General features: G+C 42.5%; 1 protein-coding gene across 1 annotated transcript; it reads right to left on the bottom strand.

Annotated features, from left to right (window-relative positions):
* Positions 1–56,461: 56,461 nt before the first annotated feature.
* LOC136460309 (uncharacterized mitochondrial protein AtMg00820-like) lies at positions 56,462–56,845 on the bottom strand. The gene has a single exon (XM_066460061.1). It carries the CDS (start codon positions 56,843–56,845, stop codon positions 56,462–56,464), a length of 384 nt encoding a protein of 127 aa, XP_066316158.1.
* Between the last annotated feature and the right edge of the window lie 15,244 nt (positions 56,846–72,089).

Below are 72,089 nucleotides of genomic sequence, written 5' to 3'. Positions count from 1 at the left end.
CGGTTTTTGATCGGCCGAGAGCTCCGGGGATCTGTCCGATCCAGATCAATGGCCAGGGACGGCCGGGCTACCTTTCAGCCTAGGCAAGAGGAGAGAATCCTGGCCCAGGCCCAAGTTGTGGCCTGGGACGCGGGAGCGCGCAGCACGCAGTGCGCGAGTGTGAATTTAGTTTTATTCTTTTCAGAAGCATATTTTGTTGAATTGTATTAAGTTTTGATGTTTAATCTCTGCTCAAATTTGAACCAACGGGAGAATTTATTCAGAGAGTAGTTAAGTACATAGAAATGCTTCTGATAATATTATTTTTAAGATCATTTTCATGTTTCCGCTGCAAAGTTGATGTTTATTATCTTCTAATTAAATTCGAACCAACGGGAGGATTTAACTTTGAAGGGTAGTTATAATATTCAGTAAATTATGATATTGTTATTTTTCTAACCAGCGTTGATAATAGCAATATTATAATTTTTTATTCATGAGATTTTATACATTAGTTCTATTTCTGCCCAACGGTGATGTAGAGTTAATGTAGAATAATGTTGTATGTTTTAATTTTGACCAACGTTAAATTAAGACATGCAATTATTATGACAAATGTTTCTCACTTGCTCTGATGTTGTTTTCAGGATACAACCCAGTGATGTTTATCTCGTCCATTCCGCCTCTCAATAGAAGCAACTATAACACATGGCGAGAGAAGCTTGAGATAGCACTTGCACTGTCCGACAATGATCTAGCGCTAACCTCTCCCTGTCCCACTGAGCCTGAGGACCTAGTGAGGGTAGAAAATGAGATTGATGCAGCTTTCGCTACTCGGAAGCATGACCATGCAATAGTGAGAATGAAGTACGACCTTGATCGTGCGAAGTGGGATAGTTCAAACCGCAAGTGTTTGATGGTAATTAAGGGCTCCATTGAGGATCCAATAAGGGGATCAATCCCAGAATGTACCATCGTCAGGTGGATAGTTAGTTTACTATCTCTTCAAAGGGTTGTGCAAGCACTCTTATTAAGAAGTTAGTCAATGATAAATACACTAGTGGAGGGATAAAAGAGCACATATTGAGGATGAGCAACACGACATCCAAGCTCAAGCTAATGGACATGGGGCTCAATGATGAGTTCTGTAACACCCTAGGTGTTAGGCTTGCATAATTGCACTTGCATTTGCATGAGCATAAGCATTAAGCATTCTTATATGAACTTTTACATATGAAACATGCACTTGAAACATGTGAAACATGACTTGTATATTGTGTTTTTCCTATGTGTATGCTTATGATCATGTGTGATTGAGTGCAAGTGATTGATGTTGGTAACTAAAATACCTTAGCTACACTTAGGATGTCTAATGGAACAATGTTCATGTTAATGACTTTGCCTAATTATGCTTCTAGGGTTTAGTTTGACTAGGTGCTCCTCTTGAGTGCTTTTGTTTGAATGAACTGGAACAGTGCCATAGAGTGTTTGCATGTCTGAGGAACCTAAAGCAAAGTTGTAGAAAATTATATATGGAACAAACTTTGTTTAGAGGTCAAGTCATGAAAATGTGTGGAACAGTCCCAAACATGTCCCACAAGTCAGATTTGGGTGCTGATTCAGCACTTAGAATTTTTTCTAAATCTTTTTCTGATTTCCAGTTTCATCGGCTCAACTTTGGGACCATTTTACTACCAAACCATTGAGAATTGGAACTTGGTCCTTTAATAGAAATTGTAGCTGGTATATAGGGCTTCAATTGTTGTTAAGATTGTTTGCACTAATAAGCTACGGTTTAGGAGAATTCGTGTCGTCATTATGCGTTGTCAGGCTCGGGCATTGCTCTGATGGCCGAACTGAATCGGGCAGCTACAGTGCCGACCGCGTTAGAACTCCAGCGCCACGTGGAGGCCGCGTGTCGCCGTCGGCGTGCTCGATCAGGCCACGTCAGGATGAAGCTCGCCAACTCAAGCGCCAGCACTCGACCGTGACCCCGCGCGCTTCCATTTCCATTTCACTGCTTCTCCTTCGCCTTACCGTAGCATCCGTAGCAGCCACCGCAGTGCTGAGCCGCGCCACCGTTGCCATTGCCGTTCTCAGTTCACACCGCGTTGCCATTCGCCACTAGAGCAGCTCCATCAAGTTACCACCGTTGCATCGTGCCCACGTTGCTAGCTAGAAGCGCACGGTAAGCCGTCGCGCCGTGTGCGGACCTCGCCAATGTTCCACCGCCGCATTCCATCACCGTGGCCGCACCGCCTCCGACCACCGTGTGCCATGATTGTGTGTTAGATAGCTTCACCGTGGATCGTAGATGCTTGGCGTAACCCTAGATCGAGCTTTCATGGCCAGTGCCGACGTCTCGCTGTCGATCCGAGCCGTCGTGCTGCCATTGACGCCGCCGTCGTCGTTAGCTCCGGCGATAGGGCCAACTAGGTAGCTCAACGTGTGCGCAATTGTAACACCCTAAAATTTTGCACTTTTGAAAATAGAGTTAAAATAATGGTTATCGATTTTTGTGCTCATGAAATATAGGAAAAAGTAATATTTTTTTAAAATTTAAATTCATAATAGGAGTAGCAACATGCGTGATTGTGCATTCATGCTGGTTGCATTTGGTGTTTATGAGTGCAAATGGTTTTGAAATATGATAGAGCGATGTTTCTTTCTCTTCGGAAAATTTTCCGACCTTTTCTGGAATTAAATTCCTTTTTCCTTGGGCTTAATATTTTTCCTTGATCTTTGCAACAATCTTTTCGTGGGCTCAAACAACTTTAGTTGAGTTCCTCATCCTTCAATCTATCTCCAGGATTTTTATGAGCTCCTTGCTATTTTTCGTGGTTTAAAAAGCAATTCTGGATTTTCTGGAATTATTTTAATTCGCGAAATTAAAATAATCCCAAAACTCTAATTTTTCCATCGACCCAAACCCTGCCTATAAATATATGCCGGTGTTCTCTCGACACCTTCGTTGCAAAAGTACGATCGGTTTCGCGAGCCGCCAATCCGTTTGCCCTACATCTATCGCCGAAGTTGCGACGGTGAACTTTTCCGGTGAAGGTTCGGCGAGCTTTTTCGGCCACCTCTGGTGTCCCCTGTGAATTCCGAGACCATCACAAGGTTCGTATCGATCTCCTCTACACCGTCTCGTGTTTTGTTTCACGAATCCGTCACCGTTTGACCCGTTCCCCATCCATTCTTTTCCTTCTCCGGCAAGCATCACCATTGCCGGCCATCTCTTGCCCTCGCGGCCAGCCCCAGGCCATGGGCTAGTGCTATCGCGCCGCTGCCTGGCCCCGCCGGCCATCCCTAGCCCCCGCTAGCCGAGCCTCTGGCCGAGGCCGCCCCTCTCCTCCCTGTGCCCCTACGCGAGCCCCTGTGCAACTTTGCTGCTTGCTGTGCCGCTTGGCCTACCGCAGCCACAGCTCGTCGCTGCGCCGCTGGCCAGCCAGCTGAGCCCCAGCCGACCGCCCAGCTTCCCCCACGGCTCCTCCCTGGCCAGCCGCCCAGTTTCCCCCTTGGCCACCCCTGTTTCCCTCCATGCGTGCGCCCCTCTGTTTCCCGTGTGAACAGTACCTCATAATTCCACTGTAGTGCTTTTGATCCAGAGGTAGAAGAAGGGCATATCCGCGAATAAAGTTTTCTTAAATCGCAGATAGGACCCTGATTCATTTAACTTCCATCCTTTTCATCTATCATTCATCCGTATGATATTCGAATTCAATTCTTTCAGTTTCATCTTTCCAATATGTATTCCCATCATTGTTTAATCACGCCAATACTAATTATTTTATTTATTTCAGCTCTTTTCAAGTGAAATACCTAGAATGCCCTCCCTTGTTTAAATCGTCCGGAGTCCGTATCTTTTCCGTCCGATCTCCATTTTTAGCGGTTTTTGCGCTCACGCGATCGTAGAAACAAGACCTACACGTAAGTAACATTTTCATAAGTTGTTTATCATGTTTGGTGTACTGCTTTTATTTATTTGTATATGTTTGCTTGTATGTCGATGCGCCCGAAGTTTGCCATGATAGAAGAGAAGTCATCGGTGGATCCCGAAGACCAAGAGTTGAGTTGTTATGCGTTTCTAAGCCTAAGACAGTGAAGTTTATGTTGGTGATCAAGAGAACTTCTATGACCAGCAAGACCAGCAAGACTTTCAGGAGAACTTTGATCAAGGCAAGTATAGCTAAGGATCTTCCTTGTTGTCCTATTCATGAGATACACTAAAATTCAATTGCATGTGTCCACTTTGTTATCCTATGTAGGAAATCCTAGAATTTGATCTTGAATACCTTGAAACCTAGATTTATGCATTTGGGTAGTGTTAGGCTAGCGCTAAACAATAACCATGATCTTGATACTTGACTGATAATTGAGCTTTAAACAATTTAAGATGACTTGTTAGCAATGACAAGAGGGTTTAATTCCCTCTTCTCAAGGACTTGTTTGTAAGTGATCATCCGGGACTTATAGTATAGCTGTGAGGGCCACATGGCTCTGGCTTTAGTTGCTTGGAAGACCTTTTCTAGCTGGCTTAGAGGATACTACGAGTTGGGTATAGGACAGCCTCTGTCCTGTTGTGTCTTGCTATGGAAGCGACCTTTTATTGGAAGGGGGGTTCCTATATCCAATGACCCTGCGGCCCTTCCCGGTTAGACGAACTTCTGAGTAGCTTTATGTGGTTTTCGGTGTCTGGACGTAATTAACCCATGCATTCGTAAAACCATGACTCACAGTGAAAGTGTACATCTCTACGCAGAGTTAATAAACTGGTATACTAACCGTGCTCACGGTCACGAGCGGCCAAGGGATTCTTACACCATAAATGAGCTCTTGTTTAATTGTGCTTAACTAAGTTGTCCTTAAGCTAATTGTTGTCTTAGTATAATTATCATGTGTTATGGGAATTATGGTACTACCTTGTTGTTAATAAATGCTAAACTTGATGATGACTTAAATGCTAACCGCAGTAAACCAGTGTCAGCTATTTGAGCCTCATGAACCCTTAGTTATCTTGTTAAGTACGACATGTACTTATGCCTTGCTTTATCTTTTATGTTGGAAAAATCCCGGATGGGTAACAGATCAAGATTGGATTGAAGATTACCGTGATGAGTATTAGGCTTGGTGTTCACCAGTTGACGTCCCTATTGGAGCTTCCGCAAGAGAGTTATCTTAGCTGCTATTATATCCATGTTTGAGACTACGTGCTGAATATTTATTCGCTATGTAATAAACGTTGTGTTGGTACAATTCACAATTTGTCCACTTATGTGTGCGACCGTTCCTGGGGTGCACATAAGACTTTTATACATCCACTTTTGTTCTTAAAATTGGGTGTGACAGATTGGTATCAGAGCACTGTTGACTGTAAGACGCAAGCCTAGTAGAAACTGGTCGTTCTAAGGTTTAAAAGTTGCAACAAAAAAAATCCTTGTTCTATAAACCTTGATATTTTCATCCCTACGACATTCTTACCCTTGATATTCGTCCCCTCCTTGATGCTTCTTTAAAAGCTTTTGGTTCCCATCTACTCCTTGCTTTGATATGCTTTTAGAATCTTGTCTTACCACCTTCTCGTGTAATTTGAAGTTAAGCTATAGGATCTTTACCCATAATATGAATAAGACGATAGTATCACAAGTTTAAGTCAGTGATTGAATTGTGCACCCTAATTGCTTGTTGGCTTGTCATTATGATTATGTTTTGTTTTGAATCTTTGTAATGAGTGCAATGATTTTGTGGGATTTTCCACAAATTCATTTAGTTTATAGGCATAAGACATAAGGATTAATGAATAGATAGTTGGGTTTTGGTTTTCTCCTGTTTTCCTATCCTATCTTTCTGGAGCAATCTGTCATCTTTGGTTTATATCTCTATTTTCGGGCAATCAAAAATCATGGTAAACTTTTAAAGAATACTAGACTTCAACATGTTTTTCTGGCCGCAAGAATCACCCTGGTGTCTATTTTGTTTATGGAGTTATGAATTTCACAAGATGATGTATCTGTGCTGTCAGAAATCTGGAGCAGTCTGTGGTATTTTCATCATATACTAATACATGTTCATTCAAAGTCTATGAAATTTTTCTGGGAACAACTAGACTTCTGTACTTTTTATGTGCCACTGGAATCACCTTCATAGCTATTTTATTTTTGGAGATATAATCATCACAAGTTGAAGTTTCTGTGCAGTCTGAAACCTAGAACAATATCTGTTGTGCACTGCTTTTGACCAATTTATCTATAGAATCTGGAAAAGTGTTATATAGAAAAGTTGTAGAGGATTTCATAAGCTTTCGAACGGTGTAAAGTACAACATTATTGGATTTACAGAACATGAGATATAGCAGTTTTACTGCGCTGCTGTTGCCTACTCGCGGGAGAAATAAGATTGTTTCTGCACTTAAGTTTTTGTGGAGTATCCGAAGTTCGTTATAATGCATAGTTCACATAGGAGAATATGCAAGCTACCCTTTGTTGTTTTCTTAGTTTATCTTTTCTTAAGGGGGGTAGCCAAGCCAAAGAAGTTACAAGATGAAGGTTTCATACACTCTAGTGCTTCAAGAAATGATTATCTCTATAATTAGAAAACTATCCATGCACAAGTGTCCTTTGTTTGAGATCAGTGACTTTTTTTTGGGTCATCTACAAGAAGATCAGGAGTTCAACCATTAACTCAAGACAAGTTGGCATTGAGGTCATAGGAAAGGCGATGTTGGGCTCCTCTACAGTTGGTTCTCTGGCAACTTGAGTGAGTTTAGTTTGGATGGAGTTCTCTTTTTGGTTATGGGATGTCTCTAATGATAGAATTATATGGAGAATCACTCAAGGGAGATGTGTTGAGTTGGAATCCGCTTAAGTATGTAAGAGTGACTCAGAGTTCCTTGGAATGGTAAGATTATATCATAAGTTCATGGGAGACATTATAATGTTGGACACCAGAGTTTCTCTATAACGTATTTCAACAAGATTGTGGATTTTCTCTATGTAAGAAGAATGGAGGTATTATCTACTTGGACATGAAGTGTGATATCTACGTGAATCATAAGAATCTAAGGGACATTTTTAGTAAGTTGGTTTGCGATTGTGACATCAGTGCTGGGTTCAATTAACCAAATGCTTTTGGTTTAGAAGAGTGTTATCTGTAGGAGAAATAAAAGTCGTCGTCAATGCCTTTAGCAAAGGGAAAGAGTTATGCTAAGAAGATTCGGGCGATACCATGGACTAAGAATTGTGTTGAGCAACATAAACTGAGCATATATCGTAAATAATGTTTTGAAGATTGGAACTCACTTTGGACCGAGAAATTTCAAGTAAAAAGGCTTCATTAGAAGGTACAAATTTGAAGTAGGAGATTGGATAGCATGGATTTGAAAAAGTTATAGCAACACATGCTTAGAGATATTATGTTGCAGTCTGGAATCGATGAGGACAAGAGCTTGTCATACAATTGATATCAAGCTGGACTTTAGGAGAGTGTTAGTGTGAATAGTAAGCTAGTACCCCGCTGCAATAGTTCATTTAAAGCTACTAAAAAGGAAAAGAAAGAGTGGCCTAACAGTTAGAAAATTATTCGACGATTAGTTTGGGGTTGCCTGAGTGTTAGTAAAAATCTTGGAATTGCTGAGCATGTTATTTGGATTAAGGTTATCACGGTATGCAAAGACATATGGAATCTTTATCGAGAAGAGCAAACTACTCGAGAAAGTGAAGAAGATCCAATGGCAGTGTGTATTCTAGTGTCTTTGATCACCATCTTCTGAATCTCGAGGACGAGATTCATCTTAAGGGGGGTAGAATTATAACACCCTAAAATTTTGCACTTTTGAAAATAGAGTTAAAATAATGGTTATCGATTTTTGTGCTCATGAAATATAGGAAAAGTAATATTTTTTTAAATTAAAATTCATCATAGGAGTAGCAACATGCATGATTGTGCATTCATGCTGGTTGCATTTGGTGTTTATGAGTGCAAATGGTTTTGAAATATGATAGAGCGATGTTTCTTTCTCTCCGGAAAATTTTCCGACCTTTTATGGAATTAAATTCCTTTTTCCTTGGGCTTAATATTTTTCCTTGATCTTTGAAACAATCTTTTCGTGGGCTCAAACAACTTTAGTTGAGTTCCTCATCCTTCAATCTATTTCCAGGATTTTTCTGAGCTCCGGGCTATTTTTCGTGGTTTAAAAAGCAATTCTGGATTTTCTGGAATTATTTTAATTCGCGAAATTAAAATAATCCCAAAACCATAATTTTTCCACCGACCCAAACCCTGCCTATAAATACATGCCGGTGTTCTCCTCGACGCCTTCGTTGCAAAAGTAAGATCGGTTTCGCGAGCCGCCAATCCGTTTGGCCTACATCTATCGCCGAAGTTGCGACGGCGAACTTTTCCGGCGAAGTTCGACGAGCTTTTCTGGCCAACTCCGGTGTCCCTTGCGAATTCCGAGACCATGACAAGGTTTGTATCGATCTCCTCTACACCGTCTCATGTTTTGTTTCATGAATCCATCACCGTTTGACCCGTTCCCCACCCTTTCTTTTCCTTCTCCGGCAAGCATCACCATCGTCGGCCATCTCTTGCCCTCGCGGCCAGCTCCAGGCCATGGGCTAGTGCTACCGCGCCGTTGCCTGGCCCCGCCGGCCATCCCTTGCCCCCGCTGGCCGAGCCTCTGACCGAGGCCGCCCCTCTCCTCCCTGTGCCCCTGCGCGAGCCCCTATGCAACTTTGCTGCTTGCTGTGCCGCTTAGCCTACCGCAGCCGCGGCTCGTCGTTGCGCCGCTGGCCAGCCAACAGAGCCCCAGCCGACCGCCCAGCTTCCCCCACGGCTCCTCCCTGGCCAGCCGCCCAGTTCCCCCTTGGCCGCCCCTGTTTCCCTCCATGCGTGCGCCCCTCTGTTTCCCGTGTGAACAGTGCCTCGTAATTCCACTGTAGCGCTTTTGATCCAGAGGTAGAAGAAGGGCATATCCGTGAATAAAGTTTTCTTAAATCGCAGATAGGTCCCTGATTCATTTAACTTCCGTCCTTTTCATCTATCATTCATCCGTATGATATCCGAATTCAATTCTTTCAGTTTCATCTTTCCAATATGTATTCCCATCATTGTTTAATCCCACCAATACTAATTATTTTATTTATTTCAGCTCTTTTCAAGTGAAATACCTAGAATGCCCTCCCTTGTTTAAATCGTCCGGAGTCTGTATCTTTTCCGTCCGATCTCCGTTTTCAGCGGTTTTTGCGCTCACGCGATCGTAGAAACAAGACCTACATGTAAGTAACCTTTTCATAAGTTGTTTATCATGTTTGGTGTACTGCTTTTATTTATTTGTATATGTTTGCTTGTATGTCGATGCGCCCGAAGTTTGCCATGATAGAAGAGAAGTCATCGGTGGATCCCGAAGACCAAGAGTTGAGTTGTTATGCGTTTCTAAGCCTAAGACGGTGAAGTTTACGTTGGTGATCAAGAGAACTTCTATGACCAGCAAGACCAGCAAGACTTTCAGGAGAACTTTGATCAAGGCAAGTATAGCTAAGGATCTTCCTTGTTGTCCTATTCATTTGATACACTAAAATTCAATTGCATGTGTCCACTTTGTTATCCTATGTAGGAAATCCTAGAATTTGATCTTGAATACCTTGAAACCTAGATTTATGCATTTGGGTAGTGTTATGCTAGCGCTAAACAATAACCATGATCTTGATACTTGACTGATAATTGAGCTTTAAACAATTTAAGATGACTTGTTAGCAATGACAGGAGGGTTTAATTCCCTCTTCTCAAGGACTTGTTTGTAAGTGATCATCCGGGACTTATAGTACAGCTATGAGGGCCACATGGCTCTGGCTTTAGTTGTTTGGAAGACCTTTTCTAGCTGGCTTAGAGGATACTGCGAGTTGGGTATAGGACAACCTCTGTCCTGTTGTGTCTTGCTATGGAAGCGGCCTTTTATTGGAAGGGGGGTTCCTATATCCGATGACCCTGCGGCCCTTCCCGGTTAGACGAACTTCTGAGTAGCTTTATGTGGTTTTCGGTGTCTAGACGTAATTAACCCATGCATTCGTAAAACCATGACTCACAGTGAAAGTGTACATCTCTGCGCAGAGTTAATAAACTGGTATACTAACCGTGCTCACGGTCACGAGCGGCCAAGGGATTCTTACACCATAAATGAGCTCTTGTTTAATTGTGCTTAACTAAGTTGTCCTTAAGCTAATTGTTGTCTTAGTATAATTATCATGTGTTATGGGAATTATGGTACTACCTTGTTGTTAATAAATGCTAAACTTGATGATGACTTAAATGCTAACCGCAGTAAACCAGTGTCAGCTATTTGAGCCTCATGAACCCTTAGTTATCTTGTTAAGTACGACATGTACTTATGCCTTGCTTTATCTTTTATGTTGGAAAAATCCCGGATGGGTAACAGATCAAGATTGGATTGAAGATTACCGTGATGAGTATTAGGCTTGGTGTTCACCAGTTGACGTCCCTATTGGAGCTTCCGCAAGAGAGTTATCTTAGCTGCTATTATATCCATGTTTGAGACTACGTGCTGAATATTTATTCGCTATGTAATAAACGTTGTGTTGGTACAATTCACAATTTGTCCACTTATGTGTGCGACCGTTCCTGGGGTGCACATAAGACTTTTATACATCCACTTTTGTTCTTAAAATTGGGTGTGACAGATTGGTATCAGAGCACTGTTGACTGTAAGACGCAAGCCTAGTAGAAACTGGTCGTTCTAAGGTTTAAAAGTTGCAACAAAAAAAATCCTTGTTCTATAAACCTTGATATTTTCATCCCTACGACATTCTTACCCTTGATATTCGTCCCCTCCTTGATGCTTCTTTAAAAGCTTTTGGTTCCCATCTACTCCTTGCTTTGATATGCTTTTAGAATCTTGTCTTACCACCTTCTCGTGTAATTTGAAGTTAAGCTATAGGATCTTTACCCATAATATGAATAAGACGATAGTATCGCAAGTTTAAGTCAGTGATTGAATTGTGCACCCTAATTGCTTGTTGGCTTGTCATTATGATTATGTTTTGTTTTGAATCTTTGTAATGAGTGCAATGATTTTGTGGGATTTTCCACAAATTCATTTAGTTTATAGGCATAAGACATAAGGATTAATGAATAGATAGTTGGGTTTTGGTTTTCTCCTGTTTTCCTATCCTATCTTTCTGGAGCAATCTGTCATCTTTGGTTTATATCTCTATTTTCGGGCAATCAAAAATCATGGTAAACTTTTAAAGAATACTAGACTTCAACATGTTTTTCTGGCCGCAAGAATCACCCTGGTGTCTATTTTGTTTATGGAGTTATGAATTTCACAAGATGATGTATCTGTGCTGTCAGAAATCTGGAGCAGTCTGTGGTATTTTCATCATATACTAATACATGTTCATTCAAAGTCTATGAAATTTTTCTGGGACCAACTAGACTTCTGTACTTTTTATGTGCCACTGGAATCACCTTCATAGCTATTTTATTTTTGGAGATATAATCATCACAAGTTGAAGTTTCTGTGCAGTCTGAAACCTAGAACAATATCTGTTGTGCACTGCTTTTGACCAATTTATCTATAGAATCTGGAAAAGTGTTATATAGAAAAGTTGTAGAGGATTTCATAAGCTTTCGAACGGTGTAAAGTACAACATTATTGGATTTACAGAACATGAGATATAGCAGTTTTACTGCGCTGCTGTTGCCTACTCGCGGGAGAAATAAGATTGTTTCTGCACTTAAGTTTTTGTGGAGTATCCGAAGTTCGTTATAATGCATAGTTCACATAGGAGAATATGCAAGCTACCCTTTGTTGTTTTCTTAGTTTATCTTTTCTTAAGGGGGGTAGCCAAGCCAAAGAAGTTACAAGATGAAGGTTTCATACACTCTAGTGCTTCAAGAAATGATTATCTCTATAATTAGAAAACTATCCATGCACAAGTGTCCTTTGTTTGAGATCAGTGACTTTTTTTTGGGTCATCTACAAGAAGATCAGGAGTTCAACCATTAACTCAAGACAAGTTGGCATTGAGGTCATAGGAAAGGCGATGTTGGGCTCCTCTACAGTTGGTTCTCTGGCAACTTGAGTGAGTTTAGTTTGGATGGAGTTCTCTTTTTGGTTATGGGATGTCTCTAATGATAGAATTATATGGAGAATCACTCAAGGGAGATGTGTTGAGTTGGAATCCGCTTAAGTATGTAAGAGTGACTCAGAGTTCCTTGGAATGGTAAGATTATATCATAAGTTCATGGGAGACATTATAATGTTGGACACCAGAGTTTCTCTATAACGTATTTCAACAAGATTGTGGATTTTCTCTATGTAAGAAGAATGGAGGTATTATCTACTTGGACATGAAGTGTGATATCTACGTGAATCATAAGAATCTAAGGGACATTTTTAGTAAGTTGGTTTGCGATTGTGACATCAGTGCTGGGTTCAATTAACCAAATGCTTTTGGTTTAGAAGAGTGTTATCTGTAGGAGAAATAAAAGTCGTCGTCAATGCCTTTAGCAAAGGGAAAGAGTTATGCTAAGAAGATTCGGGCGATACCATGGACTAAGAATTGTGTTGAGCAACATAAACTGAGCATATATCGTAAATAATGTTTTGAAGATTGGAACTCACTTTGGACCGAGAAATTTCAAGTAAAAAGGCTTCATTAGAAGGTACAAATTTGAAGTAGGAGATTGGATAGCATGGATTTGAAAAAGTTATAGCAACACATGCTTAGAGATATTATGTTGCAGTCTGGAATCGATGAGGACAAGAGCTTGTCATACAATTGATATCAAGCTGGACTTTAGGAGAGTGTTAGTGTGAATAGTAAGCTAGTACCCCGCTGCAATAGTTCATTTAAAGCTACTAAAAAGGAAAAGAAAGAGTGGCCTAACAGTTAGAAAATTATTCGACGATTAGTTTGGGGTTGCCTGAGTGTTAGTAAAAATCTTGGAATTGCTGAGCATGTTATTTGGATTAAGGTTATCACGGTATGCAAAGACATATGGAATCTTTATCGAGAAGAGCAAACTACTCGAGAAAGTGAAGAAGATCCAATGGCAGTGTGTATTCTAGTGTCTTTGATCACCATCTTCTGAATCTCGAGGACGAGATTCATCTTAAGGGGGGTAGAATTATAACACCCTAAAATTTTGCACTTTTGAAAATAGAGTTAAAATAATGGTTATCGATTTTTGTGCTCATGAAATATAGGAAAAGTAATATTTTTTTAAATTAAAATTCATCATAGGAGTAGCAACATGCATGATTGTGCATTCATGCTGGTTGCATTTGGTGTTTATGAGTGCAAATGGTTTTGAAATATGATAGAGCGATGTTTCTTTCTCTCCGGAAAATTTTCCGACCTTTTATGGAATTAAATTCCTTTTTCCTTGGGCTTAATATTTTTCCTTGATCTTTGAAACAATCTTTTCGTGGGCTCAAACAACTTTAGTTGAGTTCCTCATCCTTCAATCTATTTCCAGGATTTTTCTGAGCTCCGGGCTATTTTTCGTGGTTTAAAAAGCAATTCTGGATTTTCTGGAATTATTTTAATTCGCGAAATTAAAATAATCCCAAAACCATAATTTTTCCACCGACCCAAACCCTGCCTATAAATACATGCCGGTGTTCTCCTCGACGCCTTCGTTGCAAAAGTAAGATCAGTTTCGCGAGCCGCCAATCCGTTTGGCCTACATCTATCGCCGAAGTTGCGACGGCGAACTTTTCCGGCGAAGTTCGACGAGCTTTTCTGGCCAACTCCGGTGTCCCTTGCGAATTCCGAGACCATGACAAGGTTTGTATCGATCTCCTCTACACCGTCTCATGTTTTGTTTCATGAATCCATCACCGTTTGACCCGTTCCCCACCCTTTCTTTTCCTTCTCCGGCAAGCATCACCATCGTCGGCCATCTCTTGCCCTCGCGGCCAGCTCCAGGCCATGGGCTAGTGCTACCGCGCCGTTGCCTGGCCCCGCCGGCCATCCCTTGCCCCTGCTGGCCGAGCCTCTGACCGAGGCCGCCCCTCTCCTCCCTGTGCCCCTACGCGAGCCCCTATGCAACTTTGCTGCTTGCTGTGCCGCTTAGCCTACCGCAGCCGCGGCTCGTCGTTGCGCCGCTGGCCAGCCAACAGAGCCCCAGCCGACCGCCCAGCTTCCCCCACGGCTCCTCCCTGGCCAGCCGCCCAGTTCCCCCTTGGCCGCCCCTGTTTCCCTCCATGCGTGCGCCCCTCTGTTTCCCGTGTGAACAGTGCCTCGTAATTCCACTGTAGCGCTTTTGATCCAGAGGTAGAAGAAGGGCATATCCGTGAATAAAGTTTTCTTAAATCGCAGATAGGTCCCTGATTCATTTAACTTCCGTCCTTTTCATCTATCATTCATCCGTATGATATCCGAATTCAATTCTTTCAGTTTCATCTTTCCAATATGTATTCCCATCATTGTTTAATCCCACCAATACTAATTATTTTATTTATTTCAGCTCTTTTCAAGTGAAATACCTAGAATGCCCTCCCTTGTTTAAATCGTCCGGAGTCCGTATCTTTTCCGTCCGATCTCCGTTTTCAGCGGTTTTTGCGCTCACGCGATCGTAGAAACAAGACCTACATGTAAGTAACCTTTTCATAAGTTGTTTATCATGTTTGGTGTACTGCTTTTATTTATTTGTATATGTTTGCTTGTATGTCGATGCGCCCGAAGTTTGCCATGATAGAAGAGAAGTCATCGGTGGATCCTGAAGACCAAGAGTTGAGTTGTTATGCGTTTCTAAGCCTAAGACGGTGAAGTTTACGTTGGTGATCAAGAGAACTTCTATGACCAGCAAGACCAGCAAGACTTTCAGGAGAACTTTGATCAAGGCAAGTATAGCTAAGGATCTTCCTTGTTGTCCTATTCATGAGATACACTAAAATTCAATTGCATGTGTCCACTTTGTTATCCTATGTAGGAAATCCTAGAATTTGATCTTGAATACCTTGAAACCTAGATTTATGCATTTGGGTAGTGTTAGGCTAGCGCTAAACAATAACCATGATCTTGATACTTGACTGATAATTGAGCTTTAAACAATTTAAGATGACTTGTTAGCAATGACAAGAGGGTTTAATTCCCTCTTCTCAAGGACTTGTTTGTAAGTGATCATCCGGGACTTATAGTACAGCTGTGAGGGCCACATGGCTCTGGCTTTAGTTGCTTGGAAGACCTTTTCTAGCTGGCTTAGAGGATACTACGAGTTGGGTATAGGACAGCCTCTGTCCTGTTGTGTCTTGCTATGGAAGCGGCCTTTTATTGGAAGGGGGTTCCTATATCCAATGACCCTGCGGCCCTTCCCGGTTAGACGAACTTCTGAGTAGCTTTATGTGGTTTTCGGTGTCTGGACGTAATTAACCCATGCATTCGTAAAACCATGACTCACAGTGAAAGTGTACATCTCTGCGCAGAGTTAATAAACTGGTATACTAACCGTGCTCACGGTCACGAGCGGCCAAGGGATTCTTACACCATAAATGAGCTCTTGTTTAATTGTGCTTAACTAAGTTGTCCTTAAGCTAATTGTTGTCTTAGTATAATTATCATGTGTTATGGGAATTATGGTACTACCTTGTTGTTAATAAATGCTAAACTTGATGATGACTTAAATGCTAACTGCAGTAAACTAGTGTCAGCTATTTGAGCCTCATGAACCCTTAGTTATCTTGTTAAGTACGACATGTACTTATACCTTGCTTTATCTTTTATGTTGGAAAAATCCCGGATGGGTAACAGATCAAGATTGGATGGAAGATTACCGTGATGAGTATTATGCTTGGTGTTCACCAGTTGACGTCCCTGTTGGAGCTTCCGCAAGAGAGTTATCTTAGCTGCTATTATATCCATGTTTGAGACTATGTGCTGAATATTTATTCGCTATGTAATAAACGTTGTGTTGGTACAATTCATAATTTGTCCACTTATGTGTGCGACCGTTCCTGGGGTGCACATAAGACTTTTATACATCCTCTTTTGTTCTTAAAATTGGGTGTGACAACAATGTCTTGGGGATCACCGTTGTGCCGGTGATGTCACCGGAAAAGCGACCGTCGGTGACCTCCGCCGATCCCGTGCTATCCCGCACTGTTCCCCTGCTTTTGGTGCCGATGACATGTGGGTCCATCTGACCAATGGGTCCCAGCTGTCAGCGACACAGATCCAGAAGATAGTTCATTTATTTCCAGATTTGCAAGCAACTTTGGAAAATCATAAGTGGAGTTTAGAGATCCAATTTTGGTGAAACAAATTTTGTGGTGTTGCACATAAAGTGTAGTATTTGATAAAAATATGTAAAACACTATTTCTTGTATTTTTCTAGGTGAATAAAATAGAGTTTAATAAGTGCTTTTAAATGGTTTCACTTTTGTTAAATCTATAACTTGAGCTAGGAAAGTGCTAAAAATGTGAATCCAAGTTTGTTAGTCTTGTATTGTTATGTACTACATGGGAAAAATATTGGTTGCACTGTGATCTTGCTGGAAATATGAGTTTACTATTTATCTTAAATAAATACTAGATTCTTGTGCTATTTTTCATGGTAAAAATATGTATTCAGTGAGTATGAAACTTTTTGTACAGTGTTATGGTGTTATGATGAACCTAAGAAAAATATAAAATCTATTGCTTGACACTTTTCACTAGGGTTTCCTATTTATGCTATTTTAAGCCCTACAGGCTTGTAATTTTTGTGTAGGGTGTTATAATTGTTCAAAAGATGTGAAAATTATACAGTAGTCTATTGGGGACATGTATAAGCTACTATAATTGTTGTTGAATTTTCTGTATAATTGGGCTATGTGTTTATTATTTAACCTAATTATCTAAATAAATTAATAAAGGCATGAAAAGAATTTATTTAGGAATGACCACTATGTTTTCTAGTATTCATTTGATGTATGTTAACTGTTGGTAGCATTGGTAGTACTCATAGTGCTATTCTTGTATGTAATGAAATATTATTTTCACTATAATTCGCTTATAGTGACTTTCTGGATAGATTTTAGAGTTAAGCAAATTAACTAGTAAAGATGATGTTTGCTGTGCATTTGGTCAATAACAAAGTTGTAGGGAACTTGTTTATCTAGCTTCAAAATTTCAAGGAATTTGCCCTAGTAGTTTGAGAGTTATATCAGTTGGAAGACAGCAGTCATAACTGTCTGCTCTCTGGAATCCACAGACAGTTTTGTAAGATCAGTCTGTTTGACATATTTTAAGTTTGAACTAGACTTTGGTGATTAAACAAAAGTTGTAGAAAATTTTATAAGCTTTCCAGAAAGTCTTAAATTATGGTATTTGGACCTGTATAACTCGAGTTATGTATCAAACTTGTAGCTGCTGTTTGCAGTCTAAAAACTGTTGAGTGCAATGAATGACTTAATTAAGATAAATTGTTAGTTGCAGGTGCTAGACCTCTTACTGAAGATGAACAACTTTATCTTATGTTGTTAGAACTTGGTGAGTGTGTAATTCTTGTTTTCTAAAAGAGATATGCACCTACTCAGTAAAATAGATGTTAATCTTGCATCATCGTGTCTTTCATGCGTCCATCTATACATGGCTGTACATTTCATCATCACCTTCCATCTCTTGTGCGTGCATGACTCTTATGCTATGCATATGCATGAAATAGGTGTTCCGGAGGGAGTCACGCTTCTGGAATTTGAGCAAGGACTTTCGGAGGAGCAGCAGCAAGCTCAGGAGACGGAGGTGTAGGCCCCAGAAGAAGGAGCCAATGAAGAAGAAATCCTAGAGTGACCCAATTACCAACCTTCATCTTTTCTGAAAGGCATGCCCCAGAGCATTCTAAGTCTCCTATGTTTTGAAAATGGTTACTTTGAGTATCTTTATTTGTTGATACATTAAGTGATATGAATTGGATGCAAACACTTGTTGCATATATATCTATTCGTTGTCCAGTAAACGTACCCTGAATCCTATTTAGGTCCACGAGCGAATCAAAGCTTAGCCTTGCTTAGACTGGTAAAAGTCAGGTGATTTCCTATCACCTGCAAGTTAGGATGATGTCTGGTCACGGTTGGCTATATTTTTGCTATCGTGGAAATAACCATGTGTTGATAATGAATGGAGACTGGGCGGGATGTCGATAGAGAAGCAACAAGGCAAGGAGGTCTTGGGTGTGGATCTATCCCCGTATGTGTCGGTAAGGACTGATTCGTTGTACGTCCTCATATCATGTTGAATGCATGCCTATCACTTAGTTGGCCGGATAACTCATTCCGACTGCAAAATCGAGTAGCTCAACTCAGGACGGAATGTCTGGGAAGTGAAAGTGCGCACCCTGACGGTAGTAAGGATGTGCGGGGAGCTATTGGCATAAGTCCTAGGTGAGATTGACCACCTAGTAGAGTGGACTCTCTGAGGGTGCGGCGCTGCTTGGAACCTCGATTCCTAAGTTGTACCAAAGGTGACCTAAGGCATACCGTGGCTGGTAGACCTAGGGTTGTGTTAGGAATACCCCTCTAGCTGGATAGGAATCGATTCGAATCGCCATCTCTCCTAGATAGTGCGAACTTGACTGAGCAGCGGCAACGTAGATACACTTAATTGAACTTGATGGTTATAATGATGATGATTATGTTACAACATTGTACCGGATATGGTTACTAATGTTTGGAGTTAATCAATTGCTTGCACTAGTACATGTGCTAATCTAGATGATAGGTTAATATTGATAACTTGCTGCTTCCTTAATAAATTAAGTTATGTTCTTATATCATTAAAGCTTTTATGCAAAATGGTTGTCAAGCAAGATCCACTGATAAAGCCTTGCATACTCCTTGGTGTTATTTATTTTTGGTTTACGATGGGTAAGTCTAGCTGAGTACATTCTCGTACTTAGGGTTTATTCCCCCTTGTTGCAGATGACGTGCTCTATAATGGCTACTGCAAGTATTGTCTTCACCCTGCGGGGGATGAAGACTAGATCATGGGCATGATCATCTATGTTATCTTATCATGTTGCTTTTGCTGGATATGACTATGGAACTGGCTTGTATTTGAACTAAGTGTGTGTGATGGTCTCAAACTACTTTGCTTCCGCTATTTGTGAACTTGTTTTGTAATAACTATGTGAACTCCGATATATGAGGTACTTGTGAACTACTTGTGAAATGGATGTAACATGTGGCTTGTTATGTTGAATTACTACGATCTTGGTTATATGCAAGTTGGTTTGAAATCCTTCATGGTTTCAGTTGACTACCGGGTTTATATGGGTTTAAGTATGATGGTTCGATCACTCCGGTGATTGGTTTCGTACTTGTGCTCTTATAAATTGGTCGGTTCTATTACAAGTTCCTAGTTTATTTGATTTTTGCATCTTTGCCCAAAGAGTATGAGACCTTTGTTGTTAATTACAACTTACAACCAGATAAGTGGGACATTGAGAAGCTTGTTGCTATGTGTGTTCAAGAAGTGGAGAGGCTTAAGAGCTCACATGGTGACTCCATCAACCATGTGAAGGAAAATAAAAAGAACTTTAACAACAAGAACGCTAAACCTCAGTGGAACAATAGCTCCTTTTCTAAGTCACAAGTAAAGGCCCCACAGACTGATCACCATAAGAAATTCAACAATGTTCAAGTAGACAAGGATTCCTACAAATGGTGCAAGAAGAAGGGACACTACCAGAAGGATTGTCCAGAGTTCTTGAAGCACCTGATGAGAAAAGGTGAGGACATTATTACATTTATAGATGAGTCCTTGTATTTAAGTTATGCAAAATCTACTTGGTAGATTGATTCAGGTGCAACTATTCATGTTGCAAATTCATTACATGTATTCCATATGAGGAGGACCCTGCAAAGAGGGGAAAGACGCATTAAGGTTGCAAATGGAGTCAAAGCTGAAGTTGAAGCCATTGGAGAACTCCCATTAGAATTAAATGATGACTTTGTACTTAAGCTTACAGATGTCCTTTATGTACCATCTTTGCGTAGAAACTTAATAAGTGTTTCACGTTTAGACGATGATGGATTTGATTGCCATTTTGGTAATGGCCAATATAAGATTATGTTTAATCATAAGTGTGTTGGTCTTGCCTTCCGACAAGATGAGCTTTATTTGTTATCACCTTGTGAGAATGTGAATGTTGTGAGCACTAGAAATGACACTGCCTCCTCATCTATCAATGTAAGTATGTTGACACCGTTTTTTGCACGTGTCAAAATGATCAGAGTGGGCTAATCGGTAGGAGGAAAGTTACTGTATACGCTGACAGCCGATGAAAATCAGCTTGTAAAGATGGTTGCCGATGAATGGTGGTGATCGATGGAAAGGTTGATTTAGACTCGGGCGTTGCCGATAAGGTTGGAGATGTTATTGTCGATGCCGATGAAGGAAGGCTTGAAAACTACTGCTGATGAAACAGGAAGTATGCCGATGGAAAGGAGGTCGATGAGAATTCCATCGTAATTGAGGCGGACAGGGAAATAGATAGGAGTTGATTTCCTTTTCTATATTTGTTAGAGTATGATTCATGTAAGAGTCACGTGTTTTCTTAGATATGGACTTGGTGTCCTAGTCGTATTTGGTTATGTCTCTTTAGATCAGGTTATAAATATAGATTGGAGGGCAATGTAATAGATATATCAATCAATATCAAAACCAATTTTTACCCCTATTTGCATCTACTTACTTTTCGGCGACTTCGTCAATTTGCATATTTTTCCTTTTTACGAGTTCTCATTGATTCGGCGAGCTGCATCGCTTCAGTGCGACCTTCGGCGATTCTCGAGTTCCGCGTGAGTACCTCTTGGCCATGACTTCCGGGCGTATCGCTGTTGTCAGGACCAAAGTGCTCGTACCTTCATCCTTGTCGATTAACAGGTCAAATCGACTGGCACGCTTTGGATATCGATTCGGGTATTAGCCCTTTGTGTTTGCAGATCCACTTTTGCATCAACACATCTTTTGGCACGCCCGGTGGGACAAATCAATTCGATCAATATGTTCAATCCCGAGATCGATTCAGGGAACATTATCGCGGTATCAGAAGAAGATCTTAAGGAAGAGCAGAGGCAGGCCATGGAAAAGGCTATAGAAGAATACATGCAACTTTATTTGAGATCGTTTAGCCTGAACAAGAGTGGACAAGTCATCCAGAAGCAAGATTTGCCATTGCCTCAGCAGGTTACCTTTGACTCCAATCCTGGTAAACTTCAAGAGATGGTTAATTCTGCAGTAAATCATGCTTTGATTAATCATTCTAATGTGCTGTCCAATACTATTCATAATGCTGTGGTTCGAACTCTCAAAGAAGGACAAGCGTCACCGCATTACGTTGGGCCTACCTATCACCAACCAGAGCCGGCATCTATCAATACTCCATTGGCTCCCTCGGCCGTTGTGGGTACAGAAGTTACTTCTCCTCCAGTATCGGCAGGCTTACCTAATATTCAATCTACACCGATATGATCAGATCTGGTACTACTAGGAGGACGAGTTCAGCTTAATATAGATCTATCGGCATCAGCTATGTCAGGCCCTATGTATCAGAATAGCCAGATTCCTGCTAATTGGTGGAGATATGGTATGCCTCCGGAGTCATCTGCTTTCAATCCTGGGTTACCTCAAGTGTTTGATGCAGTAGGAAAAGCTCCTATACCATCGGCTGTTTCGCCGATGGCTCAAGTGCCTCAATATGCCACAGCAACTACTGTGCAACCAACTCTAGGAGGTTTCCAGGTGCCTTTGGTTCAAACACCCAATTCAAGTCCATCGGCAAGCTTACTGCCGATGCAGCAGAAAGCCCCTGCTATGAGTCAAACAGGGGTTCAGTTCATGCCTCAAGCTGGTTATAATTATCCAACAATATCAGCAAATTACCAGCCATCGGTAAGTTTTGTACCGATGAGTTCTAATAATGGCTGGTCAGGACAGTTACCTATTCAACATACAGTTCAGCAAAATCAGCAGGTTGCAGGGATTCAACAAGGTCATGTGCAAGCTGGTTTCCAGAATCAAGCATCGGCAGCTCAGCCGATGAATCCTTTCCAGCAGGTTAATGGACCACAAGTAACGACAAATATGCCGATTGCTGGAGATCGTGGGCCACAAAGATATGTGGAGGGATATCAGTAGGTACCTCCTGTAGAAATTCAGCCAGTTCGTCAGCAAGAGGCTGATGCTTTTTGGGCCGATAAGATAGCAGAAATTATGAAGGATCAGTTTGGGATAAAGCCCAAGGTCAATACTTATTCTTATCGGACTCCATACCCTCCTGCATATGATTTAATTCCTCTCCCAAATCGGTACAAGGTACCAGATTTCACTAAATTCTCTAGGCAAGATGATACATCAACAATGGAACACGTCAATCGCTTCATTATTCAATGTGGAGAGGCAGCTAGCAGAGATGAATTAAGAGTTCGATTATTTTCATCATCTTTGTCTGGATCGGCATTTACATGGTTCATTTCATTACCACCAAATTCTATTATTACTTGGGCTGATCTAGAAAAACAATTTCATAAGTATTTCTTTGCTGGAATCCATGAAAAGAAGCTTACCGATTTAGTAAAATTGAGACAGCGTAATGATGAATCGGTAGAAAGCTTTGTGCAAAGGCTACGAGATGTAAAAAATAAGTGCTATAGCCTGGTGCTGGATGATCGGCAGCTTGCCGATCTGGCTTTCCAAGGGTTATTGCCACATCTTAAAGACATATATGCTTCTCAGGAGTTTGAAAGCCTCAGTCATCTTGTGCAAAGGATCTCTGATCAAGATACTAGGGTTTTTGAACCTAAAAAGAATTGGAGTAAAAAAGTATCATTTGTTGAAGAAGTAGGAGATTCTGATTCTGATGAAGAACCAGTTATCGGCTTAGCTGAGTGGGTTAAGAATAAAAAGCCGATATCTTGTCCCTTTGGTCAGAAAGAGCCAGAAAAGTTTACCTTTGATATTACCAAGGCCGACAAGATATTTGATCTTCTGCTTCAAGAGGGCCAAATTAAGCTATCAACTAATCATGTGATCCCATCGGCAGAAGAGTTGAAGAAGATCTTGTACTACAAATGGCACAATGCAACATCACACAATACAAATGAGTGCAAGGTGTTCAGGCAACAGTTACAATCGGCTATTGAATCTGGGAGAATTAAGTTTGGTACTTCCAAGGCCCAGAAGCCGATGAAAATTGATCAACACCCTTTTCCAGCAAATATGTTGGAGGCCAAAGGGAAGACCAAGGTATTGACGTCAGAGGCTGCTGAGAAAAACGCATCAGTGGATCCCCAACATCGGATAACTACCGATGATGCAAAAAATAAGGGTTTGCTGGGAGAAAGCAGTAGTTCCAAAAATCCTCGACCTGGCATTGTGATTACCCATCGAAGGCAGCAGGAGGGTTGGCGTCAGCGTAAGGACCGATATCGACAACAGCAAGAAGAGAGACGTCGGGAAGAATGGTATCGGCATAAAGATCATTGGAGGTGCCCGTTTTTCATCCATTGTTGGGAAGAAGGTATTAAATTGCCAACTGTTGAAAATTGCCCTGAGTGCAATGGTTATTATGGGGTCAATCGGTCAGAAAGGAGGTTTCAACCTGGCAATCAGGGTTTATTTATCAATGAGCCGATCAGAGGCAGAGCATCAGTGCATGATCGGCTAGGGGGTAGACTTAGTGTACATGAGAGGCTTGGTAAACACACTGGATATTTTCCAAGGAATCAAGAGGAGCTTGAGGAGATGGCAAACGCAAGAGTTCCCGATGAAGAAATATTCTACAGGGACCCTAATATACACCGTGTAGAATCAACTGGGACTTGTTATCAGCCGGTTTGGAAAACCAAGTTTCCTCGATGGTGCCCAGAGGGTCTGACAAAGACACAGAAAAGGAGGATGCAACGTGAGCATCAGGAGGATTTATACCGAGAGGAAAATTCCTCCAATGAGAGGTCTGGTCATCAGCAGTGGCAGGTAAAAAACAAAAATAAGGGTCCATCGGCAGATGTTAATATGGTATTCATGTTGCCGATGGAGTTTTTGGCACTATCTGATAATGAGGAAGAAGTTGTTCTCTCTGATCAAGTAGCTCAGTTGACACTAGATCCAATGATGGCTGTTTTTGAGAAACCTACCGATGACGAGAGACAGCATCTTAAGGCTTTGTTTGTGAAAGGCAGAGTTGATGGGCAGCCTTTATCTAAGATACTTATCGACGGAGGGGCTGCGATTAATATTATGCCTTATGTGATGTATCAGAAACTTGGTAAGGGAGATCAAGACTTGACCAAAACCGATATGATGCTGAAGGATTTTGAAGGCAATATGTCACCGACTAAAGGGGTAGTATGGGTTGAATTGACCATCGGCAGCAAAACCTTGCCGACGACGTTCTTTGTTATTAATGGTAAGGGTGCATATAATCTACTTCTAGGGAGGGATTGGATTCATGCTAATTGTTGTGTTTCTTCTACAATGCATCAATGCCTCGTACAATGGATTGGGGATAAGATTGAGTTTGTCCCTGGTGATTCTTCTTATATCATCGCATCGGCGGAATCAGATACTTATGAGCGAACCAAATGCATCTCAGGAGAAGTTTGGGAAAAAGAGTTCCTTAGAGTTGCTGATTATGAAATTCCACCGATCCAAGCAGTCGGTTCTGAAGAAGAGTTTTAATGGATAGGTTTGCCGATGATGGAAAATTAGGTCAAGGGTTCACATCGGCAGATGATTTAGTAGAAGTAGATATTGGTGATGGCGATGGGCCAAGACCTACTTTTATTAGTGCTAAGTTAGATTCCAAGTGTAAGCAGCAAATAACTGATTTGTTAAAAGAGTATAAAGATTGTTTTGCTTGGGATTATACTGAGATGCCTGGATTAGACCGATCGATAGTTGAACATCGGTTACCTATCAAATCTAGATTTCGGCCACATCAGCAGCCAGCGCGCTGATGCAACCCTAATATACTTCCTGACATTAAGGCCGAAATAACTAAATTAAATGAAGCCTTGTGGTCATATCGGATGTCATGTCATGGTACAACCAAAGTAACACCTTATCAGTTAGTATATGGACACGACGCAGTATTACCTTGGGAAATTAAAACTGGCTCTAGGCGAATACATTCTCAAAATCAGCTGACAGCCGATGATTATAATACTCTTATGAAGGATGAGTTGGAAGATGTGGCGGGTCATCGGTTAAGGGCTTTAGTTAGCATCGAAGAAAATAAGAAAAGAGTAGCCAGATGGTATGACAAGAAGGTGAAGGTAAAGGAGTTTGCCGATGGAGACCTGGTCTGGAAATTGATTTTACCGATTGGGACTAAAAGTTCAAAGTTTGGAAAGTGGTCTCCTAATTGGGAAGGTCCATATTGGATAAATCAGTCTGTTCCTGGTAACGCATATATTCTAGAAACCCTCGAAGGGGTTGTGTTTCCCAGAGCATTAAATGGAAAATATTTAAAGAAATATTACCTTAGTATCTGGATGGATGCATAAAAGTATAAGTGCCGGTAACAGTCCTATCGGCTAAAATTATACAAGGATGTCAATGTCTCATAAAGTGCCGATGCAATAGACAAGATTTACAAGTTTAACAAGGATTGGATAGCCAATATCGCACGCAGGTGAATCTGGTCGGCTTCCTTCATTTCTTTGATGTCTTCATCGGCAGCACCCTCTACAGGCTTGAGTTTTTTCTTCATGGCCAAGGCTTTGCGAGCCTGGATGTCTCTTTCTTGCTGAAGGGCCTTGATGGCATCGGGTAGCTGGCTTTCTTCTTGTTGGGCATGAGTTAAGGCTGCCTCAACTTCTTTCAATTCAGCTAATAGAGCCATCCTCTTTGCCGATAAATCTAAGATTTTCTGCTTAAGTTCAGCGCCCAAAGTCTGCAAGTTGCCGATGCCCTTGTGCTTCTCATCGGCAATCTGTTTCAGTTGTAGCATCTCTTCTTTGAGCTGAGCCTGAGCTGCTCTATCGGCAATGCGTTGAGCAGCCCGTTGATATTGCAGTTGGCGGCTTTCTAAATGGGCTGCTGGGAAGAGTGCTTCTTCAACATCGGTAGGGACTTGGCCACGGATTGTTTTGAAAATTGCCTTTGTGGGGTCCGAGTCATCTACCAGTTGGGCGGTATCCTGCTGTAACAAGTCCAGGAGAGCTTCCAACTTAGACTTAATTTCTGCCGATATTGTTCCTAGTGCAAGGGAAGAACTTGTTTCCTCTCCATCATCATCAGAAACGTCAATGGCAAAGGAAAATAGGCTGTTTGGGGAGTCTTGTTCCTGAGGAAAAGAAAAGGAGGTCAGTTAAGGATAAGTATGAATATTATAAATCGACTAGGTCAATCGGCTTACCTGTTTCAAGGCAATTTCCTGTACTTGGCTAGAGGAAGCAACTTGGAGTATGCCGTGTGGAGGATCGACTGAGCTTGCTGATGGGATATCCTCTGTGGCCTCATCGGTGGTTGGTCCTTGGGGTATGATGACCGATGGTATGTCCTGTACAGAAGGATTAACTACTTGCTCAGTTGCATCGACTGATTTTGGCCGGCTTGCAGACGTTGGGGCAGATGTGGGGATCGGCATGGACTTCTGTCGTTTTGGCTGTGCCTCGGCATCTGTTAAGGCTTTGCGCTTTGCTTGGGCCTCAGCAACGGTTGGCTGGGGGGCATCATCACTTGTTGGTTGTGGAGCTTGAACATCTGGTACGCTTGCCGATGTACCCATTTGTTGCTGCAAAACAAGTGTAAGGTATGATATTTAACAGATAAAATGTAAAATCAAAGGAATACCTCTGAAGGTTTGTCAGAGGTAGTGGTGCTTGATGTCGGAGGAATTGCCGATGACGATCCAGCAGCGGCTCTTACACCCTGATGATTAATGTTAATACAGTTTGTGATCGGCATGAGTAGGAATAAACAGGGTTGCTACCTTGAATGCCTTGATCAGGGTTGTAGCAGCAGCCAATGGAGTGGCCCTAGCTGTAGCCAATTTGGACTTGGAGGTGATGGTCTTGGCATGGGTCTTTTGGTGAGTCAAAGCAGCTAAGGTGGGGGCGTTGTGGCCGATCGGTGATATCGGGGAAACAGGCCGAAGATCGAAGGGTTTCCCACTTTTGCTCATAGATGGTGCTGGGTTGTTAACCTGTCACGAGAAAGTTAGTTACCGATATATGAAAGGAAAAAGCAGAAGGGAGCTAAAAGAAACTTACTGCGTCATCGGGAATGGCGTATTCAGGGTCGATCATGTGCCGATATGTGTGAGCAGATGTTGCGAACAGTTGTTCCCTCCACTCTTGCCACCATTGCTTATATGATTCGGTGATGAAAGATGCTGGTGTCCAGATGGATATATCGACATCTGTAGTATCGGCATCGGGGGAGAGTCGCACTACCCTGATCCAATCTGTTCCGTAGGTGATTGTTTCTCTGGGTTTGATCACATCGGCAAAACAAAGTTTGATTGGCAGTTGCCCAAAAGCCAATTGATGGGATACTGCCGATGGATTGTAAAATTCATACGTGATATTGGTGTTTTTCCCGCTACCGAATGTGTTTACTGGGATTGCCCTGGGAGTAATGATGGCCATCATGAGTTCGTTATCTTGATTCAGAGTGTCATCGACAAAGTTGAAAAGAAGGGGGAATCTGTTTTCTTCGTTAATATAAGGTACCCAGGCCCTATGATCACAAGAAAGACCATTGTAGAAGCTTTGGAAGAATCTGCCGATCTGGTCTTCATTGGCCTCTGTTCCAGGGAGGACAATTATGGCTTCACCAAAATTGAGGGGTGAGCGTGTTGCTGATTCCTCATCCCCAAGCACGTGGTCTTCAACAATTTCTCATGGGAATTGTTGGGCAAAGAAGTCCCATTGCAAATGTTTGTGCATATGGGCGTTCAGCCACATGTTGATAAACCACCACGGGCCTCCTAAGTTGCCGATGGGTTTGCTAAGCAAAAGTTTCTGAGACACTTGATGAAGAAGATGATAAGTGGAGCTCAGAAGATATCGGCCAAGAGGGAACCTTACACCATTGGCCAAGAGTTCAGCCGCGGGGAGGAAGGCGTTGGTTGGTCCTACTAATCAACCACAGAAGATAAATTTTTCTAACCACATATTCAAGAATGTGACATGTTCCCTCTGGTTAACTGTCCCGGTCCTCTAGCATTCTTGAATATATCCCGTCCAACCGCCGATGTTGCGGGTATTCACCCTATATTTAGATTTTCTGCCATAGATGGAGCCTTCATCGGCAGTTGAAATGTCCAAGCCAGTGAGCATGTAGACATCGGCAAGTGTGGGAGTAGCTGGGCCATGTCCAAACATAAAAGTGTTTGTTGTGTCTGACCAGAAGTAAGCAACTGCAATCATCATTGACTCGTTCTTTTGCATATCGGCAATGGATAGCCTAATGCATTGGTCTAGCTTCCGTTCTGCCCAGTGTACTTGCATCGACCTGTTGACCCTCAAGTACCAATCTTTCCACCCTTTGGTGGTTTTGGGCCAAGATCAAAATGTATCTTTCCATAAATTCAGAGAGAAATTTTGGGCTCTAAAAGGGATTCTGTTAACCTCTGCATTAATCAGATCAGTTGGATCTGGGTTGCCCATTGGTCCTAGGCATTGGAAATGCGGCTGATCGGTTGGAATAACTAATTTGTTGCGAAGTTCCTAAGTTTAGAGGATTCGAAGAACAAAGAAAAAGAGAAAAATTACCAACTGTATAAACTCGCAAAGACCAGAGGAATCGAGGTAAAAAGTAACGGAAGTGGAATGAACCGTAGGGACGTCGAAGTTGATTGCCATTATCTTGAGGTAGATGGGGGCACGAGCTGGAGACTCGAGGTTGACGCTGGAGAAAAGTTCTTGTTGGTTGAGGTCGCGCAGTTGTTCGTCGGAGTCGCCGCCGGAAAGAGAGAATGCCAAAGATTGGAGTCTGAGGGTAGAAGATGAGCGTTCCGGAGAAATCTATTTATAAGCCGCTTGGAGTAGGGGTATTCTGGACTTATCTCTATGCCGCACGCATGTGGGTCGAGGTGGTTCTGATGGATATGGTGACTGTTCGCACGATAATCGAAGGATTGTACAGATGATTTGATGGCAAGTAATCATGACTTGGAAGAGATCTCGGTACAAGATATTTTAATTCTGAAAATAGCGGCATTATTATGTTAGGATCTTGCCGATGGATTATTGTTTCGGTATCTTAACCATAATTAGGGCAAGAGTGGTTGGAAATTGTGTGATATTTACTGAGGTGCGTGAATCAGGACTAGATTTGATTAGATTTGATAACAGATCAAGTTTTGGCTTGGAGGATGAGTTACGGTAATTGGGCGAAGGCAAACGTTATCTGGAGTAAATTTCGGAGCATTAATGGTTTTATACTCCGAAATTGGGGGGCATGTGTTGACACCGTTTTTTGCACGTGTCAAAATGATCAGAGTGGGCTAATCGGCAGGAGGAAAGTTACTGTATACGCTGACAGCCGATGAAAATCAGCTTGTAAAGATGGTTGCCGATGAATGGTGGTGATCGATGGAAAGGTTGATTTAGACTCGAGCGTTGCCGATAAGGTTGGAGATGTTATTGTCGATGTCGATGAAGGAAGGCTTGAAAACTACTGCCGATGAAACAGGAAGTATGCCGATGGAAAGGAGGTCGGTGAGAATTCCATCGTAATTGAGGCGGACAGGGAAATAGATAGGAGTTGATTTCCTTTTCTATATTTGTTAGAGTATGATTCATGTAAGAGTCACGTGTTTTCTTAGATATGAACTTGGTGTCCTAGTCGTATTTGATTATGTCTCTTTAGATCAGGTTATAAATATAGATTGGAGGGCAATGTAATAGATATATCAATCAATATCAAAACCAATTTTTACCCCTATTTGCATCTACTTACTTTTCGGCGACTTCGTCAATTTGCATATTTTTCCTTTTTACGAGTTCTCATTGATTCGGCGAGCTGCATCGCTTCAGTGCGACCTTCGGCGATTCTCGAGTTCCGCGTGAGTACCTCTTGGCCGTGACTTCCGGGCGTATCGCTGTTGTCAGGACCAAAGTGCTCGTACCTTCATCCTTGTCGATTAACAGGTCAAATCGACTGGCACGCTTTGGATATCGATTCGGGTATTAGCCCTTTGTGTTTGCAGATCCACTTTTGCATCAACAAAGTAATAAGCGGAAGAGAATTCATGATGTATCATCGAAATTATGGCACTGTCGTTTAGGCCATATTTCGAGGGGGAGGATAGAATGATTGATTAAGAAATCAATTCTTCCGCCATTAGAATTTCCAGACTTAGAACAATGCATTGATTGCATTAAAGGAAAGTATGTTAAGAAAATAAACAAAGACGCCAGACGAAGCGCAGGAATTTTAGAAATAATTCACATAGATATATGTGGTTCGTTTCCTATGAAAAGTGTGGATGGTTATGATTCATTTATAACATGCACAGATGATTATTCTCGTTATAGAATTTTGGAAATAATTCACACAGATATCTGTGGTTCATTTCCTATGAAAAGTATGGATGGTTATGATTCATTTATAACATTCATAGATGATTATTCTCGTTATGGCTATATTTATCCAATTAAGGAAGGATCAGAAGCATTGGATAAATTTAAGATATTTAAGGCTGAAGTAGAAAATCAGCACAATTTAAAGATTAAGATAGTGAGATCCGACCGTGGGGGCAGTACTATGGTCGACATACCCCATATGGCTTGTATTTGAACTAAGTGTGTGTGATGGTCTCAAACTACTTTGCTTCCGCTATTTGTGAACTCGTTTTGTAATAACTATGTGAACTCCGATATATGAGGTACTTGTGAAATGGATGTAACATGTGGCTTGTTATGTTGAATTACTACGATCTTGGTTGTATGCAAGTTGGTTTGAAATCCTTCATGGTTACAATTGACTACCGGGTTTATATGGGTTCAAGTATGACGGTTCGATCACTCCAGTGATTGCTTTCATACTTGTGCTCTTATAAATTGGTCGGTTCTGTTACAACTGGTATCAGAGCTAGATTCAACATTAAACATGTCATATGTGTATTTAAAACAAAGGTTTTTGTTTGCAAAAATCAGTTTTGACAACTTATAGCTACTTATATATAGGTGTGTTCAAATCTGAAATTTTATCTAAGTGTGTAGGACTTTTAGGTGGCTTATTTAAGTAATGACTTTGTGGGGTAATTGCTTGCATTTTATTTCATCATCCATACGGCGTGCTATTGTATGGATGCCATCCATTTGGGTGGTAATGTATGGATCAATTGCCTCTATGCCCAGACAAGTGTGAGTTGTGAGAGCATGATCGTCCAACTGTCGGTCTAGGGGAGAGTTAGTTGTGGTTACCGAAATATTTACATGTTGCACATATGTACATATGAATGTACATAATTGTTGGTATATCTGTCAGGTAGCTTTGGATACCGAAGTATATATATCCGGGGATGTATATATGGAGAGTATCTTAGCTTACTACTTTCATTGTGTGCTTATTTCTCTTTTGTTGGGATGGGCTCCAATGAATTTGTCTATAGGTACACTAACAACGCAATGTGTAGCTCGACTAGATACTGTCGACACAGAATTTTCGTCCCGTGCCGAGGACACACGTAGCAAGCCAGAAGGGTCTGCTCGATGGAGCTGTAGATCCGGCTAGCATCAGCGCAGGGATGGTCGATCCTACGCACTCCTCCCGAGACATGCTAGTCAATTTGACCCTGTAATTGACAAGGAGAGAAAGTTTATTAGTAATTAAGGGCAGAACGTGCTGGTGTTGCTAGACAGTCCCGAATGTGCGGCTCTGAGAGCCGATATGAAAGGAGATCGACTAAACAGTCGATTCCAGCATATTCGTGAGAATACATCGGTTAAAGCTCATTAGGTTGTATAAGAAGAATCGGTCATCATTCAGAATAAATGTCATTATTTAAACAAATATTAATCAATGGCAATAAGATACCAATAATGATTAGTTTATGTTAAGCCAATGATTATAAGTAACCGAACCCCTTTTCATGCAAAGAAACAATTCAAAACTATTTAACCGTTTAATAAAGATGAATCTAATGAACATGTTAGATCTCATCTATCGCTATGACCAGTGGGGCATGAGACAGAATCATGTAGGCCATAGAAATAACAACAGACTCGACGACCCTAACTCATTACTAATATCATTGGGGCATGAGGCAGAATCATGCATGCCGTAATACAATAATAAGATCATGGGGCTAACACATCTTTCAACCTATCTTTACTTCAACGGTCTCGTGATGTGAACTGTTCATGAAAGCACTCGATATCGGCTAAAACAGCCGATTCAGGCATAACGCACAGTTAAAGTCATGCCTTATCAGGAATAGATCTACCAAATAACGATCCCCACTCCATGGTGCTAACAGTGGGGTGTGAGGCAGAATCACACAGGCCATGATAACAGGCCATGGAACAATTTTCGTTAACCAATAAATCTACTCAAGACGCAACATGCTTTAACCGCAGGCTATGCACGATCAAGATTGATGTAAAACAGCCGATAAAACATAACTCATCGTTTAATGTGTAAATTAGATCAATTTTAGATTAACAAACGATGGGATAAACAAGATATAAGGCTAATCTAGATCAATCCCAATCGGGCAGAGTGATATTGTTGTAATTTAGATAAATAATGAAAGCAATAAGCAATATCGGTAACTTAATGAATCTACCAGAGACTGCCATTCTAAGGTAGAGCCGATAACTTAACCTTGATCTAGTTCATGCAGTGGGGGTCGACCGGATTGATGCAGGCATACTTGAACTAGGCAAGAATCGATAACTAACTTATACCAGAGTCATAGTGGAGGTCGACCGGATCGATGCAGCCGTACGAACAGAGGTATAAGCCATGATAGTACTTACAACAAGCAGTGGAGGTCGATCGGATCGATGCAGCCGTACTTGCTGAAGAACTCACCGAGATCTACTCTACTCCTACTCCTAAGGGGTGGCCAGAGCCGAAAAAGTAAATGACTTGTATATTGGATTGATTGTGTCCTTTTACAATAGCCGGGGTTTGATATTTATACCCGAGCCCTGTGCATGACTCCTATCTAAGCACGACTCACTACAATTTTTGACTCTAGAGAAACATTCCTAATTTAAGATAACTTGGACTCTAATCTTTCCCTTTTTGTAGAGTCCAACATGTCTCATCCTTGTGCCGATCATAACCTTTGTCATTATCTGCTGGCGCTATCTGAAGAAAGCCGATTCTAGTTTCGCGTTCGAATCAGCTATTTCCGATCATGCAATTGATTTCTTGATGACATGATCTTGGGAGCTTTCAAGTCCCTATGACCCTCCTTCCAAATTTTGGTGTAAACACATGCCCCCCAATTTTGGGATAAAAGAAATTTTATTCCAAAATTATCACGTCTGTGTCCCCGATAGGTCCGCAGTCACGGGTAAAGAATCTTGATCTAGGGTCTACTGTTTGTCGTCATCTATGCCAGCTCATGAGCCCATGCTTCAAAACTTTAACGAGAGCATCATTGCTTCATGGGCACTTGGATTCATCCTTCTAGGCCGGCTATAAAATGTCTATCCGACCCTGGCGAGAGTAACTCAACAAATCAACCATGTTTCTCTTCTATCTGCCTCTTTGAGCGCTCCCGACTCCGCTGGACCCTCCATGGTCCATCTTATGAATATCTCAAGCGGTTAGAAGAATTCTTCTGCATAGGGTGATTGTGTCACTTATTCTAGCACCTCGATGAGCAAGAAGACCAGCCTTTGCGGTTAGAAGAATTCTTTTGATATCACCTGAGTCTTCTCTCCATGCTCATAAAGCTGTTTTAGTGTTTTGTGAGGGCTAGAATGTGTGGACACCTTCCCCTTGTTGCTCCTCCAAACACCCACCGAGAAAGCCTCAGGCTTCTTTCCCATAGTTCCTCAATTTACCAAGAAATCTATTGAGCATATGTTATGCGGGCGACCTTTCCTCTTTTCTGGTATAATTTTATCGATGGGCCAATGTGACTCGGTTCACAATGAGTTTTGGCCTTGTGGAGATCCGGACTCGCTTCAATCTAAAGAAGTCTTGGTGGGTTAATCTCTGGTCAATGTATCCATCCCACGATATTTTGTAATCTAGGGAAGTAAAAAATTCGAGTCTGTTATCTCTTCGTTATCCGTCCCCTGAATTTCCAGAGTGTTGTTCCGCTTCCGCTTCCAATTCCAATTTCACACCCCCGGCGAAAGCTATCTTCTTGACTTCCTGGGCTATATATATGGGCCACGGCTGTGGATCTAACAACAACCCACTTCGCCTCAAACCTTCTACATCCTTAGCATAGTTCTTGCTTTTCCGTAGGTTTGAGTTCATGGAGAACAACAAGAGGTCTACTGAGGAGGGCCTTGATGGATCTGCATCATCGCGCCAGCGCATCCATCATCAAGAGGGTGCAACTTGCGACACCCCTATCATTCTAGAGCAGGGGGCCGATTCTGCTCAGCCTTTGGGGTCATCCCCAGCACCAATTTATCGCCAGTTCCCCTGCTATCCGAGGAGGCCAAGAGATAACGATGACCTGATCGCTTCCATTGACCGGATCGACGAGAAACTTGTCGACTGCCTCTCTATTGCGGAGTCGGCTCTGGCCATAGTTCAGGGCCGATCACCTCCTGTGGCCAACCTGGTGCGGGAGAGGCTGGCCAAGGCTGAAGCTAGAATTATCGGTGAGACATTTACCATAAGTTTCTGTTTCTTCTTTTTTTTGCCCTCAATATTTCTGATCACTCTTTTCTTGAATCTTTTAGATTTAATTGCTCAGTAGGAGAGTCTTCGATCAACTATGGATCATGCGATGGGATTTGTCAATGCCAGGGGCACTGTTCCAGTGGTTCACTTGCATGACATCCCGAATCATGTCAGGGAGGTCGCCCTTCATGGCGTTCGTCATGGCGCTGCCATGGCGTTGGCTGCTGCCCAAGCCCATTCAGGCCATAATCTTTGGCTTCTTCCCCATGGTTTTCTCGATGTAGCGTACCCTGGGGAGCATGAGCGCTTGGTTGAGGATTTTATGAGTGTCACCAACTCTATAGCTTTTAATACCCTGGCCGATGATATAGTAGGCAAAGTGTATTCTGGCCCGTAGCTTGTAATAGGTGATGTTTAGCAAACAACTTCCTCACCTTGAGTGATTTCCCTTTGTTTCATACTTCATACCCATCACCTCATTTGTGTTTGCTTTGCTTCTATAGGCGATACACATTGTATCGGCTTTTACTCGTTTGGGTTCATTTTTGCACTGGAGACGATACCTTTCCGATATCGGCTATTAAGGCCATCGACCGAACAGATCGTTTATTTAAGTATTGATCCAAATGCTAGGATAATATTTCTTTAAATATTTCTCGTTGATTGCTCGGCCAAATTCTTCCTCTCCTTTTAGTGTTTCCAAAATATAAGCATTACCAGGCGCACAATGTTTGATCTGATAAGACCCTTCCCAGTTAGGTGACCATTTGCCAAATTTACTGTCCTTTGATCTGATCGACAATTTCACTTTCTAGACCAAGTCTCCTTCAGAGAATTGCTTAATCTTGACCTTTTTATTGTAATATTTTGCAACCCTCAGTTTATTGGCTTCAATATTTTCAAGAGCACGCAGCCGAAGACAACTCAAGTCTTCCAAATTGTCTATCATAAGATTCTTGTAGACTTTGGCTGACAAATCATTCTACAGCGTAACACGCCTTGATTCAGTCTGAACTTCCCAAGGAAGAACTGCATTATGGTCATACACAAGTCCATAAGGTGACGTTTTAATTGATCCATGGTAGGCCATCCTATATGCCCACATCGCCTCATTTAGCGTCGAATGCCACTTCCTTGGCTGTTCCTCGATCTTTTTCTTGATCAGCTTAATCATAATCTGGTTGGACACCTCTGCCTAGCCATTAGCTTGGGCATAATAAGGGGAGGAATTCAATATCTTGATTCCCATGCTGGCAACAAAATCCTCGAGCTCTTCTGATGTGAACATTGTCCCTTGATCGGTAGTTATAGTTTGAGGAATCCCAAAATGATACACAATGTGTTCTCTGACAAAATCAATCATGTTCTTTGAGGTTACCATCTTTAAAGGAATTGCCTCAACCCATTTAGTGAAGTAATCTGTTGCTATCAATATGAACTTATGTCCTTTGCTTGGAGGCGGAAAAATCTAGCCAATTAAATCAATTCCCCAACCTCGAAATGGCCATGGTTTGAATATTGGATTCATGGCTGATGCAGGCGATCTCTGGACATTACCAAAATGTTGACAGTCCTGACACCCCTTGTAATATTCAAAACAATCTTCCAGTATTGTTGGCCAGAAATATCCAGTTCTACGAATAATCCATTTCATCTTATAAGCCGATTGATGAGCTCCATATATCCCTTCATGCACCTCACCCATCAACACCTTAGCCTCTTCTTGGTTCAAGCATTTGAGCAATACCCCATCGACTGTTTTATAATATAACTAATCATCCAACAAAACATACTTAGCCGATTTATACCTTAGCTTTCTGGTAACTTTCTGATATGGATCTCTAAGGTAATCGGCTATTTCAACTCTCCAATCATCACATGAGTTTTCACTACTCAAGACTTCTTGAAACATTCGATATCCTGACGCACTTTGAGCTAGATGATTAGCCTCTTGGTTTTGTGCTCTTGGAATATGTTGGAAAGAGATATGAAGAAACTCCTTGAGCAACTTTTGACACTCATCATAGTATCCTTTCAAAGTCTCTTCTTTGCACTCATATAGGCCGATCAACTGATTAATAATTAACTGTGAATCTCCAAATACTTCAATTGCTTTGGCCTTTACTTCATGAAGAAGTTGAAGTCCCTTGAGAATAGCTTCATACTCCGCTTGATTGTTAGTAATCATTGGTTTAGTTGGAAAAGCAAACTCAAAACTTGCCCCCCGAGGCGAAATAATAACAATACCAATGCCACCACCCTGCTTGCATGATGACCCATCAAATAACAACATCCAAGGCATCGGCTCTACATAACTAATGGTTGGCTTGTGATGCTGGGTGATAAAATCGGCCATTACTTGTCCTTTGACTGCTTTAGCCGATTCGTACTTCAAGTCGAATTCCGATAACGCAAGAATCCACTATCCCACTCTTTCATTCAGTATTGGCATTGATAACATGCGCTTAACCACATCAGCCTTGGAAACAATTGTACACTCGGCCGATAATAAGTAGTGTCGCAATTTAGTGCAAGAGAAATATAAACACAAGCATAATTTTTTGGTGGGAGAATATCTCGTTTCTGGATCCAGTAGTCTTCTACTTAGATAGAAAACAACTCTTTCTTTTCCTTCAAATTCTTGCATCAGGGCCGATCCAATTGTCTTATCATCAGCCGATATGTACAACTTAAATGGCTTACCTTACCGAGGAGGGACCAGCATAGGTGGACATTTCATATATTCTTTTATCTCTTCAAACGCCCTTTGTTGTATGTCACTCCACTTGAATTCTTGATCATTTTTCAATTTCAGCAAGGGAGAAAACGACAGGATCCTTTCCGATAAATTTGAAATGAATCTTCTGATGAAATTAATCTTACCAAGCAGAGACTGCAATTCTGTTTTGGTAGTCGGGGGAACTGCTTCATCAATTGCCTTTATGCTTTTCTGACCAACTTCGATTTCTCTCTCGTGGACCATGAATCCTAAAAATTGTCCGGCTGATACTCCAAAAGCACACTTATTAGGATTCATCTTCAAACCATGCTTCCTCGTGCATTCCAGAGTCTCACGCATGTTAGCCAGGTGTTATTTGTACCCTTTGGATTTTATCATCACATCATCGATGTAGATCTCAACAATCCTGCCGATCAATTATGGAAAATGTAATTCATTGCCCTTTGATAAGTTGCACCGGCATTCTTCAGACCAAAGGTCATCACAACCCACTCAAATAGACCGATTGCGCCGGGGCACCTGAAAGCGGTCTTTGCTATGTCTTCCTCATCCATGAAAATTTGGTTATATCCCGCATTACCATCCATGAAGCTAATAACCTTGTGCCCGGCTGTTGCATCTACTAACATATCAGCTATCGACATCAGATAACTGTCCATAGGTGTGGCTTTGTTCAGATCCCTGAAATCAATGCAAACTCTCAATTTTCCATTCTTCTTATATACAGGGACAACATTCGATATCCACTCCGCATATCGGCACGGTCGGATAAATTTTGCTTCCAGTAACCTTTTAGTCTCCTTTTTTATATCATCAAGCACGTTCGAGTTAAATCTCCTTGGAGCTTATTTAAACGGCCGATATCCAGGTTTGATTGGCAACCGATGTTCAACAATTGACCGGTCTAAACCAGGCATCTCATAGTATTCCCAAGCAAAGCAGTCTTTAAATTCCTTTAATAAATCAATTAATTCCCGCTTATACTCTGGATCCAACTTAGCACTTACGTACGTCGGCCTAGATCTATCTCTAGGACCAATATCTACTTCTTCTAATTCATCGGCCGACGTGAAGTCATGTCCTAGTTTGCCATATGTACCATCTATTGGATTATCCATTAATATAAATTTTCAAAGCCGACTGCTTGGATCGGCTATTGGCTTTCACCATTGACTCTGAACTCTGATGGCAACAGAAAAGCCATTTGGATACTAGCCGATGGTCGCTTTCTATCAGCTATTTGCTTGGTACGCCATACTTGAGCTTTACTGGATGCCTGAGCCTGTTCCATCTCTTTATTCCTTAGGCGTTGCACCCTTCTCTTCTAGCTTCTTGTTAATCCTCCTAGCCACCATTGGCCTTCTGCCAAACATACTTTCTTTCGTTGTCTTCCTCTTCATGATCAGCCCAGTCCTGGTCAACAACTCTTTTTCCAAGCCGATCATTAACACTTTTATTTTTTAAGTGCCGATCCATGTTATTATGATGATATGCATCTTGAGCATGGATAGATCGGCGACTAGTTTGAGACTGTCTGTACTCCCGATATTGATTGCTACATTCTGGACAGTCATGTCTGGTAGGCAACTTCAAACCTTCATTCCAGCAATGTCTGAAGAAAGGACAATTCCAATGTAATTCGACTTGTTCCCTTTCATACCTCTCTTCTTTCAGTTGATGCTGGTACGCTTGATCTTTTAACCAACGCTGATAATCCTTTTCCTTCTACCGCTGACATTTATTCAATAGAATTCGAGATGTGAACCACGGCTTTGTCGTCCCTGCTTTTGATGTTCCCCCTTCTCGTATCAGCTCTTTTGCTCGGGACAACATCTTCTAATCTCTCTGTACTCGTCAGCCAATATTTGCATCTTGGGATCGACTGTTCTAGCTTCTTTTGATTTGGTTGATGTTAGGACCTTAGTTTTCCCTTTGAAGAGCCTAGCATCAACCATGTTTTGATCTCCTGGGAAAGGATTATCGTCAAGTTTCATTTTCAGAGGCATGTCAAATTTGAGCCTCCCCTGCTGAATAGCCCTCTGTATATGCTGCCAGAAAATTCTGCATTAGTTGGTTGAATAAGAAGTAGCATTATGGAACTTGCAGAACTTCTTATTCTTCAATTGATCAGGGGACAACATGACATGACCGTCAGGCAACTTGATCTGGCCTTTCTCAAGTCAGAAATCATAGAGCTTATCTAATTTGGTGACATCAAAGTCATAGCTCTCCTCAACTCCTCTTCCCCAAGGATTTGGCACCATTACTGTTTTCTTGCCCCAATTCCATTCAGCTGCAGCAACCTCTTCTTCTTCATCTTCATAGCCGTCATCGACTGAGTATGGATCATAAGCTTTGGCTACTGTTGTACTCTTCTAGAACCGTGTATCTCTGCGTATACTCTAGAATTGGCTATTGAGCGCTGCCACTCGTTGAGCCAATTGACCCAAGTTGTCAAATTCTTGTCCCAGCAGCTTTTCTTTCTACATCGGCAGCATTCCTTGAACAACTAAAGCAGCTAATTGATTATCAGCCAAGTTTAAGGATAATCACAAGTTCCTAGTTTCTCGGAACCTCTAAAGAAATTCAGTGCCCAATTCATTAGTCTTCTATCTTATAGTTGTCAGATCGGTAATCTTCTTTTCTCCAGTCCTAGTATAAAAATATGTATGAAACTTCTTCTCCAGGTTAGCCCAATTGGCAATGGAATTGACTGGCAATGATGAAAACCAAGTGAAGGTTGGCCCTGATAGGGACAAGGGGAAGAAACGAACTCGATGGGCATCTTCAACTGATGCTTTGCCCAATTGTGTAAGATACCGACTGACATGTTCTATCGTGCTTGTACTATCTTGGCCAGTGAACTTAGCAAATTCTGGGAGCCTGTAATTTGTGGGAAGAGCGACCAAATCATACCATTCTGGATATGGGCGTTTTCACGAAAAGGTCAGCCCTTTTGGCTTCAGACCGAACTGATTCTTCATCATCTCGGTCACCCTCAGCAACAACTCATCATCATTTGAATTTGGAGTTCTCTACACCTGCTGACCCATCTGTGGATTGAAATCCCATGTGCCTTGGTATCCTAGATTTGGCATCATGTGAAGTGTGTTATAATCCGTGCCATAGTGATACCCTTGTGGAATCTCGATCTGCTGGGTTTTTTGCTGGCTTGCTGCTTGAAGTCTCTGATTGTAGACATAAGGATCTATATCTCTACGGATCCTTTCAATTGATGGTGCTATTTTTTGAGCCGACGATGGTATGTGGCCTGATGTGCCAAAATTGATCACCTAGTTCTAACTTTGCCCCGCCGGCTATTGCACATGCTATACTGACGGTCCATAATTGTACTGTGTCTGATTTGTAGTAGTCCCTTGAGCCTGTTCAGATGAACCCTGAACTATCTAGACATCACCATTACCAGCTGGTGCTGCTTCTTGATGGCTGGTACCGACTTGATTAGTCCCTTGGGTCGACGGATATGGAATATTGTAATAAGCCAGTCCGCCTTGACCAACTGGAAATCCATGAATCGCCTCTCTCATGGCGTTGTGGAATATGTCCACGAAAGCTTCATTATGGCTTGATATGGCATCACGAACATATTTGTCTACAACTTCCTTAAAGAAATGCCTGTCTTCATCCTCAGTTGTATCCGTTTTCCCGTGTAGTAGAACTCTTGGTAGTGGAAATTTCTAAACAATTGTGTTGTCACGTGTTTTGGTGTAGGACAACAAACACTTGTTCTGAAACTCTTATGTAGCTTGGCTGATGATACCCTTATCTCCATTAGGTAGATCTTCATAATGCAGCATAAGGATGTTGTTGTTGTGAACTGCCATGATGATTATGGGGTCCCACTGGGCTTGCTAGAAACGTGTGTCAACATAGAATTTTCATCCCGTGCCGAGAACATACGCAGCAAGCCGGAAGGGTCTGCTCGATGGAGCTGTAGATCCACCTAGGTTCAGCGCAGGGATGGTCGATCCTGCGCACTCCTCCCGAGATGTGCCAGTCAATTTGACCCTGTAATTGACAAGGAGAGAAAGTTTATCAGTAATTAAGGGCAGAACGTGCCGGTGTTGCTAGACAGTCCCGAATGTGCGGCTCTGAGAGCCGATATGAAAGGAGATAGACTAAACAGTCGATTCCAGCATATTCGTGAGGATACATCGGTTAAAGCTCATTGGGTTGTATAAGAAGAATCAGTCATCATTCAGAATAAATGTCATTATTTAAACAAATATTAATCAATGGCAATAAGATATCAACAATGATTAGTTTATGTTAAGCCAATGATTATAAGTAACCGAACCCCTTTTCATGCAAAGAAACAATTCAACACCATTTAACCGTTTAATAAAGATGAATCTAATGAACACGTTAGATCTCATCTATCGCTATGACCAGTGGGGCATGAGGCAGAATCATGCAGGCCATAGAAATAACAACAGACTCGATGACCCTAACTCATTACTAATATCAGTGGGGCATGAGGCAGAATCATGCAGGCCGTAATACAATAATAAGATCATGGGGCTAACACATCTTTCAACCTATCTTTACTTCAACGGTCTCGTGATGCGAACTATTCATGAAAGCACTCGATATCGGCTAAAATAGCCGATTTAGGCATAGCGCATAGTTAAAGTCATGCCTTATCAGGAATAGATCTACTAAATAATGATCCTCACTCCACGGTGCTAACAGTGGGGTGTGAGGTAGAATCACACAGGCCATGATAACGGGCCATGGAACAGTTTTCACTAACCAATAAATCTACTCAAGACGCAACATGCTTTAACTGCACGCTATGCACGATCAAGATTGATGTAAAACAGTCGATAAAATGTAACTCATCATTTAATGTGTAAATTAGATTAATTTTAGATTAACAAACGATGGGCTAAACAAAATATAAGGCCGATCTAGATTAATCCCAATCGGGCAGAGTGATATTGCTGTAATTTAGATAAATAATGAAAGCAATAATCAATATCGGTAACTTAATGAATCTACCAGAGATTGCCATTCTAAGGTAGAGCTGATAACTTGACCTTGATCTAGTTCATGCAGTGGGGGTCGATTGGATCAATGCAGCCATACTTGAACTAGGCAAGAATTGATAACTAACTTATACCAGAGTCGTAGTGGAGGTCGACCGGATCGATGCAGCCGTATGAACAGAGGTATAAGCCATGACAGTACTTACAACAAGCAGTGGAGGTCGACCAAATTGATGCAGCCGTACTTGCTGAAGAACTCGCCGAGATCTACTCTACTCCTACTCCTAAGGGATGGCCAGAGTTGAAAAAGTAAATGACTTGTATATTGGATTGATTGTGTCCTTTTACAATAGCCGGGGTTTGATATTTATACCCGGGCCCTATGCATGACTCCTGTCTAAGCACGACTCATTACAATTTTTGACCCTAGAGAAACATTCCTAATGTAAGATAACTTGGACTCTAATCTTTCCCTTTTTGTAGAGTCCAACATGTCTCGTCCTTGTACCGATCATAACCTTTGTCATTATCTGCTGGCGCTATCTGAAGAAAGCTGATTCTAGTTTTGTGTTCGAATCAACTATTTCCGATCATGCAATTGATTTCTTGATGACATGATCTTGGGATCTTTTGAGTCCCTGTGACCCTCCTTCTAAATTTTGGTGTAAACAGATACGTATATGAGAGAACGTATGTATGCCACCGTCTATGCCGCTAGAATTTTAAACTTTTCTTAAGATTCGTCCGGACGTACGGAATGTGTATGCATCATGTTCACTCATGCCATTACATTTTTGCATCACTCCCTCCCTTATCTTTAATTATTCCATTATATATTTATTATCCTGTAAGATAATCCTCTCACACCCAAATTGCAATGTTACTACAGATGGCCACACCAGCATTACCACCCAGGAGCAGCACATTCCTGCATGGGTTTGGCACTCCAACCCTGTTGTGGAGGGTGGTACATTTAGTGGGATATGTGGAGCCGCCTCATTATACTTGGAAGCAAGGGGAGGCTGAAGGAGGGTTGCTGTGGTATGATGTTGAGGGATCCTATCAACAATGAGGCTTTCCTAGTGCCACTTCCCATAGATCTGGACCTCCACAACACTGCTAATGCTATCCAGACTCCAGGAATAGAGGATGTTCTGGTAGTTTGTGAGTTTCCAGATGTATTTCCTGATGATTTACCTGGTCTACTGCCGGATCGCGATATAGAATTCAAGATCTAGTTAGTACCGGGACTGCACCTATTTCTAGAAGGCCTTATAGGATGCCGCCCAATGAGTTAGCAGAGCATAAAGTTTAGTTACAAGATCTGTTAGAGAAAGGTCTTATCTGACCTAGTGCTTCTCCATGGAGTTGTCCTGCTATATTTGTGAAGGAGAAGGACAAGTCATTGTGCATGTGCGTAGATTATCGTCCACTCAATGCTGTGACAATCAAGAACAAGTACCCATTGCCCCACATTGGTATTTTGTTTGATCAGTTGTCAAAGGCAAAGGTATTCTCCAAAATTGATTTGAGATCTGGTTATCAACAGATAAAAATTAGACCGGTGGATGTGCCTAAGACCGTTTTTTCCACCAGATATGGGTTGTATGAGTATCTTGTTATGTCTTTCGGCTTGACCAATGCTCCTACATACTTCGTATATCTGATGAATTCAGTATTCATGGAGGAACTAGACAAATTTGTAGTTGTCTTCATTGATGACATCTTGATGTTTTCCACAAATGCTGAAGAACATGCCGAGCATCTGAGAGTTGTTTTATCTAGGATACGAGAATATAAGCTTTATGCCAAGTTCAGTAAATGTTAGTTTTGGCTAAAGAAAGTACCTTTCTTGGGTCATGTGTTGTCTGATGAAGCGATTTCGGTTGATCCGTCTAAGGTGCAAGAAGTCTTGGATTGGAAAGCACCAACTTCAGTGCATGAGGTTAGAAGTTTCCTTGGTTTGGCTGGCTATTATTGTCATTTCATCTCAGATTTCTCTAAGATAGCCAAGCCCATGACCAGGTTGCTTAAAAAAGATGTGAAGTTTCTTTGGACTCCGGAGTGTGAGACTGCTTTTTGCACTTTGCGGAATTTGTTGACCTCAGCTCCTATTTTGGCACAACGTGATATCGAGAAACCTTTTGATGTGTTTTGTGATGCATTAGGTACTGGTTTAGGATGTGTCCTTATGTAGGAAGGCTGGGTTATTGCTTATGCCTCGCGTCAGCTAAGGAAGCATGATGCCAATTATCCATCTCATGATCTTGAGTTAGCTGTTGTTGTTCATGCTTTGAAGATTTAGAGGCATTACCTGCTCGGGAACGTGTGTCATATCTATACCGATCATAAAAGTCTCAAGTATATATTCACTCAACTGGAATTGAACATGAGACAGAGAAGATGGCTAGAGTTGATCAAAGATTATAACTTAGAAGTCCATTATCATTCGGGTAAAGCAAATGTTTTTTATGACGCTTTGAGTAGAAAATCTCATTGCAATTCTCTCTTGGAAGCAGATTATCATTTGGCACATCTGTTGCACCCTGCTGTGTTGCATAGTATTACTCTTAGTTGCTCTCTGGAAAGTAAAATCATCGAGCTTTAGAAATCTGATGTGGGTGTGTTCCACATAAAAAGGAAGATGAAGGAACAAGAAACAAAACACTTCGTGTAGATGAGATAGGTGTCCTATGGTTTAAGGACAGACTTGTAGTACCGAAGGACAAGGATCTTAGAAACCAAATCTTAGAAGAAGCTCACTCATCCAAGTTATCTATCCACCCGGGAAGTAGCAAAATGTATCAAGATTTGAAATCTTGCTTTTGGTGGACCAAGATGAAGAAAGAAATTGCAGCTTATGTTGCAAGGTGTGACAATTGTTGTAGAGTCAAAGCAATTCACTTGAAGCCTGCTGGACTTCTTCAACCATTGTCTATACTAGGATGGAAATAGGAAGAGATTAGTATGGATTTCATTGTTGGACTTCCCCCTACCCAAAAGAATTTTAATTCTATATGGGTAATAGTGGATCATTTAACGAAGTCTGCTCATTTCATACCAGTTAGAACTGACTATCGACCAAGTGACTATGCTAAGTTATATTTTAATTAGATAGTACATCTCCATGGTGTTCCTAGAACCATTGTATCTGACAGAGGACCTCAGTTCACTGCTTGTTTTTGGGAACATTTGCACAAGATGTTAGGCACCAACTTAGTCAGAAGTTCTGCTTATCATCCAGAAACCTCTGGACAGATGGAGCGGGTGAATCAAATATTGGAAGACATGTTAAGAGCTTGTGTCATATCTTCCAAAGGTTCATGGGATAAGTGGTTACCCTTGGATGAATTTTCCTATAATAATAGTTACCAAGAAAGTATCAAGATGGCTCCATTCGAAGCGTTGTATGGCCGCAAGTGTAGAATTCCTTTGAACTGGGTTTAATCTGGAGAAAGGAGATACTACGACATTGATTTTGTCGAAGAGGCTGAACAACAAGTTCGTACTATCCAGAAACATATGGAAGCCGCTCAAGCTAGGCAGAAAAGTTATGCGTATAAAAGAAGGAAGCCCATTGAGTCTGAAGTGGGTGATCACGTTTATCTGAAAGTATCACCGATGAAAGGTGTGCAACGATTCGGAGTAAAGAGGAAGCTTGCACCTAGGTATGTAGGCTCATATCTGATCATAGAGAAGAGTGGGAATGTAGCCTACATGATAGAGTTAGCTTATGAGATGAGAGCTATCGTCAATGTTTTTCATGTCTCTCAATTGAAGAAATGTCTCGCGTTCTTGAAGAAAGAGTTTCACTTAGAAATATCAAGTTGACATCAGATCTATCCTATGAAGAAAGACTAGTGTGGGTTATTGATACAAGAGAGAGAGTAACCCAAAACTGTGTGGTTAAGTTTTACAAGGTTATGTGGAGTAATCAGGGTAGTGAGAGCGATGTAATGTGGGAACGGGAAGATTATTTGAAGGATGTATACCCTATCTTTTATTCAAAATGGTACGCTTTTCAAATCTCAGGGCAAGATTTTTATAAGGGGGGAGGGCTATAACACCCTAGGTGTTAGGCTTGCATAATTGCACTTGAATTTGCATGAGCATAAGCATTAAACATTCTTATATGAACTTTTACATATGAAACATGCACTTGAAACATGTGAAACATGACTTTATTGTGTTTTTCCTATGTGTATGCTTATGATCATGTGTGATTGAGCGCAAGTGATTGATGTTGGTAACTAAAATACCTTAGCTACACTTAGGATGTCTAATGGAACAATGTTCAGGTTAATGACTTTGCCTAATTATGCTTCTAGGGTTTTGTTTGACTAGGTGCTCCTCTTGAGTGCTTTTGTTTGACTGAACTAGAATAGTGCCATAGACTATTTGCATGTCTGAGCAACCTAAAGAAAAGTTGTAGCAAATTATATATGGAACAAACTTTGTTTAGAGGTCAAGTCATGAAAATGTGTGGAACAGTCCCAAACATGTCCCACAAGTCAGATTTGGGTGCTGATTCAGCACTTAGAAAATTTTCTAAGTCTTTTTCTGATTTCCAGTTTCATCGGCTCAACTTTGGGACGATTTTACTACCAAACCGTTGAGAATTGGAACTTGGTCCTTTAATAGAAATTGTAGCTGGTATATAGGGCTTCAATTGTTGTTAAGATTGTTTGCACTGATAAGCTACGGTTTAGGAGAATTCATGTCGTCATTATGCGCTGTCAGGCTTGGGCATTGCTTTGATGGCCGAACTGAATCAGGCAGCTACAGTGCCGACCGCGTCAGAACTCTAGCGCCGCGTGGAGGCCACGCATTGCCATCAGCGCACTCGGTTAGGCCAGGTCGGGCCAAAGCTTGCCAACTCAAGCGCTAGCACTCGTCCATGACCCCTCACGCTTCCATTTCCATTTCACTGCTTCTCCTTCGCCTTACCGCAGCGTCCGTAGCAGCCGCCGTTCCATTGCTATTCTCAGCTTGCACCGCATCGTGCATTCGCCACCAGAGCAGCTCCGTCATGTTACCACCGTTGCACCATGCCCACGTTGCTAGCTAGAAGCGCACGGTAAGCCATCGCGCCGCGTGCGGACCTCGCCGGTGTTCCGCCACCGCATTCTGTCACCGTGGCCGCACCACCTCCGACCACCGTGTGCCATGATTGTGTGTTAGATAGCTTCGCCGTAGACCATAGATGCTCGACATAACCCTAGATTGAGCTTTCGTGGCCAGCGCCGGCATCTCGCTGTCGATCCGAGCCGTCGTGCTGCCATTGATGCCACCGTCGTCGCTAGCTCCGGCGATAGGGCCAACTAGGTAGCTCAACGTGTGCGCAATATCTTAGGGATCACCGTTGTGCCGGTGATGTCACCGAAAAAGCCGCCGACGACGAGCTCCACCGATCCCGCGCCGTCCCACACTGTTCCCCTGCTTTTGGTGCCGATGACATGTGGGTCCGTCTGACCGATGGGTCCCAGCTGTCAGCGACACAGATCCAGAAGATAGTTCATTTATTTCGAGATTTGCATGCAACTTTGGAAAATCATAAGTGGAGTTTAGAGATCCAATTTTGGTGAAACAAATTTTGTGGTGTTCCACATAAAGTGTAGTATTTGATAAAAATATGTAAAACACTATTTCTTGTATCTTTCTAGGTGAATAAAATAGAGTTTAATAAGTGCTTTTAAATGGTTTCACTTTTGTTAAATCTATAACTTGAGCTAGGAAAGTGCTAAAAATGTGAATCTAAGTTTGTTAGTCTTGTATTGTTATGTACTACATGGGAAAAATATTGGTTGCACTGTGATCTTGCTGGAAATATGAGTTTACTATTTATCTTAAATAAATACTAGATTCTTGTGCTATTTTTCATGGTAAAAATATGTATCCAGTGAGCATGAAACTTTTTGTACAGTGTTATGGTGTTATGATGAACCTAATAAAAATATAAAATCTGTTGCTTGACACTTTTCACTAGGGTTTTCTATTTATGCTATTTTAAGCCCTGCGGGCTTGTCATTTTTGTGTAGGGTGTTATAATTATTCCAATGATGTAAAATTTATACATTAGTCTATTGGGGACATGTATAAGCTACTGTATTTTTTGTGGAATTTTCTGTACACTTTGTCTATGTATTTATTATTTAACCTAATTATCTAAATAAATTAATAAAGACATGAAAAGAATTTATTTAGGAATGGCCACTATGTTTTCTAGTGTTTATTTGATGTATGTTAACTGTTGGTAGTATTGGTAGTACTCATAGTGCTATTCTTGTATGTAATAAAATATTATTTTCTCTATAATTCGCTTATAGTGACTTTCTGGACAGATTTTAGAGTTAAGCAAATTAACTAGTGAAGATGATGTTTGCTGTGAATTTGGTCAATAACAAAGTTGTAGGGAACTTGTTTATCTAGCTTGTGTCAAAATTTCAAGGCATTTTTCCTAGTAGTTTGAGAGTTATATCAGTTGGAAGACAGCACTCCCAACTGCCTACTCTCTGGAATCCACAAACAGTTTTGTAAGATCAGTCTGTTTGACATATTTTATGTTTGAATTAGACTTTGGTGATTAAACAAAAGTTGTAGAAAAGTTTATATGATTTCCAAAAAGTCTTAAATCATGGTATTTGGACATGTATAACTCCAGTTATGGATCAAACTTGTAGCTGCTGTTTGCTGCCTGAAAACTATTGAGTGCAATGAATGACTTGTTTGCTTTATATGAGTTGATGTGATGATTTAGATGCTAGGCTAATTAAGATAAATTGTTAGTTGCAGGTGCTAGACCTCTTACTGAAGATGAACAACTTTATCTTAGGTTGTTAGAACTTGGTGAGTGTGTAGTTCTTGTTTTCTAAAAGAGATATACACATACTCAGTAAAATAGATGTTAATCTTGCATCATCGTGTCTTTCATGCGTCCATCTATACATGGCTGTATATTTCATCATCACCTTCCATCTCTTGTGCATGCATGACTCTTATGCTATGCATATGCATGCAATAGGTGTTCCGAAGGGAGTCACGCTTCTTGAATTCGAGCAAGGACTTCCGAAGGAGCAGCAGCAAGCTCAGGAGACGGAGGTGCAGGCCCCAGAAGAAGGAGCCAACGAAGAAGAAGTCCTTGAGTGTCCCGATCACCAACCTTCATCATTTCTGAAAGGCAAGCCCCGGATCATTCTAAGTCTCCTATGTTTTGAAAATGGTTACTTTGAGTATCTTTATTTGTTGATGCATTAAGTGATAGGAATTGGATGCAAACACTTGTTGCATATATATATCTATTCCTTGTCCAGTAAACATACCCTGAATCATATTTAGGTCCAGGAGTGAATCAAAGCTTAGCCTTGCTTAGACCGGTAAAAGTCAGGTGATTTCCTGTCACCTACAAGTTAGGATGATGTCTGGTCATGATTGGCTATATTTTTGCTATCGTGGAAATAACCATGTGTTAATAATGAATGGAGACCAGACATGATGTCAATAGAGAAGCAACAAGGCAAGGAGGTCTTGGGTATGGATCTATCCCCATCTGTGTCGGTTAAAGACCGATTCGCTATACATCCTCATGTCAAGTTGAATGCATGCCTATCACTTAGTTGGCCAGATAACTCGTTCCGACCGCGAAGCCAAGTAGCTCAACTCAGGTCGGAATGTCTGGGAAGTTAAAGTGCGCACCCTGGCGGTAGTAAGGATGTGCAGGGAGCTATTGGCATAAGTCCTAGGTGAGATTGACCACCTGGTAGAGTGGACTCCCTGAGGGTGCGGCGCTGCTTGGAACAGCAATTCCTAAGTTGTACCAAAGGTGACCTAAGGCATACTGTGGCTGGTAGACCTGGGTTTGTGTTAGGAATACCCCTCTAGCTGGATAGGAATCGATTCGAATCACTATCTCTCCTGGATAGTGAGAACTTGACTGAGCAGCGGCAACGTAGATACACTTAATTGAACTTGATGGTTGTAATGATGATGATTATGTTACAACATTGTACCGGATATGGTTACTAATGTTTGGAGTTAATCAATTGCTTGCTCTAGTACAGGTGCTAATCTAGATGACAGGTTAATATTGATAACTTGCTGCTTCCTTAATAAATTAAGTTATGTTCTTATATCATTAAAGCTTTTATGCAAAATCGTTATCAAGCAAGATCCACTGATAAAGCCTTGCATACTCCTTGGTGTCATTTATTTTTGGTTTATGGTGGGTAAGTCTAGCTGAGTACATTCTCGTACTCAGGGTTTATTCCCCCTTGTTGCAGATGACGTGCTCTATAATGGCTACTGCAAGTATTGTCTTTACCCTGCGGGGGATGAAGACTAGATCATGGGCATGATTATCTATGTTATCTTATCATGTTGCTTTTGCTGGATATGACTATGGAAGTGGCTTGTATTTGAACTAAGTGTGTGTGATGGTCTCAAACTACTTTGCTTCCGCTATTTGTGAACTCGTTTTGTAATAACTATGTGAACTCCAATGTATGAGGTACTTGTGAACTACTTGTGAAATGGATGTAACATGTGGCTTGTTATGTTGAATTACTACGATCTTGGTTATATGCAAGTTGGTTTGAAATCCTTCATGGTTTCAGTTGACTACCGGGTTTATATGGGTTCAAGTATGATGGTTCGATCACTCCGGTGATTGCTTTCGTACTTGTGCTCTTATAAATTGGTTGGTTCTGTTACAAGTTCCTAGTTTATTTGATTTTTGCATCTTTGCCCAAAGAGTATGAGACCTTTGTTGTTAATTACAACTTACAACCAGATAAGTGGGACATTGAGAAGCTTGTTGCTATGTGTGTTCAAGAAGAGGAGAGGCTTAAGAGCTCACATGGTGACTCCATCAACCATGTGAAGGAAAATAAAAAGAACTTTAACAACAAGAACGCTAAACCTCAGTGGAACAATAGCTCCTTTTCTAAGCCACAAGTAAAGGCCCCACAGACTGATCACCATAAGAAATTCAACAATGTTCAAGTAGACAAGGATACCTACAAATGGTGCAAGAAGAAGGGACACTACCAGAAGGATTGTCCAGAGTTCTTGAAGCACCTGATGAGAAAAGGTGAGGATATTATTACATTTATAGATGAGTCCTTGTATTTAAGTTATGCAAAATCTACTTGGTAGATTGATTCAGGTGCAATTATTCATGTTGCAAATTCATTACATGTATTCCATATGAGGAGGACCCTGCAAAGAGGGGAAAGATGCATTAAGGTTGCAAATGGAGTCAAAGCTGAAGTTGAAGCCATTGGAGAACTCCCATTAGAATTAAATGACGACTTTGTACTTAAGCTTACAGATGTCCTTTATGTACCATCTTTGCGTAGAAACTTAATAAGTGTTTCACGTTTAGACGATGATGGATTTGATTGCCATTTTGGTAATGGCCAATATAAGATTATGTTTAATCATAAGTGTGTTGGTCTTGCCTTCCGACAAGATGAGCTTTATTTGTTATCACCTTGTGAGAATGTGAATGTTGTGAGCACTAGAAATGACACTGCCTCCTCGTCTATCAATGTAAGTAATAAGCGGAAGAGAATTCATGATGCATCATCGAAATTATGGCACTATCATTTAGGCCATATTTCGAGGGGGAGGATAGAATGGCTGATTAAGAAATCAATTCTTCCGCCATTAGAATTTCTAGACTTAGAACAATGCATTGATTGCATTAAAGGAAAGTATGTTAAGAAAATAAACAAAGACGCCAGACGAAACGCAGGAATTTTAGAAATAATTCACATAGATATATGTGGTTCGTTTCCTATGAAAAGTGTGGATGGTTATGATTCATTTATAACATGCACAAATGATTATTCTCGTTATAGAATTTTGGAAATAATTCACACAGATATCTGTGGTTCATTTCCTATGAAAAGTGTGGATGGTTATGATTCATTTATAACATTCATAGATGATTATTCTCGTTATGGCTATATTTATCCAATTAAGGAAGGATCAGAAGCATTGGATAAATTTAAGATATTTAAGGCTGAAGTAGAAAATCAGCACAATTTAAAGATTAAGATAGTAAGATCCGACCGTGGGGGCAGTACTACGGCCGACATACCCCATATGGCCAAGTTCCTAGACCTTTTGCAAAGTTCTTACAGGAAAATGGAATAGTTGCCCAGTACTCTACACCGGGCGAGCCTCAGCAGAATGGAGTAGCTGAAAGACGCAACCGTACACTAATGGATATGGTGAGAAGTACGATAAGTTACTCCACTTTACCGATAAGTTTGTGGATGGAGACATTAAAAACCCCCATTCATATTCTCAATCGAGTACCAAGCAAGTTGGTGCCTAAGACACCACATGAGTTGTGGATAGGAAGGGAACCCTCACTCAACCATTTACATGTGTGGGGTTGTCCAGCTGAGGCTAAAGTTTTTAACCCAAACATTGGGAAGCTAAACTCCAAGATAGTCAGTTGCCATTTCATTGGCTACCCAGATAAGTTAAAAGGTTATCGTTTCTATTATCCTGACAGACATACAAAGTTTGTAGAAACAAGACACGTTGTGTTCTTGGTGGATGAGATAGTCAGGAGGAGCATGGTAGCGCGAGAAATTAACTTTGAGGAGAAGCGGGTACATTTGCCCACTCCGATGGTTCAGGAGCCATTTTTCTTGCTACCTATTGCTGCTGCACCAACAGTGCAGGACACTGTAGTGACAGCACCTGTTGTTAGTTCTCCTGTGGCGTCAATAAATGAACATGAGGAATCTGTCCTTCAGGATCCTATAGAGCCCATTGTCGCACATGAGAAAGAGCAACAACAGCCCCATATGGAACAAGCGCCAACTAATGAGGCCCCCAGAATGTCTCAAAGATCCAGAAAATCAGTTATTCCTGATGACGACGAAGTCTATGTTAGTGAAGAATTTCAAATGAAGGGTAATCCCACTTCATTTGAAGAAGCCATGAGAAGAGCTCACTCATCGATGTGGCTTGAAGCCATGCAAGATGAAATGAGATCAATGAGCACCAATGATGTTTGGGACTTAGAAAAAATTCCTAAAGGAGCCAAGACAGTAGGCTGTAAATGGGTCTACAAAACTAAATATGACTCCAAAGAGAACATGGAAAGCTTTAAAGCACGACTTATGGCGAAAGGCTTCACGCAAAGAGAAGGAATAGATTACAATGAGACATTTTCTCTAGTCTCATGTAAGGATTTGTTTAGAATCATAATGGCGTTAGTGGCACATTCTAATTTAGAATTACATCAGATGGATGTAAAGACAACTTTTCTTAATGGGGATTTGAATGAAGATGTTTATATGACACAACCAAAAGGTTTTGTTATGAAAGGAAAAGAACATATGGGATGTCACCTGAAGAAATCCATTTATGAATTAAAACAAGCCTCTAGATAGTGGTATTACAAGTTTGATGAAACAATAAGGAAGTTTGGGTTTAAAGAGAATGTAGAGGACAATTGCATCTATGCAAAGTTTAAGAATGGGAAATACATTTTTCTAATCTTGTATGTGGATGACATACTTGCTAGTAGTGATGTTAATCTGCTACTGGAGACAAAGAAGTTCTTCTCCTCAAATTGTGATATGAAAGATCTCGATGAGGCTTCATTCATTTTAGGAATAGAGATTCACCAAGATAGGAGAAAGGGGGTTTTAGGATTATCGCAAAAGGCATACTTAGAAAAGGTTCTAAAGAAATATAATATGCATGCGTGTAAGCCTTCACCTGCTCTCATAGTCAAGGGCGATAGTTTTGGGGAATTCCAATATCCCAGGAACCAATATGAGATCGATCGAATGAAAGTGGTTCCATATATTTCAGCTGTCGAAAGCTTATAGTATGCTCAAGTATGTACACGCCGTGACTTAGCTTTTATTATCGGGATTCTTGGCAGATATCAGAGTAATCCAGGAATAGAACACTAGAGAATGGTAAAGAAAGCTTAGTGTTATGTGCAAGTCACAAAAGGCCTCATGCTAATTAATGTACAGAAGATCTGATTCCCTACATATGAGGGGTATTCAGATTCAGATTTTGTGGGAGATGTACATGATAGAAAGTCCACATCAAGCTATATATTTACTCTCGCAGGGTAGGTCACTACATCGTCCATGATGTATGCCGAGTTTGTAGCATGTTATGAGGCCACAGGGTAGGTGAACTGGCTAAAGAAATTTATGCCCGGGTTGAAAGTGGTTGACGACATTCATAGGCCACTCAAGTTGTACTGCGACAATGAGCCAGCAATATGTTATGCTCACAATAATAAGTCAAGTGGTGGTACCAAACACATTGACATAAAGTTTTATGTTGTGAAAGACAAAGTCTAGGATCATTCTATTAGTCTTGAGCATATAAGTACAAAGAAAATGCTTACGGATCCGCTTACAAAAGGCTTACTACCCAATGTGTTCAGAGAACACTTAGCCGGCATGGGTTTATAGGAAAGCCTATGATCCCTAGATAGTAAGGGCCTAGTTGAGAATCTGTTTCAACACAAAGAGGTGTATTATAGCTGTTAATCTAATGGTACTAACTGTTGTGACGAGGCACACTCTATACACTAATCTATGATGGAATGGGCTGAGATAATTAAGTATTTTAAGTTTAAGTCATAAAGTGAGATCAAGGGGGAGAATGTTAGATTGATCTCCACCGGCTCGATCCAACGACCGAGCCAGACCCTGACTCGCGCCCTGATCGTGGGTGCCCAACCAAATCATGGTTGGTGCGCCCCCGTCGCATAGCACTATAAAGAGGAGGTGGGGGCCGGGGCTCATGGTATGAGGTTCATTGGATGCTGCCACAATCCCCACCTACAATCTCTAAATCGATCTAGAGGTGGGCGCTGACAACGACGGGAAGCCCCACCATTGTCTTCACTGCCACCGAGCTGACGTCGCAGACTTCACCACCGACGCCATGGCTAGTAGCTCCTCCAAGCCCGATGGTCAGCCACTTCTATCCCTTGTCTCTCTCTAGTTCTCTCTCTAGGATGAACTATTGGTTTTCCTAAGAAGATACCATCTTATCTATGTGATCCTAATTAGCTAACATCAGCAACTGCATTGGCAACTCCATGGAATGGCGTTGCCGAGGAACACACAAAACCCTAATGTTGACCGGCTCGTATCTGGGCAGCCTGCCCAGTCGGTGTCAGAGTAAGCGATGAGTTCCAACTTTTCAGTGCGCCAGAGATGAAGGCTAAGAGATGTCGTTCCACGGACATACCGAAGTATACACTTCACAAGTGATTCATGTGCCGTTGTTGGAGCATGCATGTGGAGGCAAGCTTGTTGTACAGTATACTATAGGTCTAGGTGGGTCATCATCAAGTATTGAAGAGCCCCAACAATGCTTCTGTAGTCGGATGGATCAGCTATGGAAAGAGGTGTGCCCTTGCTAGCGGAGACCTTGCCGACATTGTCTATTGGTGTTTCACAAGGACGACAATTGCGCATTCCAGCATATTCTAGGAGATCAAGAGTGTACTGATGCTGTTGGAGAAAGAAGCCATGTTAGTTGCGCTGAACCTAGACGTCGAGGAAGTAGTGTAGAGTGCCCATGTCCTTCAACAAGAACTCAGCATTGATGGTGTTGTTGACTTTCCAAATGGTGTCGACAGACGAAGAGGTGAGCATGATGTCGTCGACATATAGTAGGAGATAGACCAACTCAGAGCCTTCGCGGAGGACAAACAGTGAGTTGTCTGATTGTGTAGGGTTGAATCCGATGGAGCCAAGGAACAATGTGAGTCATTTGTACCAGGCTTAGGGCGCCTACTTGAGGCCGTAGAGGCTCTTGGAAAGACGGCAAACTGAATCCTTGTGCGTCGCATCGATGAAGCCCGCTGGTTGTGGTGCGTGCACTTGTTCATCGAGGATGCCATGAAGAAAAGCATTGTTGACGTCGAGTTGGTGGACAGGCCACCTACGCTAGGCTGTGAGGGTGAGCACCATGCGCGCCATAGCCGCCATGATGATGGGGCTATACGTGTCACCATAGTCGATGCCGATGCATTGCGTGAACCCACAAACCACCCATCTTGCCTTGTAGCGGTCGAAGGTGCTGTCCTCCTTGTACTTGTGATGAAAGATCCATTTGCCGCTGACCATGTGGGTGCTAGGAGGCCGAGGAATGAGCTCCCATGTATTATTGTCGAACAGTGCATCAAACTCTAATTGCATTGCTGAATGCCAATTAGGGTCCTTGAGAGCCTGGTTCACCGTGCACAGGATTGGAGAAATCGTCGCCGTTGTAGCAGTAGCAGCGTATCGTGGGTTCGGTTTGAACATCCCCACACATGCCCTGGTGACCATCAGGTGAGGCGTGGTGGCGACATTGACGTCTGGAGTCGAGATGGTGGTGTAGGTGTGCCCAATGTTGATGTAGGCAATGCAAAGGAGCGATCTGTGAATGGCGAGGCTAATGCGGGTGTGGAGGATGAGGGTGAGGCAGGCGCGCACGGTGCGTGCCGACCGTGTGTGGCATGTGGCGGAGGTGGATCGGTCCCTGGTGACTAGGGCAGAAGGAATGGATCAGCCGAGACCAGGTCAGGGTGCCAGGGATCATAGGCGTAGGATGGTGGTGTCGCTGTCACCACGCCGAAACGGAAGGGAAATAATGTTTTGTCAAAGTAAACATGCCATGAGGTGTGCACTTTCCGCATCAACAAGTTGTAGCAGCGATATCCTCTATGATCCTGCGAGTAACCAATGAAGACACAAGCCACAGAGCTAGGAGATAATTTGTTAGGGCTTGTGGAGGTTGTGTTTGGGTAACATAGGTAACCAAAGACCCGTAGGAGCGTGTATTCAGGATCAGTGTTGAAGAGTAGAGAGAAAGGGGTGGATAGTGATCTTGGCTTGTAATGTTTTCAGTTTAGCAGGAAGGTGGAGGTCCGCAATGCCTCGACCTAGAACGCAGGTGGGAGCATGGTGTGCAGTAGGAGAGTGCGAACGTCGTCATTCAACGTATGCAGGATGCATTTAGCCTTGCCATTTTGTTGGGATGTATACGGGCAAGAGAGGCGAAAGACGATGCCATTGTCTAAGTAGAATTTGCGGAGAATGGTGTTTTCAAATTCTCGGCTATTGTCAGTCTAAAATGCCTGAATGGGACGAGCGAACTGTGTGTGGATGAGAGCATGAAATGATATGATGGTTTAGGCAACGTTAGACTTGTGCCGAAGGTGAACGTCCACACAAAGTATGTAAAGTCATCAAGAAGCACAATATAGTACTGGAATCCACTGAAACTTGAAACAGGTGAGCTCCAGACATCGCAATGCACTAAATGAAATGGAGCATCAGTTTTGTGCTAAGATGAAGTAAATGGCAGCCTCACATGTTTGCCAACTCGGCAGGCATGACATGTTTGTGAAAGATCCTAATTACAAGTGAATTGAAAAGATTATAAAAGGCGATGGAATGACTCTTTGCCGGGGTGGCCGAGCTGTTGATGCCAAAGATCTACAGAGATGACGGTGAGGCAGTGTGTGGAGGAGCTTGTCGGTGGCTGGAGATGATAGAGATCGTCGATGCTGTCACTACGGAGGATCACCGCCTGCGTGTGTCGATCCTTGATAGAGAAACCTGGATTATCAAATTCAACGTTGACAGGATTATCACGAGTGAGGGCATGGATGAAATTAAGTTCTTGATTAGTGAAGGCGAAACAAGAACATTGTTGAGAGAGAGATGATGAGAGGAGGTGGGTATGGATGTTGAACCAGTGTGAGTAATGGGTAGGGAGGTGACATTACAGACAATGATCCATGTAGAGGAGGAATTTGGAGCGAGGGAAGAGAGATTATGTAAGAGACCAGTAGGGAGGGGCCCTAGGGGGTGGGGGCTAGGGTCGGGGAGGGAGTTGTGGGTGGTGGTGTAGGGTGAGGGCGTCTACGCTAGGGCATGAGAGAGGGAAAGGGACGGCGTAGGAAGGAGGGAGAGGGGAAGGGGAGATAAAACTTGAGGCAATCCTTTCTTGATTCCAATTATTACATAGCCCCTCTACATATAGTCCTAGGTAGACTTGCATCTTAAGTAATCTAATGTGGGAAGTCCTTATAGATATGGACTCCTTCCTATCTTAGCTAAGCCCTTTCCTATTGGAGATCCTCCAGATATGGATAGTGGAGCAGCGGGGATCTGCCCTTGCTTGTGCGCGCCTCCCCTAGGTGGTGCTACTGCTGCTGCCATCGGCGACAGCCCTCCTGGCTTCGCTGCTCCTATTGGCGCCTAGGCCATGTGGGCCTAGGGCCCTTATCTGGCGTATGACATCACTCTCTCCTTCTTTGATCAGCGCGTCCTCATGCTGAATCATCGTCCAATCATTGACCGCCTCTGGTGGTGATCTAGCCTCCCAAGGTAGCTATGCAATTTGAACTATCATGTGGCCCAAGGTGTCATTGAAGTCGTTGGTGGTGATGTGGTAGTTGGAGAACTGGAAGCGGTAGCTGCACAAGGCAAAATAGCCAGAGATGTGGTAGATGTCATTTCCCAAGCCTTCAAGTGGTTCATGGGTGGAGCGAGCAGCATAGATGGTGGAGCCGGAGAACATTCCTAGGAAGTGTAGTGTCTGCATCTCCTATGGAGGTCATGGAAGCAAGTGCACCTGACCGGCATCAACTTGTCCCCTTATGCGCCGGCACAATGCTATGGCGACGATGGTCAGTGGTGTCGTGGTGAAGTGTTGTAGCATGCCGAAGAGGAGGTTGTCGATGTCGTAGTTTACTGGAGAGATCAGCGAAGTGGCATCGGTGTATTGCCTACCGATGTAGGTGTCCGCGATGGAGAGGAACTGTTAGCCGTTGTTCTCAAAGAAGAGGATCGTTGCCGACGGAAGCATGCATTGTGGCCATGCCTCGAGTAGTAGAATGCTCGAGAGGAAAGCTTGTATTGTTGAGGAAGATGCCGCTGTGTGGAGACTGATGGCTAGGAGGTGTGGAGCTAAAATTCTGAATGACTCGAGCAGGTCCTGTAACAGAGGTGAAGTTACCAGGATGTAGTATCGTTCGTTGTAGCGGACGATGCCATGTTGGAGGGACCAGGCTGGTGCTACCGCCTGGAGTTCGATGGTGGCTGAGATGATCTGAAGTTCGCGCTCATCTAAAGTGGTGAGGTGAAGTTGAGTGAGAATCCCTAGGTCCGGCTCGATGCAGGAAGCCACTCTGTTGCCAGCTAGTGGAATCGATGTCGCGGCCGTAGCGAAAAGCTGGAGTGGAGATGCGTTGGTCGATTTGGTGGTGGAGATGTCGGTGTGACCCCTTGGCGTGGTGTCGGAGGGGTTGTCACCGATAGAGGCGAATTGCCCCATCTTGGAGGGTCCAAATGTCGGGGTCTCCAGGGTGCGGGCGAGGTCGATGGCCGTCTCCATGGAGCGAGGATGGTGCCGCACAACCGCCTCTCGGAGTGTATGCTGAAGGCCATTGACGAAGAGGCTGACTTGGTGTTGTTCGCTGGAGATGCCGACGTGCAGAGTGTAGGCGATGAAGTTGTTGATGTAGTCATTCATGTAGCCAGTATGACAAAGTGGCGCGAGGTCACTGGTGGTGTCGTGGTTGGGGCTGAAGTTGTGGATAATGCTCTCGGTGAAGTACGCCCACGCTATCATGGGTGTATCCTTTGTTGCGCGCATGTACCACTAGTGTGCTTCACCCGTCAGATGAAAGGCTTCTGGTAGATGGTATATGTTGGAGATTTGCTGCATGCGTGAAAGCCATGGCCTCGAATCTGTCAAGCCATCATATGTTGGCATCATGACCTAGGTCTTGATAGGGGCATATCGTTGTTGTGGTGTAGTTGGCAGTACTGGTGGATCGACCCTTTGTACCTGTGGCTAGGTGGCCGGCTGCTGCTGTGGTGGAGCCTTCGCTTGTAGGGTAGCCGCTGGGCTGACTAGGAGCCGGTTGGATAACTGCGCTACCAATGGTGTCTCCTACTGATTGGTTGCTGAGGCATGCTGGTGGTGGTGATGGAGTCGTTGGCAGAGTAATAGTTGACGGTGTTCTCGGTAGGAGCTCTTGCTAGTGGTTGTCTTAGACTGTGACTGGCCGGATGATCAGAGGCCCTTTCAGTGGTGGGAAGAGCAGTGCCATTGGAGGCTGTGGTGATGGAGGTGCATCTAACAACAAGGTGTCGGATACTGCGAGGATGATCTCTGGGGCGCTGGAAGACTGGGGTTCATCCAACTTGTGCTTGAGATAGGATTTGCCGATGGCGATCATGACTGGCTTGGTTTCCGCGGTCAGATCATCGATGGCAGCTTCGCAGTCCAATCTGGCTTGGACGTTGGTGATGGCGGCGTCGCCGTGGATGCGTGCACGCTCGATCATGTGTAGTCGTTTGTTGAGGTTGACGAGTTGGCGATGCATCTCTCCAAAGTTCTTGTGGAGATCGACGGTGAGGTTGTCGAGCAGCTGCCGCATGGTGGTGGTGGAGTCCATGGATCGTCTGGTCTTCGGATACCAGTGTAAGAGCCTGGCAGGGAGGGACCCTAAGGGGGTGGTGGCTAGGGCCGGGGAGGGAGCTATGGGTGGTGGTGTTGGGAGAGGGCGGCAACTCTAGGGCAGGAGAGAGGGAGAGGGTCGGCATAGGAAGGAGGGAGAGGGGAAGGGGAGATATGCCTTGAGACAATCCTATCTTGATTCCAACTATTACATAGCCCCTCTACTTATAGTCCTGGGTAAACTTACATCTTAAGTAATCTAATGAGGGAAGTCCTTATAGATATGGACTCCTTCCTATGTTAGCTAATCCTATTTCTATTGGAGATCCTCTGGATATGGATAGTGGAGCGGCGGGGATCTGCCCTTGCTTGTGTGCGCCTCCCCTTTGTGGCGCTGCTGCTGCTGCCATCGGCGATGGCCCTCCTGGCGCCGCTGCTGCTGTTGGCGCCTGGGCCATGTGGGCCTAGGCCATGTTGGAGGAAGCACCCGTGTCGAGGAACCAATCGCTGCTGGATGGAGGTTGGTTCGGGGAGATGCTGTTGAGCGTGGCGAGGAGCTGTGGATCCAGTGAAGAAGATGCACCGGCGACATGTGCTTGAGGTGCTGCTGATGGTGGTGGAGCACGAAGGACACCAGTGGCCGGTGGTGGAGCACATGGTGGTCCCTAGAATGGCCAAGCCTGCACCATGCCGGTCCATGGGTTCATGTTTGGTCAGAAACATGTTTGGCCAAAAAACCCTGTGGCGGCGCAGCGTTGGAGTTGAAGCCCTTCTTTTGCTTCTTCTTGTTGGGCTGGGAGGATGATGCCGATGGACGTCCGTCGGTCACTAGTAGAGAAACGGGTTGTACTCCCGGTTCTCAACCCCCTTCAGTCCCGGTTTTGGAACCGGGAGCACGAATCCGGGACTAAAGGGCCCCTCCTTTAGTCCCGGTTTCACGCCCGGGACTAAAGGTCCACCTTTAGTCCCAGTTGATAATACCAACCGGGGCTAAAGAGGCCTCCCGGCCTGACCAACCGGGACTAAAGATTTCCTTTTTTTCTTTTTTTTGTTTCTATTTTCAATTGATGATTCGGTTTGGTTTTCGAATACGCATTCTACGCTGCTAATAATATACGTATTCTACACGTTTATAATGTTCGGACATTATGTACAAACTAAAGTATGAAACTAACGTATATATTACATGCATATACATATATTGTACGTTATTTTATGTACATAATATATATATATATATATATTACAAATAAAGCTTGCATTGTATATTCTATCATATCCTTGGGATAACAAATTCACTCCATCTGGTTTGGCTTCCATGTTTCGTTCATGTCATTGTAGAACTCACCGGCGGGGTTTAGGACCTGGTCATTAAGAAATCCTGCTATGGTCTCTTGAATTGCTTTTAGTTGGTCACGCCGTATGACTTTTTCCTTCAACCATAGAGTCTTCAATAAAAGTTAAAGGAAAAGTATTAATATATATATATATATGTGTGTGTTGGTCACATGATTACTTATATATATGAGCAATAAAAGAAATTGTGAATGTATGAATATATTTATATAACGTACTTTGAGGTTCTCTTCAGGAGTTCTTTTTGAGTACGCCATGATGAACTCGCAAACATAGTATTCACAGTAGTTGTTCCCCTGTTCTTGCCTCAGAACCCACTTTTACGAGAAAAAAGATCCATTGAATTGAAAGCATGCATGGTGTTAATTGAATTATATCTATATAAATGTAGCTAGTACTTACTTTGTGTGCGATTACATCAAGTGGCGCTTTGCAATGTTTCATGTGGTGTTCCTCAATGAAACTTTTCCAAACACTACGCCCAATAAAATAAAAAATTAATTTGGCCTTTAATAATTGTTGCAGTTAAGAGATCGGGGTATATATAATTGCTAGATAGATCAAATTACCCTTGGATAATATCTATCATGTCTTGGTACTATGTTTGCTCTTTTCTTAACGAGTCTAAGATGCTCAACCGACTATTGGCCATATCGATGACCATCAATATCCAGTGATTGTTGCATATGTTTTTATACACAAATATGATCGACATTAACTAGAGTCAACATATATATATGGGAGATAGCTTAGCTAGTAAGCAAATAATTGAACATTGAACAAATGTCCATATGATCGACATTAATTATTTAACACTCACTTGAAATTGTAGGGGAAGAGTATGTCCTTGTTTTGTTGGTTCACTAAGAACCTCATGAGATTTTTCTCGAGTTCAGCTTTCCATTGAGGCGGGGGATCAGGGTGTTTGAATACGACATTTGGATCAATGAAACCAACATCATTATCCTTTCTCTTTCTGAGTTCTGTCATCTCATATCTACATATATAAAAATATAGTGTGAGGATATATAATTTATATATATACATGTAGCTTTATATATGTACACTTTAATAGTAGAAAATAATCACACTTACAGACAATAGCAGCTAATGAGACTTTTGTCGAGAGAGTCCAGGTGGCATAGTTGGTGTAATTCTACATACTCGACATATATAACGTCATAACCATAGAAGTAATGTTGGTTTCTAACTCTAATAGGAACAAAGGCCTCTCCCCATTCACACGCCGCCATGTACCACTTGTTTAGCAGGTACATTTGCGTACCCAGTTCACCTAAGGCCTCAGTGTTGTATAGACTCTTTCCATGTTCAAATTTCTTCCAAGGATCCACTTTCGGAGCATATGGTCCTTCAGCGAGCACTTGGGCAAGGTCCAAACTAGTTTCCTTGTAAAACTGAGCCAGCTCCTCAAAATCGACGTCTAAGTCTAAGTTCGAACCATATTCATTACGAATGACAAGAGGGGGGATTGATTGTTGTGATTGTTGTCCGAGTTGTGCAACACCTTTCCCTGGTCTAGTCTTTTTCTGCGCCGCCTCAAATGACTTGGTGAGAGAGCGGTCGTAGTCCGATTTTGGCTGGGTCTTTTGAGATTCCCGCTTTTTCTGGTCCACCTTCTTTCTTAGAAGATTTGGAGCTAGGTAGAAGTACGGTTTCTCCGGGTTCTCCCTCGCTTCTCGTTGCTTTTTTACTTTTTCAAAGAAACTTTTCACATCTTTTTGTACTGCATCCTTTAATTCCTTTTTACTTTTCCCGTAAGACAGGTTTTGGGGAATAACTGGATTAGAGGAGGCTTTCTTTTTTGCCGGCTGGTGGGCCAACGGCTTCATTTGCGGGGCGGACCTCTTAGGAGTTGGCTGCTTCTTGACCATCAAGGGAGGCGAGGTAGCCGTTGGAGACCTCCTTGGAGGCGTTGGAGACCTCCTTAGTGGTGGTGGCGGTGGAGACCTCCTTGGAGGCGTTGGAGACCTTCTTGGAGGTGGCAGTGGTGGCGGCATTGCATAATCATTGCCCGGTGCACTATGATGATCTAGAGATTGAATAATTGGACTTAGGTTGGCGGAGGCCCTGCTGTGTGAGTACAAAAAAGAATAATTAGGTATAAGAAATATTGTTATTATTAATCATGCATGTCAATAGAAAATTAGTAAAAAAATGTTTCATTCACTTTTGTCCGCACCTATTGTCTAGCAGTTGAGGAAGCGGCGATGGACTAGAGACCCCGGGAATAATGATGTAGCGCTTGCGCCATAGTATGAATGTCTTCTCTGCTTCTTCTAGAGTCTTCTCCCCATCACCTCCTGGAATATCAAGAGCCAGATCACTAAAACCTTTGTTAACTCTATCCACTGAGACGCTAACATATCCAGGTGGTATTATTGCCCCATGGATTCTTGGTGTCTTGGTAGGATCTGGAGGAGAAAAAACACCAAGAGCCACCATGATTGTGGTATTTTCTTTTGGAATATGTAGCTCACATGATGTAAATGGTGCAGTGATGTCATCCACGGGGAAACATAGCATTGCGTCAACTTGATTTGGCAACTCCGTGGAAGCGCAGCTGCTTTTCAACTGATCTGGGGGCTAATATTAATGTTGATTCCTGGATCTGATGCCTGCCTTTGGGCACTAATTGCTATTTGCACTTGCTTTATGATTTTGTCCTGCATTCTAGCTTGCATGTCTTTTTCGCGCTCCTATGCTTGAAGCAATGCCTCCCATGACTCACGAATATATTCCTCCAACCTGCTGATCTGCGCTGCATCCTCATCCTTCCTTCTCTGCCGGCTTCTGTAGGTATCTTTGTCATTAGGGAAACCATGCTCCCAAGAAATGTTCCGTCCTAAACCTCTCGTTCGGCCACTGTGTTCAGCAGTCCCGATGGCATACGTCAGTTCATCCTTCTCTCTATTGGGCCTGAACGCACCAATAGCTTTAGCTTGTAGAGCATAAGAAAATCTTTGTGTTGCTGTTTCGAGTTTTGGGCCATGAACCAGCTTCCTGGTCTCTAGGTCCAGTCTTCCCCCATGAGCGAAAAACCAATTCTTCACGCGTTTGGGCCAATTGAGTGATTCTGGTGTGATACCCTTGGCAAGAATGTCTGCTTCCATTTTTCCCACTTGGGAATGGTAGTCGCATAGCCACCTGATCCCATGCCATGGTGGTATACCTTCTGTCGGGTATTTTGTTGGTTCCTTCTCACCCGTTCCTCACCCTCTCCAATGTCTTGTACTGTACAAAATCATTCCAGTAGGGCCTCAACTTCGCGAGCGGGCCACTAGTATTGAAATTGGGCGTTAGGTTCTTCTTGACGTATTTCATGTATAGGGATTTTTTCCAAGTCTAAAATTGTGTGGCCATCTTCTTCATAGCCCACTTTCGAACTAGTTCCTTCAATTCATCATCGTTGATAGCATCATAATCATCCGCTTGCAACGTGAAATGTTGAAGGATATCATCCCAAATTAAATTCTTATCAAGATCAGAGACAAAACTAACATGAGGCTCGTTGATCTTTTACTTCCATTCATGGGCACTAATCGGAAGTCTGTCCCTTACAAGGCACCCACAGTGTTGCACGAATTTCCTTGCATGTGGACCAAGTGGTTCGCCTGTCTTGATATTGAATTCTGATATTATGTAGCGCCCCTCCAATGGCTTTTTCGGGCCTCGAATATTTTTGCTTTTTGCCGTTGTGGTCGTCGATCCAGAGGGCTACGTATAAAAAAGAATAAATAAATATCATGTGTACACATAATAGATGATAGATATTCAAATATATATATATATAATATTCAAATATATATATAAATATATATACATCGCAAGTATTTTCTTGCACAATATTTTCTTGTTTATCTTCAAGAGCCAGGTATTGACTCCCGTCATCTACATCATGTTGGTCACCATCGACAAATTGAGTGCCGGTGTTGATAATATTCATCATTTCTTCATCCATGTTGTCTCTTGGGGTAGCCATCTAGCTTTTACACCACTAGATATATCTATAAAAAATAAAAACTATATCTATCAAATATCCATCACATTCTAGCTCAAAAACATGTTTAAGTAAATAACCATCCGTACTAGTTGACCTTGCTTACGTGATCATCTCGGTGAGCATTTCTCCACCGGGCGGCACCGTACTTGGCCACGGAAGAGCTCCGATTCTACGAGGAAGGGAACACGGTCTTCCACGACCGTTGCCGCTCTCCCTCGTAGAATCAAATCTCCTCCTTGACGTTCATTACCGCTCGGCAGAGAACATGCTAGCCGAGATGAACACGGTCCGCAAGTTCAACTAGTCGGATTTTCTTCAATTTTCTAACTAGTCCGCGCCAAGGAGGCGGAGGTATGCCCGCCCGAGTATGAGAACTACGTGCCCTGCTACTACAACATCATAGACGCCGTCGAACATCTCGGATCTGGGGGCCAGCGTCGTCATAAGCTACCGCGCAAAAAGGAGGAAACGACGAGACACCGGGCCACGCCCGTGATCCACTGAGCTCGATGGCTGAGCACAAAATCACATTACAAGATTGCTGGCACGAGGGCTCGGCACACGCATCCATCCGATTACAAAAGGTTGGAGCAATTAATCAATCATAAACGTTAACGGATTATATATGGTGGCGGCGGTGGCTCACATCCAAGGTGTCAAACGCGAGGTCTAGCTCCTGTAGCCAAAAAACATGTTAGAGACTTAGACTTTACTAAAAAACAGTAATAATCTGTTTCGTTACAGAACTAGGAAGCTATCACTATTCCTACAATCAGAAAGAATATTCCAGTCACGGATCACGTGCCGATGGTAAATATGGCTGTAGGAAAGCCCATCCATTCACGGATCACTGGGAAGCAAAACTGATTTGATTTTCCTCCCAACTCATCTTGCAAGAAGTAAATCAATGCCTAGCGGAAGGAAATTACACAAATATAATAAAACATGCTAGAATTTAGACCTTATTACTAAAAAAATAGTTATAACATGTTTCATTAAAGGACTGGGAAGGCTATCACTATTCCTACAATCAGAAAGAATATTTTGCCTCTTAAGAGTAGTAAGTATGGTTAGGTGAAATCAAATATTGCCATGCAAAAGTAGCAGACTAGCTAAATTGTTACCCTCAACCTCAAGTGGCATGGGTGATTGACCGGTAATAATAGTGGTACACGTCTTTGCCATTTAATTTGATCATCAACACACACATGCAAATACATATTAATAGGGCCAGACACAAGCATAAATATCAGTATGAATTCATGGCCTTAGTCGCCCACATTCTAGCACCAAGGAGCCTAACATATAAACAAAAGTATGCACCAATAGCAAAGGCTACTAGCTAGCACCAAATCGAAGCGATACATTCATTGAGCAATGAGTTGGCCATACAACAGCAAGAGAGTGCAGAGGAAGAGGGCGACCGGGCCAAACCTGGAGAAGACATGCCGATGCTGTGGCCTGCTGTAGATCTTGGAGAAGACTGCATCTCGCGGATCTAACACAAGAATGAGGGCTTCAAAGTTCAAACATAGCATGGAGAGGAAGATGAAGAAGGGGATGAATTGGAGGAGATAGACACCTCGAAGAACCTTGAACCGCTAGGGGGCGAGGTGGGCCGGGAATGAGGACGACGCGAGGCATGCGCTGGCTAGCCGGAGAAGAAGCACGCGTGCGCATGGGGCCAGTGACAGCGTGCGCGCGGATCGATCTAGTGGAGAAGATGAGGCGACGGAGAAGAAGGCTTGGCGGCTACTGGATCCGATTGGAGAAGAAGGCGGCGGAGACAGAGAGGAAGAGAACTAAGGGAGAAGGGCGTGGTTTATAAAGGGGGACTTGTAGTCCTGGGTGATTGTTAGAACCGGGACTAAATGTTCTTTAGTCCCGGGTGATGGTTAGAACCGGGACTAAAGGTCTGACCTTTAGTCCCGGGTGGTTGTTCCACCCGGGAGTAAAGGTGGGCTACAGTTTGGCTTCGCGCCAGTTTGTAGAAGTTTTTCCTTTTTTATATATTTCTTTTATATAAATATGCAGAGAGTTGTTAATTGCCTAGTAAATAAAATATTAGCAAAAAAATACAAAAAGAATCCCGGGACCTGGTTTTGCATTATTGTACATAAGAAAAATCTGTAACCTTAACTCTTTTGTTTTACCATATAAATATTTAACATAGTGTAAATAATAATCATAATTTTCACCATGCAAAAATGTACTACTTAATTAAAATCATTAAAACTATTGCTTTTTGACAGGAAATTAGTTTTCACATCTTATTGACGTTGATCATTTGTTTTTTCATCACACATTCTCCACAGGAAATCCACCATCAAGCAGAAAATTCATTTAAATCGTAGAAAATATGAATACATGACAGAAATATGAATACACTATATATATCAAGCGGGCACAATAGTGAACTTCTTCTTAACGTATATCCCTTGGTTATGATCGCGCCGTAACCATGGAGTGTCCTCATCATTTAGCTAGATGCTTGGGTCTTTGTTCACTGTGAAGGGTGGAATTCGGTCATCCTTTTCATAATCTTCTGATATGTCTGACTTGTCTTCAATTCCGACGATGTTTCTTTTCTCTGAAAGAACTATGTGGCGCTTTGGCTCATTGATTGGGTCGTTGTTTTTCCCTCTCTTCGGTTTTGTAGACATGTCCTTGACATAGAACACCTGATTCACATCCTTGGCAAGGACGAATGGTTCGTCTTTGTACCCAATATTATTGAGGTCCACGGTTGTCATTCCATACTAGTTGTCGACTGCTACCCTGCCTCTAGTCGCCTTTACCCATTGGCACTTGAACAAAGGTACCTTAAAAGTAGGTGCATAGTTTAGTTCCCATATCTCCTCTATGCGGCCATAATATGTTTGCTTATTTCCATTAGGGTCGGTGGCATCTATGCGGACACCACTATTTTAGTTGGTGCTCCTTTTATCTTGGGCTACTGTGTAAAATGTATTCCCATTTATCTCGTACCCTTTGTATGTGAGGATATGCCACGATGGCTGCCTAGCCAACAAATATAGTTGCTCATCAATACTCTCATCACCCTGACATTCTTTTTGCGACCAATCGCTGAAAGTTTCCATGTGCTGACGCGTAATCCAAGCTTCAGACTTCCCTGGAAACTCGGATCGGAGCAACTCGTTTGTGTCTCGATATACGGATCCACCAAGGAGGAGTTTTGCAGAACTGTGTAGTGTGCTTTATTAAAATAATTGTCCTGCGTACCAATATATGTTTTCTTCCCTAGTGTCCCCTTTCCACTTAGTCTCTCCTCGTGTCGTGATTCAGGAACACCAATTGGCTCAAGGTCGAAAATAAAGTCAACACAAAACTTAATGACCTCCTCTGTTCCATAGCCCTTGGCGATGCTTCCTTCTGGCCGAGCTCGGTTGTGAACATATTTCTTTAGGACTCCCATGAACCTCTCAAAGGGGAACATGTTGTGCAGGAACACAGGACCAAGAATGCTAATCTCCTTGACCAGGTGAACTAGGAGGTGTGTCATGATATTAAAGAAGGAAGGAGGGAACACCAACTCAAAGCTAACAAGACATTGAACCACATCATTCTGTAGTTTAGCTAGATCCATTGGATCGATTGCCTTATGAGAAATTGCATTGAGGAATGCACATAGCTTCACGGTGGCTAGACGTCCATTTGGAGGTAGAATTCCTCTTAATGCAACTGGAAGCAATTGCGTCATGAGCACGTGGCAGTCATGGGACTTTAAGTTTAGGAATTTCTTCTCTGGCACATTTATTATACCCTTTATATTCGAGGAGAATCCAGATGGTACCTTGATGCTTGCTAGGCATTCAAACATGCTTTCCTTCTCTTCTTTGCTAAGAGTGTAGCTGGCAGGACTTAAGTAATGGCGTCCATCATCTGTCTTCTCTGGATGTAGGTTGTCTCGTTCTTTCAAACATCATAGGTCCTGTCGTGCTTCAAGTGTGTCCTTAGGCTTCCCATACACACCCATGAAGCCTAGCAGGTTCACACAAAGATTCTTCATCAGGTGCATCATGTCGATCGCGCTATGGACCTCTAGGTCTTGCCAATAGGGTAGCTCCCAAAATATGGACTTCTTCTTCCATATGGGTGCATGACCGTCGGCGTCGTTCGGAATAGGTTCGCTGCCATGTGCCTTTCCAAATACTACTTTCACATCCTTGACCATATTGAGTACATCCTCACCAGTTCGGTTGCCCGGCTTGGTCTGGTGGTCTGCCTTACCTTTAAAATGCTTGCCTTTCTTTCTTAAGGGGTGATTCGCAGGAAGAAATCGACGATGGCCAAGGTACACGACCTTTCGACATTTTTTAAAGAATATACCTTTAATGTCATCAAAACAGTGCGTGCATGCATTATATCCCTTGTTTGATTGTCCTGAAAGATTACTTAGAGTAGGCCAATCATTGATTGTTGCAAACAACAATGCTCGCAGGTCAAAGTGCTCCTGTTTGTGCTCATCCCACACACGTACACCTGGTCTGTTCCACAAAAGTAGAAGTTCTTCAACTAGTGGCCTCAGGTACACATCGATGTCGTTGCCAGGTTGCCTTGGGCCTTGGATGAGCACTGGCATCATAATAAACTTATGCTTCATGCATAACCAGGGAGGAAGGTTGTAGATACATAGAGTAACAGGCCAAGTGCTATGACTACTGCTCTGCTCCCCGAAAGGATTCATACCATCCGTACTTAAAGCAAACCTTAAGTTTCTTGCGTCATTTGTAAACTTCGAGAATTCTCTATCGATTGCTCTCCACTGGGACCCATCAGCAGGGTGTCTCAATATATTGTCTACCTTATGGTCTTCTTTGTGCCATCGCAATAACTTTGCATGGTCTTTGTTTCTGAACAGACATTTCAAGCGTGGTATTATAGGAGCATACCGCATAATCTTGGCAGAGATTTTCTTCGTGGGACGTTCGCCCTCAACATCACCAGGGTCATCTCGCCTGATCTTATACCGCGACGCATGACATACCGGGCATGCATCTAACTTCTCATACTCCTCGCTACGGTAGAGGATGCAGTCATTAGGACATGCATGTATCTTCTAGATTTCTAATCCCAAAGGGCAGACTACCTATTTTGCTTCGTACGTAGTGACAGGCAATTTGTTATCCTTTGGAAGCATCTTCTTTTGGATTTTCAGTAACTCCCCAAATCCCTTGTCAGATACACCATTCTTTGCCTTCCATTGCAGCAATTCCAGTGTGGTATCCAACTTTTTCTGTCCCGCATCACAAGTTGGGTATAGCAATTTCTTGTGATCCTCAAGCATGTGTTCGAACTTGATCTTCTCCTTTTCACTTTCGCATTCTCTTTGTGCATCACGAATGGCCTGACCAAGATCATCAACGGGCTCATCTTCTGCCACTACCTCTTCTTCCGCTTCCCCCATTGCAGTATCATTGAAGGCACCATATGCAGCAATAATGTCATCATCGTCCCATTGTTCTTCTTCACCTTCTTCCATTACAACCCCGGTTTCTCCGTGCTTCGTCCAACAAATATAGTTTGGTATGAAATCCGATTTCAACAAGTGTGAATGAAGACTCATTGAGCTAGCATATTCCTTTAAATTCTTACATATGGCACATGGGCAGCACATGAAACAATCACGTTTGTTTGCCTCGGCCACACGTAAGAAAGAATGCATGCCCTCAATGAACTCTTGGGAGCGGCGATCAGCATTTACATCCAATGCCGGC

The sequence above is a fragment of the Miscanthus floridulus genome, chromosome 6 (assembly GCF_019320115.1).
Source record: "Miscanthus floridulus cultivar M001 chromosome 6, ASM1932011v1, whole genome shotgun sequence".
Classification (NCBI taxonomy): domain Eukaryota; kingdom Viridiplantae; phylum Streptophyta; class Magnoliopsida; order Poales; family Poaceae; genus Miscanthus; species Miscanthus floridulus.
This window is presented reverse-complemented; position numbering and strand designations above follow the sequence as displayed.

What these genes read in the sequence shown, in the direction of transcription:
- LOC136460309 (XM_066460061.1), bottom strand. Translation starts at nt 56,845, where the DNA reads ATGGTCACCAGGGCATGTGTGGGGATGTTCAAACCGAACCCACGATAC.